Below are 72,089 nucleotides of genomic sequence, written 5' to 3'. Positions count from 1 at the left end.
AAATTGCATAATTATTTATTTATGTATGCATGAAACTCTGCTTCATATAAGAGTTTAATTTAGGGGGGCACCTGGGTGGCTCAATCAGTTAAGCATGAAATTCTTGATTTCAGCTCAGGTCATGATCTCACAGCTCATGAAATCGAGCCCTGTGTTGGCCTCAGTGCCAATAGTGTGGAGCCTGGTAGGGATTCTCTCTCTCCCTCTCTCTCTGCCCCTCCCTCGCTCATTCTCTCTCTCCCTCTCTCTCTAAATAAACATTTTAAAAAGCGTTTAATTTTTGAAATGAGTATATTTTGATTTAGTTAATATAAGTGACCATCAACAATCATTGCTTACTTATATTGCTTATATTGTATGTTTTAAAGGTTTTGCATATATTTATATATACTTATATATTTTAAAAACATATTTTAGTATATCTATATACTAAAGGATTTTCATGTGTGTATGTATTTAGTTGTTATAGATTACACAGTAACTGAAATTAATATCTACACTTTGATCAGTATTTGATCAGTGTTTTGATAATAGAAAATACTGATATGTTTTAATCATCACTTGTGTTTAGTATAAAACAGAACTAAGTCACTTAGTGCTTTTGGTGATGAGCAAAACTACTATTTGGTTATGAGATATTTTGCACACCTACAAAATAAATTAGAATTCTCCCATTCCATGCTTAGGGCCCTCCATATTTTCTGAATCCTCCCAAGATTATCAGCAATGAAAATGCATAATGTTTCATATTGTGGTCTGCCTCATTTGGTGTTAGTTACTACAGTTATTGCCTCTGTCTATATCTCACTGTGTGATTGACACCAAAAGCAATCTTGGGCTGGAGAAACAGATTCTTCTTATTTAGGTGCACCCTGGAAGGCGTTATAATTACATACTCAAGGGAACTTATGCTGAACACAATTTTACATTTACATTATGGACTCTGCCTGCAGGCAGTGACAGTAAAGAATAATGAGATGAAGCCAAAGATTTCTGCAAACTCTTCTCTCTGCAAAAAAATGGGGGGAGGGTAGACTCAAGGGAAAGAAATACTGTAAAATTTCCATGTCAGATAGAAGAAAACTAACATTTAACTTGAAAGGAATGTGAGAAAGAAGATTGTGTTAGGGAACAGGGTAAGCTGATGTAACAAAGAGACCAAGAATACATTAGCTCACAAAAACAAAACAAGAAAGATAATTTTAGCTTTCTCTCAAGTATTAGTCCAGAGGCAAGCAGGCGATGCAAGGCAAGCAGAGGACTCCCCTGGACCACCTATTCAAAACTGGCTCACCAGACTGAGTCTTCAGTCAAGACCAAGGGATAAAAGAGAGAGGAGCACACACCTAATTATGTCAAGAGCAAGACTGGGAAGTCACATGTATTTCTTCCCTTTGCATCCCATTGTCAAGAACCCAACCTTACTTATCTACAAAGGAGATTGGAAAAATACAGTCTCTGGCTGGGCAAATACTCATCAAAAACTCAAGGAGTTTTACTATTAAAAGGAAAAATGGAGAAAGAATATTGGAAAACAGAAGTCTTGCCTTTGGCCTCCAGTGCCCAAGTGTCCACATGCACCAATCTTCCCAAACAGAAAGCACAGGCCCTCCCCAGGGAATTCAGCTCAAAGTTCATCTAGTTATTGTTCCCATTTCAAAATCTCGGATCTCCTAGTGGTGTTCATTTCTGTCCATCTGATTTGGAGACGGACCTTCAAGGACTAACAATTTACTATCTTACAGACAAGTTACTCGCACTCCAATACATCTCAATACAAAATGATGAAGATGAAGAGCTGCAATAAAAATTACCATTCTAAAAGCAAAGAATGGCAACACTGCAATCACTATGATGTATTCTTTCTGGCAGGAATTGAAAAGATTTCCTTACTAGACAATAAAGTAAATTCCTTGGTTAGGCTCTGGTTCTGACTTCTGAAATGAACTCATTTGTCCAACTTGCTCCCCATGGTCCCTGGCCTCACCCCTGAAAGATTCATTCTTCTCATTATCTACTGTGGTGTCTGCTTATGTAAGCCTGGGTCCAATCAGGAGAGAGAAAACATGCAGTAATTTGAACAAGAAGTGTTTAATATCAAGAATCACTGAGGCTCCTGGCTGGCTCAATTGGTAGAACATTCAACACTTGATCTCAGGGGCCTGAGTTCGAGCCCCATGTTGGTGTAGAGTTTACTTGAAACATGAACAAATAAAATCTTTAAAAAATATATCAAGAATCACTAACTAAACAGGGGTTTGGAAGAATGAGGATTTGGCTAGTTAGGAACAAGAACTCCAGAGAATATAGGAATAGGCTTAGATAAGGGCCTCAAGGAAGAAGCCCCCCAAGGACTGAGATCCAGACCTTGTTAAAATTGTCAGCACGGCTCACTGAATGGTAGAGAAGTCACTGTGGGATTGACTCAGTGGAATTTGCCAGAAATCCACCCCCTGGTGTGCTAGGGATAGCTATTCATGGGGCTAGGTCTTGTCCTAGGTATTCCACTGTGAAATTGCTCAATGGAACTGTTGTTTCTGGGAGCTGCAGACAGTTATAAGTTGGAGGAGATGGGCAATGGAGAAGAGCCTGCCAAGTGAGCACCAGGATGAGAAAAGAACACCTCTTTCTCCTGCAGTCTGTCCTCAGCACCTTCTATCGACAAAGCTTAGTACTACACCAGTTATCAGGGAAAAATACTTAAAAAGGTGAGCTCCATTTTTGTAGAACAGTCAATGATGGGTAAATTTGGAGGTGAAGGACATTAAGTTGATCATTGGACATATCTGAAGTGAGTTGTTGGGGATATTCCCCTCTGGAATGTTACAAAAACTAGCCTTGGTAACTTTGGGCTTCTTAGTGCAGGTGACAAGTTTGCGAGGGGGGGAGGCAGATAAAGGAGTTACTGTAATGGTGAATGTAATTCATCCTGATCACCATGAGCTAGAGTTGCTAGTACAAAATGAGGTGAGTGAAGGGTATATATTGAGCCCAGGGAATTCACTAGGGTGTCTCTTTGTGCCTCTATGCCTGTTGATCATGATGAATGGTAATTACAGCAACTGCAACCCAAATATGATATGGCAAGTAAGGGGTCAAAGTCTTTAGGGGTGAAGGCCTGGATAATCACACCAAGCAAATGACCAACATCAGCTGAGATGCAAGCTGAGAGACAAGGAGATCAAGAAATCCAGAAAACGTGGTGGAAGAAGGAAATGATGAATATCAAAACAGAGGCAGGACTAGCTGCAGTAATAGGACCACACTTATTTCAGTAATGCTGTCATGTTAAGTGTGCTGAGATCATGACCAGGCATCATTTTACAGGAACTCTACAATGGATTGCAATTAATGCAGGACACCAGCAGATCTGAGTGGGGCAAAGGGTGTGTGTGCTATTGGACATCTCGTGTGCATCATTTTAATCTCCGTGAAGACACCTCATGCTCCAGCTTCCAGTATGAAGTTGCTACAGCACTGCCTGTGTTCTCCTCTAGGATTTTGATGGTTTCCTGTCTCACATTTGGGTCTTTCATCCATTTTGAATTTATTTTTATGTACGGTGTAAGAGAGTGGTCCAGTTTTCCCAACAGCATTTGTTGAAGAGCCGGTCTTTTTTCCATTGAACATTCTTCCCTGCTTTATCAAAAATTAGCTGACCATATAGTTGTGGATCCATGGCTGGGTTTTCTATTCTGTTCCATTGATCTTTGTGTCTGTTTTTGTACCCATATATATCTGCTACCCAGAAGAGTGGGGTGGTTAATAACACCCAGAAGCAATTTCAGCAGGAAATGAAAACCAATAAGAAAAACGAGTCCTCCTTTTCCCTCCCAAGGCAGACAGTTTTGGAATGCATTTTGTGAGGGTATTCTGAGGGTTTCATGGGATGGAACACCTGGCAATTTTAGTAGTGACCAACTTAACTCTTTTCCTGTTTTCACTCCCCTCTCCCTCATCCCCGCTCTGGGAGTCACTTCTAACATAAACTACTTGCCTGTCAGCCTTTGTTTCAGCGCAGCCCCATTTAATGTCGAAGGCTCCACTCCAAAAGGATGTCTAGAAATCCAAGCTCCTTCACTCTGTTGCTTTCAACCCTAGAGTTCCATTCTACTTCTCTGCATAGCCAAAGTTGACTCACCAGCACCAGGTCCGCATTTCCTCTCAAGGATGGGAAAAGAGATAGAGGAAGATAAGCACATTGCTTTAAAGGAAGTGACCTGGAAGCTGCACCTATCACCTGTGTTTACTTATCATTAGCAAGAACTTACTCACTTAGCCACTCCTACTGCAAAGGAGCCAATAGTCTCTAGCTGGGTCCATTGGTGGGCTTTCTATTCTGTTCCATTGATCTATGTGTCTGTTGTGTGCCAGTACCTGTATATATGCACTACCCAGAAGAGTGGGGTGGTTAACTCCTGGGAGCCACAGCCAGGTAAAACTTTGCTGATCCTGTTTCTAGATGTGGGGGGTGAGACAACAGATTTGGAGGTGGAATGAACAGTCTGCCACAAAAATAGAAAATGTAGTGATGTATGTTAAGAATCTTCTGAAAATATTCCCTTCACCACCAAGTAGAAATCTCTGGGATTATTGTGGCATAGAAATAAGCACAAATACTGCCCTTGCCTGGCACTAGTTCTGCCATTTCTCCCAACCAGCACACACTATATTTATTTGCCACTTGTTTTTCATTTTCCCTAAATTATCAACATCCACCTTTTTGCCTGTTCACTTCTTTGAGAACTTTGTGATGTCTTTTGTTATGACTTTTTTTTTTAATTAAAAAAAAATTCCTTTAATGTTTATTTTTGAAAGAGAGACAGAGCATGATTGGGGGAAGGGCAGAGAGCAAGGAAGACACAGAATCTGAAGCAGGCTCCGAGACTCTGAGCTGTCAGCACAGAGCCCACCACAGAGCTCGAACCCATGAACTGCAAGATCATGGAGCTGAAGTTGGACGCTCAACTGACTGAGCTACCCAGGCAACCCTATGATTGCTTTTTATATTAAGAACAGTACTTCTATTTCTCTTTTGTTATTATTTATTTCCTTTTTTTATTTCAGACATTTTCTTTAGTGTAGGTTTGTATTTTACCTATTTTTGAGTTCTTGTATATAATGGCTGCCGGAAGCCTATTTATTTTGCTCCACTGATTTGTCTTGATTATTGCCAGTGTGTCTCACTTTATTAGTCTAACTTCATAAAACATTCAGTGCCTCCTATGTTTCCCGTGTTGTTCACCTTTTTCCCATCTTCACACCTGTTTGTTCTTCCAGATGGATACTGGAATTATTTTTGCCAGATCCAAAAGTAAATTCCACTGAGTTTTTATTGGAGCAGTGTTAGCTCAATAATGCAGTATGGGAAGACTGATATATTGCTGTTTTTCTCATATAGAAACCTGGCTCGCATTGTTTATACAACTTTTCTTTTATGAATCTCAGTGAAATTTAAATTTTCTACCTTTCACTCTCCATATCTAAAGATTTTTTTCTAAATGTTTTCTACTGTTTGTACTGTTTTTTAGCCTTTAAAATTGCTTTGTAGCATAAATATGCTAGTATCTAGGAAAACCATTGGTTTTTATATCTTACTTTTGTGTTAAATAACTTCACTGAAATCTCTCATTAGTCCAATTTTTCTTTTTTTTTAGTTCTAGTAATTTTTCCACTGATTTTCTTTGGGTTTCCCAGGAAGACAATCATTTTGAAGGCTGATAATGATAATTTTGCCTCCACTTGTCCAATAGTTAGGCCAATTACTTCTGTGTTCTATTTTTTTCATTGAGTTCATTAAACACTACCAAAGCAGAGCTAAGTCACAGTGGTGACAGCAACCATTTTAATATACTATTACATTTGTTATGTTATTTGCATTATATTTATGTAGTTATCTTGCATCTGTCATAAGTGAGATTACCGTCAATTAGATTTAGTATTTTTCTCAGATGTTAGTGCTAACTTGAAGAAATGCATTAGGAAGACTTTTACCTTTCCTCTGTTGTTTCAGAGTTTATAATAGCATTGGAATTGGCTCAGCCTCAGAAATTTAAAATAACTCAATAACCCAAATTCTCTAGGCTCAAAGTCTTTGAGGGGTGTAGTTCAGTTACATTTTAAAATATTTCTTGGTTATTGATCCATTAACAATTTATGTGCTTTTGGTATCGTTTTTGGTAGTATTTTTTTTTTTTTTTTGGAAAATCATTGATTGTACCAGGGTTATCAATTTTTAGCATAAAATCCACATGTAATTTTTATTTTTTTCTCTTAAAACTAGGGGCTTAAAATCCAAACCAAAAAAATAAAAGTGCAGGAAAATAAAAAATCACTGAAAAAAATCTCACCACTTGGATAACATTGTGATGGACATTTTCCATGTATTTCTCAGTCTTTCCAGTGACAGTCCTTTATACTACTCTTTGCATAATTTTCATAGAAATTATACTTATCTTTTTTTGTGATTATAATAAAAATGTGGTCATTCTACAAAATTTGGGGAAGGTAAAAACTCAGATATTAAAATTGCCCTAGATTTGTCTGTTTGGCAGTAGGTAATGTTAATACTTTGCTGCTATTCCCTTACATCCTGTTAGCATAATTATCATAATGATACACTGGTCTGAAAGGCAGTGCAGCAGTTAAGGGAACTGGCTCTAGAACTAGACTGTTTCGATTAAAATTCTGGCTCCTCCATTTATCAGCTTTGTGAATGGGGTCAACTGCATAGCTTCCCTGCCTCAGTTCCTTCATCTATGAAATGGGAACAGTAATTACAGCAGTTATCTCATAGTGTTACTGTCAGGATTCAATAGATACCCAGTGCCTGACACTCGAGAATTGTTAGTTGCCACTATCTGTAACTAAACATAAAGACATTCACAAGTCCTCTATGAAAGATGAAGAACTGAATAAATTGTCTAAAGCAAAATTACTCAAGCCACTCAACATAAATCTTAAGGTTATTAAGAAATAATGTCTCAAGGTTCTGCACAAGGCAATGCAGCACATCATCCTGCCCTATGCAGTTCTGCAGCATAACAGCCTGGCTTGTTCGTTATTACATCGTTTCAGCAAAGAGACTAAATAAATGAGTAGGGATGGAGTGGCTATCACTCCCCTTCCTTGCTGTGGAGGTCAAAGTTCAGAGAATAAGGAGGCATAGCAGGTCCTTTTGCTTTTTTCAGCAGTGTCCACTTTATCCCACCAGTTCTGTACTGTGGGCTCACAGGTTAGTGTCTGTGGTGGTCGCAACTCCCACCTCACTTCCGTAACTACCACCTACTTTTTTCTAATCTACTTGCTCTCTTACACGATTCTAGACCAAACTTTTCCAATGCTTTCTTAATATCTTCGGCCTCTAATCCCATGGACACATGTAGCAAAAATGAATTTCAGCCACAAATTCCAGGATAGGGAGGGGCTTTTTCCACATTGAGTTTTGGATATTAGACCATATTTGCCACTGTTGGGCTGTCTCTTATTCATGACTGAAGGCCTTTTCAAGCACGACACTCTCAGGCAAGCAGGATCCTTCTGACACTTCCAGGCCTCCTTACATGCACAGGAATCATTCTGCTGCTCTCTCATGCCACAGTTAGTCGTGAGAAATCTGGTGAGAATTCTCAGGCCTGTCACCTGAGTGAGGTGGCAAACCTGGCTGTCACATTCCCAGTGTGTCTGGACTTTCTGTTTACCTCCTACCTCGGCCCCGCCCCCATGAAACCAGGGGTAAGCCACGGTGTTTCTGCACTCTCTGCTCCCTTCAACCCCAGCTATCCACATTCCAAGGAATCTTTCCTGGTCTTGAAATACAAGAAGCTTTTCTTTGACATCATTATGCAACATATTTTTTTAAATCATTATGCAATCTTTTAAACACAGTTACTTGGGGATGGGTTCATGAGATTAAAAAATACTTAAAAGGCCTTTATTTAATCTCAGATTAAGATGGCAGCAGGACATATTAGACACCATGTTAAGTCCAGGAACTTTGAAGCTGAAATGACTAGGAAATAGGAGATGGTTCAACAAATAGGCAGTTAATTCTGAAGTAAGTTAATGAATGTGATAGAAAATAATCTTGATCTTAGTCATCTGTTTCAAAATATACTATTTTTTAAAATAATACTTTTGCCTCTGAGTTTTCCATATGAATGACAAGCATCCAATTGAAACTAGAAATGTATTTTACGTTGATAGTTCCCCAAATACTTAAAATTTTGTAAGGATGGGTTAATGATTATCAGACAAAACCCTTAACCATGTGTGTATCATTGATGATGGAAAAATGATAGATGAAAAGGGAGGGAAAGAGGAAAAAAAAGGAAAAGAGGGAAAGAGAAAAAAGAAAGGGGAAGAGAGAAAGAGAAAGAAAGGGAGGTAGTAAGAGACAGGGGGAGGGAAGAAAGAGAGGGAGAAAAAAGTATGCAGGACTAGAGCTCCAACAATTCCTGGAACAAAAACTCCTACTAAAGATCTAGGAAGAGTAAAGGTCTGCTGTCATCAAGTATATTTTCTAAAATTCAGCTTTTTCATTTTATCCTGTATGGTCATCTCAGTGATAAAATTTGCCAGGCAATTGCTTAACTCCACTTCAGTTTACCTTTGCAAACAAAGTTACTGGGTCAACATAAAAAATTCAAACAGTTTCAAAAGTGGGACATTTTGAAAGCATTTTGTTTGCTAACACAAATATACCTTATGGTTAACTATTTAGTAGAAATTGATCACCTCGAATTTGGCCCAATTATTCAATGAGTTTAAGACAAAACTGTGTCAGGAGGACATAGATTATTAAATCATGGTTAAAGTGTAAAAATCAACCAGTGGTCTCAAGCTTTTCTTCAGAGTCTTAGTAGCACATACTGTCTTTAGCATTGTATTTTTAAAAAGTGGACAAAGGTTAAGACTAAGTTATTCTCAGTTACTTAAAATACAATAGTATTTATATAACATGCTTATTTAATTTCTGCAATGTAACCCCACTAAATTCACCATTTTAAGAGGGCAAAACACTTCTATAGTGGTGAGAAGTCTCAAATTCAAAATCAGAAACTTATTCTCTGCCAGTAGCATCAATCATGACCAAATGGTTTCACTGGGCACTAAACTGCACATTCCAGCTTTGGCTGGAGAAATCTGGAAAATACTAGATTCTTCATATTAAACCAAATCAGTGAAACACTTGATTACTGTATTTATGCATGCTAAACTAGACAGAGTTAATTACCTAAATGCTATAAATACCTATATGCCAAATGCACACACGGTATCAGTCACTGTCCCTGAGCTCAGGGAGCACTTACTTGCTCAGGGTTTTATTTAGTACCAGTTACTTCTTCATTTGACTAATTCTAATTTACACATGTTAAGTTTATCCCAGAATCACTGATGTCTTCTTGAAGACACACCAGTTATCAATATATACTTTCATAAACACTTGTCAGTTCATTGAGCAATTTACTACTGCCCAAGGACTCCAGTGATCTGGGAGAACAGTATTGAAAGTAAAAAAAAAAAAAAAGTGGTTCTGACGTCATGGACCCATTTCCTAAATTACAAAGCAGGAAAACTGTGAGTTAACTTCTGTCTGAAATCTCTTCTGAACCCTTTTTATCACATTATGACACATCAGTAAAGCCCTCAGAAGCCACCAGGTCACGACACATCACATATGAAGTCCTGGCCCTTAGCCCTGCCATTTACAGACTGTCTTTTTTCTATCCTCTACGTCAAAGCAAGCACAATCTTGACTCTGGACAAAATTGGGCATCAGATGAAGAACGTTAGGATAGTGTGGAAATCTACTGCCATAAATCAGAAAATACACTAATTGTAAAATTATATTTGGGAGTGATCTTTGATTCATTCAACAGATATTTACTGAATGTCTATTTTGCACTCATCTTGGGGAATACAAAATAAGATCTGCTTGTTGTTTTCAAGGAGCACACGTATACTAGCAGATGTTATTGCCAGGCCAGAGAGCAGTAAGGTAAGGGCCAGGACTTACCTCTGAGCATGACCAAACCATCACCTGCCTCATTTCCTATGGCTACAAATAACCAAAGCTTACAGGTTTATAAAACTTAACTGTTTGAGTTAAAACACAAACTACTTAAAAGTGTTTTCTGAGAATTTCTGTTAAAATCATCTTGCTTTTGTTTCCTTCTTTCATGTCTTTAGCTTTGTGGGTTGTTTTCTTAAGCACGTTTCCTAGTAATTTCAAAGTTTAGTGTTTTTATTCTGCTGGTTGATGCTTTGAAATAAAAGTAACAATCAAACATTTTCTGTACTCTAATTAAACCAAAGGATAAATTGTTTATTTACCTTCTACCTGTCTCCAGTGGCTGATTTCCTAGTTTTTGCCAATTTTGAGGTTTTACAGCCCAATGCGCTCTTCATATTCTGTCTCTTCACTTCTTACAGTAGTTCTTTAATGTGTACACGTTTTATTGGCTAATAAATATTTATTTCATGGTTTTATCATCCTGGAAGTCTTTCTTTAAATAATCGGTTAGTAGACTGATGCAGTCCTACAATTTTTTTCCAGAATGGGTTTGTGAGAAATATACTATGAACTCTTTTCATCTGATAAAATCTTTGTTTTACTCAGACAAGAGTGACAATGGGGTAGTTACTGTATTTCTGAATGATCATGTTCTCTTTGAACCTCTATAAACTGACATTTAAATACTGCAGAGGAAAATTCTTAAGATAGTCTGAGGTCTATTTTGTCTCACCAAAATTTTAAAAGTATTTTCCTTAATTCATTAACTTAAGCTCCGTCTGAATAAAATCCAAAGTAGTTACACAGGCCTGGGACTATTACAATGCCCAAAAGTGACATGGGCGATTCATGGTAGGCAGAGTGGTCCTCCTCAAATAACCCCACTCTAATTCCTGGAACCTACCAATAGTATACATGGTAAAGAATTAGGGCTGCTAATCAGTTGACCTTAGAATAAGATTACTTGGGAATATCTGGGTGGGCCCCATGTCCTTAAATCACAAGGGTCTTTAAAAGTGGAAGAGGGAGGCAGAAGGTCAGATGGAGACTTGATGACAGAGGTCAGTATAATGCAACGTGTGGACTTGGCCCACAACTGCTGGATCTGAGGTGCAAAAGGGTCTAAGAACCAAGGAGAGCTGAGCTCTAGAGGATGGAAAAGGCAATGGATCCTGTCCTACAGCCTCCAGAAACACAGTCCTGCTAACACCTTAATTTTAACTGAGACCCACTTTGAGACCCCTGACCTACATAACTATAATAAATCTGTGTTGTGCTTTAAATGAAACAAGTGGTAGAGATGGAGACCTGAGTAGGGTAATGACTAACATTTAAACTGAGACCTGAAGCAACTCAATCAGCCAAGCCACATGCAGGCGAAGGGCGTTGTAGGCCTGCTAAAGGTCTGCCTCTTGCACACGTGCTCAAGGGGTCATCTTACCTGATAATTCTCTGCCTTTCTTCTCCCACCCCTCCCCTTACTGAAATCCCACTGTTTGGAGGCAGCAAGGATGTACTCACAACTATTTTTCCCTTCTGCTAGGCATCCTGTGTGCTTCTGGGATGGAAAGCTGTCACTCCCATTCCCAATCGGGTGCAAAAGGATCAGGTCTGAACATGATTTTATCCCTCAGACGACCTAAAGTGGGTCTCACACCAAAATTTGTTCAAACTGAGCAAAGCTTAAAAAACAAAAAACCCATTTTGAGGGTGGGGCAGATTCGGATTTGTTCCAGGCTTCACGTGGGCTGGTACCATTAGAACAGGTATTTACCTTGCTGACCAAGGTGGGAAAATTAAAGACAATTTGCCTAAATTGCTAATGGGAGAAGCTAGTACTTGAACCGGGAAGTCTCCCTCTTAAATACTACCCTGGGGCTCCTTAAGTAGGTACTTAATTTCTCAACCAGTTAGCCAGTACCACCTGTGACTTTAGAAGTCTTCCAGAGTCTACAGCATATTTCTGGGGTGCACAAACTAAATGAATTTACAGACATGTGTGAGAAAATCGATTGCCATTACCAATTTCTGTGTTGTTTCCTAAAACTAACCCGAGAAGGTACTTGGTTTTCCTTCAGCAACTCTACCATGACCCTTCTTACACCACAAATATCCCTGAGATATTGGTTTTACTGATGCTATGTCCCAGGGTGTCAAAAAGACAACTCAGAATTTCATCAAAGCCCAGTAAACCAGCGTAAAGACTTCTTTGTATTCCTGACACCTTCTGCTGGTGGTGAAACTTAAGACTTAGAAAATTAGAACACCATATGGTATTTTGGTAAGCATGGTGACATTTTCTGAATGCTAAATTGTTTGATAAACAAAAGGGGGGGATTTAAAATTGGAGAACAGAGAACAGGGACTAAAAAACCATTACAAGACAGAGCCTTATTTCATTCAGGCAACAAAATCCTGCTGAGAACTAACCTGTCACTAAAAGCCTCTCATCAAGATTACCTTCCTCGGCACCACTTTGGCGAGCACTCCTTTAACCTGGTAGCCTGAACATCAGTTGCTCATTTTGTGAGATTGTGAAGTTCAACATTTACTTCCATCACCAAAACACTGCCACACAAAGGGAACACAGAAGGGAAGGTTTTTTATTTTCTTAAAGCTTCAGACACTTTAAGATATTCATTGTTCCTGGATGACTAGATACTGTAATCTTTTGCTTTCGTTTCCCACCTCATACTACTCTAATCCTTTCCAACAGACACTTGATAGATTATCATTAATGTAGTTTACAATGATTACCTTTAAGTCCATTATGGACTAACAGACAAATGTCTTGTTTTGCCTGTGAACTTCTACAGAGCCTCTCATTTAAGCAGTCATATTCACCTGTGGGCACTTCCACTCACTTATGCAAGACATATTAGGTGTTGTATGTGCTGAGTACTGTTCCAGGTGTTGACTGCATCAATACACTTACAAATCCCTGCCTTCACAGAGCATCCTAGAAGGGAGTGGGTGGGCAAATGATTTTCAAGAGAAGACACTAATTCAAGTTTGGGAAAGGGCCCCAGATCCTGCATTTCTAACAAAATCCCAAGTGAGGCCACTAGTCCCCTATCAGGGAAAATGACCCAGCGAGTGAAAATCAATGTAGTTACGAGGGGGCGCCTGGGTGGCTCAGTCAGTTTGAGCAGGACTTCAGCTCAGGTCATGATTCCATGGTTCACAAGCTCGAGCCCCACATCAGGCTGTGCAGACAGCTGAGAGCCTGCTTCACATTCTGCCTCCCTCTCTCTCCTCCCCTCCCCTCTCAAAAATAAACATAAAAAAATGTAGTTGAGAACTAGTTTCATCTACTATTTGTGCAGACTGGAAACAGTTATCATGTGGCCAGATGAAAGGGTTTTTCCAAGCTAAGGGAAGAGCAAGCGCAAAGTCCATGAAGAAAGTCAGCCATCAGGATGCTCAGAGAGTTGAGTAAGGATGAAGGGAGGCAGAGCACTTTAAGGTCTTTGCACAAAGATGATTAATGAGTGAGCTGGGGGCTTAAGTTCCACATTTTAAAAGTAGCCTCTACAATGTTATCATTAACAGTAAAGAATAGAATTCATTCAGAAATGTTCAGAAAATGAATGGCAGAAACTACATCTTTTCCATGTAAACCTAGAATTTTATAGATCAAAGAACATGAGATGGCACAAATTTGACAATTCTTTGGAGGGCTAGGAAATCATTTGTCAAGAATGATCTGTAGACCAGTGTGAATACAAACTTCAACCCCCAAGGAGATCCAAAAACAACTGCATAGTTGGCTTATCACTGGGGCAGAAAGGGGTTACTATTTACTACAGAGTTGGAAGGAAAATCCTATGGATTCAGAAGCAAATGTAAGATTGGCACCAGCTAAAAGGCTTATGCCAAGCAAAATAGCCATAAAACCTGTATGAAACACAAAATGTACATTCTCTATTCCTATTTAGTCTCACCTCCATACAAATTCCGAGGTACTGCTTTGATGTGCTGCATTCATATGGCTCATCATGTTTACTTTACATAGACCAAAACCAACCAGTTTCTCAAAATGCTGGTCTTCCTAGCATCCAGCCCTACTCGCTTTCTAGACTGTTATACACCTGAATTCATGTTTTTATTTTGAAAACCCACCTGTGGTTAAGAACCTGATCTCAACATGTAACCACTCTAGATTCCAGTAGTGTTCACTGAACATGGCCCTTGCATTGAATCTGTTGAGGAATGTAACTGGACTTTTAAGGTACCTAATAGTTCAAGAAGCATACATCCTCAACCTGAATATTAAGTAATTTTCATCCACTCTTGCCAATCCCAGCTTCCTGTATGTCTATATTCCCATACAAATAACACCTCAACCAAGTAAAGGAAAATGATTCCTTTAATCAGTGGAACTTAAGAACCTTTTAATGTCTTTAGGTCTTTTAGTCTAAGTTCAAGTGAACATTATAGTTTCTGTAACAATTTCATAGAATACATACATCTTATAAACAAGCATGTAAACAGGTATGTACTCATCTTCTTTTACTAAGCGTACATACTCTTAAGTTTAGGCATGCAGTTATTAATAATGGAAACATTGCACTGAATATATTTGGCACCACTTGCCATCAACCCCAGGATTTTTTGTTTTTACCTCTATGCCATAAATACTTGCCCCATTAATGACTAAACCTGTATTTACATTGCCAATTTAGTTACTTTTTCAAGTACTCAAAACTGCACAGGGATGGAATTTCTGCTTTTAGAATTGCTTTACTGGCCACAAGCAAAATATCTTAAAAATATTAAATTTCATCTTATTATAAAAACACTACAATTTGGACAAATTGCTGAAGATCTTAATTTGGTTTAAGTATAATACAAACCCATTAAAAAACATTCAACCCTGTCATCAAATATTTAGATATTTACTAAAAAGCAGTTTAAGACTACACACTTTGGCTTCCTCTCTTAAATTTCAATGTATCAATAGGTCAAAAACAAAAACAAAACTATTAACATGTGGACAAGATCCCAATAAGTACAAAATAAAGATGCTTCCTACTTAAATTAACAAGTTAACTAGCTGGATTTTAAGTGCCTATGATCTGTGATTGGAAAAAAAAAAATTGTACTTGGGAGCCCCGAGCAGAATTTAATATACTAGGAACCCAAATCTCCAAATCAAGCAAATTCAAATGTGATTTAAGCATTGTCAGATTCAAAATAGTAGAGGATAACCTTTTTTTTTTTTTAATCGACTAATTGACCTCGGTTTTAATCCAGACTCCACTGGTCTTAGATCTTTGCAAATAAATACTGTTGATCTCACTTCCTCATCTGTAAAACTAAGACACAAATGCTGCCATAGATACTACAAATGCTTTAGTAAACAAATAGAGGCAGTACATTCACCTCAGGACCCGTCTCCACTTCCCAACTATCTTAAATTGATAAGCAAAGATGTTTGGATCAATTTATAATAACAAACAACACCAGAGAAACTGCCACAACTAAGAATGACCTTAAAATTTTTATTTTAATATGCTCATTCTGGACAATTTCTTAACAAACAGTCTGAAAATATGGAACTTTATTTGTTTACATTAAACGCACCAAACAACTCAAACAGCATGACTAAATTGCAAATACAGAAGTCGGCCTCTGAATGCTATGCCTGCTCAAATTACTGGAATTAAGCCTTAACAATTTTCCTACTGTCTTAAAATTCATGGGATACATCCATCTGAGTTATCCTTTAAAACTCTTTAGGAATATTACATCTGGAACTGAACTTATAAAAACAGAAAACTATATTAATTCAGACTTTAAAAACAATGTAGGCTAAACAACCTCTAAGGCAAAGGATAATCTGCAAAGACTCAATTAGACATGATGATCTTATTTTTAGTTGGACACCAAATACTGGCCTTTGCATACTTGTGCTCTCCTTACCTTTACTACTCAGCCGAAAGGCTAGTTTTCTAATGCTAGACAACTACACCATAGTTGTCAACTTCTAACAGAACAATATTTCACTAAATACATAATAAACTTTAACATAATACTGAATTGTTCTCCAGGCAATTGCAGGTTGCATTTTGTCAGGAATCATTCTGTAGGGCTCTTCAAACTACAGGGAAAAACCCAACTCTGGCTTGTTCTGTTTAGACTGGTCTGCCTGTAAAATGAAGATCTCAAAGTTTTTAGTAAAATCACCACTACTTTGCAGTTTTGAAAATTCATAAAGCTGTAAGTGCTTTCCTTTTAAACACAGGCTAAGAATCATACATGTATAACATGCAAAAAAATAGAAAAACTTATTTTTCCTGAAAATAATCTTAAAGCTATCAAAACTCAAGCAATAGTACCCTAATACTCAATTCTTAACAAGGTTAAAATACAAAAAAGGTTAGAGCTTCCCCCCTCCCCGGTCAATTAGAGAGAAGGCAGGCAATTATGAGCTATAATCAAGGTGTTCAAATTATTTGTATCTCAAAATGGCTAATTATATTTAGATGGCTTTTTGTTAGTGCTACTTGAAAACTATGTTGTATTGTTTAAGAAAATCTTAACAGAATCCTGAACATAAACTTTGCCACGCATTTTAAAACCAGAAACAAATAAAATGCAATTCCTAGTGAACTCTAGACAACCTCAGCCCTACTGCCAACCTCACAAGAAAACAGCCACCAAACAAGTTAATAAATGTGTGTGTTAAGTCTAGTTACAGTCCAATTGAGTTCTGAACACAAATACTACAAAGGTTCAGCATCTAGGGAGAAAAGTTAACCATTTAAGATTTTATTTAAAATCTGACTTCCATTTTAGCATGTAAAGAAATCCTCTAAATGTCTTATCACTATTCTATGTTAAATAGTAATGCTAAAAGCTTTAAAATGAAATTATATGGTTTGGTGGAGTAAACATCACTTTTTTCACTAATCACCATGGCACATCTTTCTGGAGACTACTATAACCCATGCTAACCTTATGGGGCTTTAAAAACATTTAAAGCAGTATTTGTCATTAAATGATCAAAACAAAACCACTTTAAGGTTTTCAATTCAAAAGGTTTAAGAACTCAAAGGACAATTAGATCCTCATTTTATTAATCGTTGCACAATTCTTTGTATTTTCTCTCTGAAAAGTTACCTTTTAATAATCACTCCAGAACTATGAAACTCTTACCTTTCTATTCAGGGATCCATGATTAAACTCTAAGTTTCTTTAAAAAGGGATACATTAGCAGTTAAGCTTTCCATGTTCAGATTTTACATAATCTATTTTATAACACGGTATAATAAATAAGTTATGGCAAATTTACTCCATATTACAGCTTTCCTTCAAAATTTAGCTTGGATCCAATTTTAACAACGGATCCTTTAAAACCTGATTATTCTCAAGTTAACCCACATTCTTCTACAAGGTGAAAACACAGGCTAGACACAAACACATGAAAGAAAAGGCAGAAATGTTGAATAAAATACTGTTACTGCCACTTCTTAGGTTCCACTCCAGTGACTTGAAGTCACATATGCCTAGACCAACTATCAATGCTGCAAAAGTCCGGTTTATGAAGGGAGAAGTACTAATAGTATTACAGCATTAGAGCAAACCTAACTCCAGACTCCCAGCCTACACTCTTGGCATGAGACATGTCCACACACACATACTTGTCACTCTGCTTAGCATCAGTGTGTCTTCTTTTTAACTCCTGTTTTTTAAGTTCCAGAAAGTTAACAACAGTCTAAGGACCACTAACTGTTTATACAGCACAGATAATTACTAAGAAAACTAGTATGTAACCAGTTAACAGTTATACATTAAGAACACCAGTACTGGTAAAAGAGTATTTGATTACTAGAAACAAGACAACCTCCCCTCCCCAAATGTCAATTAACATGCTTAAAAAGCAACCAAACCCCACAACTTTCTTAATACATTGCTTTAAACAGAGTGTTTTCACCAAATTTAAATAAACAATGCACAAGCAATGCAATTATTAACTTTTGGATGAAGACAGTGCAAATACCAACTCTAAAAAAGCAAAAAGGCATCTCCCAACTTCACAAATTATCATACATTTATTAAAATAAATTTCCTTCACAGACACGATTAAAATCAAATACTTAATAAATCTATTCCAATATAGTAAAAACTTATAATCCTGACATGCAACCTCAGAATGTTTTAGCACAAAATTATGACAAAACTTCAGTTTAAGAAACAGAAAGTTGTATAGATGAATTTCAAAATTAAAATTACAAAGGTTTTAAAAACACTTTACATTTCTGGAACGTTTAAAGTGGAAGTCGCATCTTCAGTAATATTTAATTTTCAAAATCTTCTGGTCACAATCCCCACCAAACTCAACAGGCCGGGACAAGTGCAATACCATACAGAAACACAGCATTGCAACCGATCCCAACCTGTGTAGAAAGGGGTTTGATTTTCCCTTACTTTTCTACAGACTTTTCACTACCACAGTCAGTTTTGCATGGATTTGCACAGCAGAATATCACACAGCTGGATGCAAACCTGCAAAACTAACCATAGAAGAGTGTTCAGTAACTGGACAGTTTGACTGGGCGACAGGCCGAGGCTGGAGTTCTACAGCTAGCAGTACTTTAAGTGCTCATAATGCAGTAGATAACTAAACACTACCTGCACTATAAGCACTTTAGTGCTACAGAAGCTGTCACATCAGATACACCAGGCAGATTCTACATCGACACAATAAAAGTACACAAAATTAGTAAAAATCACTTGAAGGAAATAGCAGGCCACCATCAGTTTTGCATAGATTTGCACAACTACATTCTTCTTGTAGTGCAACTATGCAAAACTAACAGAGGACTGCAAACAAAAAGTATTAAAACACCTATATACTTGCTTGGCTTGGATTATTGGATGAAAACATAACTTCTTATGCCAGAAGGAGCACTTAGGGCAGTAGATGCTAATCTACTTCACTATCTGCACTAGATGCACCTTAGAACAAAAAGCACTCAACACCAGCAGGCCCTGCACTTTAAAGCCCACCTTGGCTTCCCGAGGCAGCTGTCACCATAATGCTACAAGTGCCTTCACTGCAGTAGATGCACATATCACTACCTGCACTGTAAGCACTTTGACATTATTCTGACTGGTCACAATCTTCAGTCTCACAAGGTGATGTTCTCTTTATTCCTGCTAAATTTGAAATAAATAATTAGAAGAACACCTCAAACTTTTAAGGGCTAGAAAACATACAAAATTCAGCACAATTCCTAATGGGGAAGAGAAAATGAGTTTATCTCAAACCTGCGAATTTCATTCACAAGCACATTTACACCTTAAAAGTAGAAAAAAAATCTTTTTCACAAGACAATCTTAACCATCTAATACTGTCAAAGAAATTGGTGGCTCTTCCTTTACCTGGAGGTTCCCAAAGACATACTCAAAAAAAAAAAAAAAAAAAAAAATCAAGATTAGACTGCATATGAATGAGAATTAACAGGTCAATTTGATTCATACATGTACCTTTTTAGAGGAAATCTTCATATCCATGTGGCAAAACATTTTTTTCTTCTGGCTTCCAATTAGCAAATACTTGGCAAATCAATTAACAAAATTACCTTTCAGACTACATTTCAAGTGTTATTAGCTTGTTATAGAACTTAAATATCCTGTTTAAATTGTTTTGAACCTTGAAAACTTACTCCAAATTAGATCTACTTTATCACCCAACTTAAAGCAGTTCTAAAATTACATTTTATAAACTGCATACCAGTTTCCAAAGATTTTTATGGTATTTGCATTGTACTTTAACTTAAAAATTAGCTGGCCACAGAGTTAATTTTTTGGAAAAGGTAAGTGAACAAAATACAAGATACCTATTTCACTATTTGAAAACCCAATCCCATTTTACTCAAATGATTAAAATAAAAAAATTGTTTTAAAGAAAAAGTTAACCAAAAAGAATTAGAATACACTTACCCACTAGGGAAAACTTTCTTCTTGCAAGTATCCTTAGAAAAGCTTTTGGTGCAGTTAGGTCCACGTGTATGACTGGGTTGGGGGGTGGGGAGACAGGGATAAAAGACAAACATATTTGCTGAAAATTATTATCACCCTCCAAACCCATACTTAAATTTAAATTTGCTTATTTCTAACGCTCTTGTATCAATTAGTTACATTCATTTGCCAAAACGAGGATAACATAGCCAAGCAACACTGGCAATGTTTAAAAGACCAACAATGTATAGAAGTGTAAACGTGTAAGAAAATAAAGTTGAAAAACCCACAGGTATTAAATTCATGTCTTATTTAAAAAGATCCTGAAATACTCCAGTATGATCCACAGCAATCCTTTACTGTACAGTTCTAATGAGAGGGAAAAGCAGCAGCAGCAAAGGGACTATTCTTTACCACCCCTCCCCCATCCAAGACCTCGTGGCTGCAAGCCGGGATAAAGAGTTGTTTCCTCAAGTGATGTGGTCGGATGGCATGTTGGTAATTTTTTCTTTTGGCGATACTGCAGGAAAGAGTCTGCCTTCTCCAGTTCCCGTCCCCTTTGCTCCGGCTAAGGAGTAGAAAAGGGAGCAAGAATGCTCGAGACTGCAAAGTGCCCGCCTCGCTCATGGAGCCCGGGCCGGCAGCACATGTCGCACAAGGGGGTGCATGGCCCTGCGGTTTCGCGAGCGGCCGCCAGGGGGCGGTGGGTCAGAGTCGGGCCCTGCCGGACGCGGCAACCCCCCCCACCCCGTTTCCCGGCGGCAGCCGCGCGGCGACCGGCGGCGCCGAGGCCCGAGCGCGGCGGGGACGCGGGCGCGCCGCCCCTCCTTTGTGTCCCCCGCCCCCCCCCCAGCCCGGCCCAGAGGGGCGGGGGCTCCGCGACTGCGGTGCCCGTCGCACGCGGCCCGAGGCCTAAGCCGGGAACAATCGGCGGCGGCGCGCAGTCGCCGCCATGTCCCCCGCCCTCACCCCCGCGCAGCCCGCCCCGCAGGAATATGGCGGCGCGGCCGCCGCTCCCGCCGAGCCGGGCCGGCCCTCCCGCGCCGCGCTCCCCGCCAGCGGGCGGGCAAAGGCGGCTCCACGCCGTCACCGAGGCCGGCCAGGGCCTGCTCCGCGGGCCACGGCCCGGGAAGTTGCGAGCCCCACCCGGGACTGCCCACGCGGGTTAACAAAGCCCACGCGGAGTGGGGGTGGCGTCCAGGCCGCGCCGCCCCGAGCTCCCGCGCCCTCCGCCCACCCTCGCGCGTACAAAGTTTGGGGGCCCGCGGGCTCCCGCCCACGCCACGCCGCCCGCCAGCGCGCAGGTACCTCGTGGGCGCGCCCCCTCCCGGCCCGCGGCCTGCCCCATGTGCCGCTGCCGCCGCCGCTTTGTTCTGGAGGCGCTTTAACTCTCGCCCCCAGGAGAAACTTTCCCTTCCCGGGGACCCCGCGCCCCGCGTGCACCCCGAGCCCTGGAAGGGGCGCGGGCCTCGCGCGTACCCTCCCTGAGGGGCCATTGTGTGCGCCGCGCGCCCACCCGCCCGCCGGGGCCGGCCCAGGCAGGGTCCGCGCGGGTCCCGGGCGCGGCCGCCTCGCGCACGCCGCCCCCTCCCACCCTCCCTTCCCCGGCCCTGCCCTGCCCCTCCGCCAGCCCGCAAGCAAGCGAGGGGGCAGCGAGTCGCCGCTGCCACACGCAGGGGCGGCCAACGGCCCGAGACCCGCCCCGGCCCCCGGCCACGCCGCCGCCGCCACGCTGCCCCGGGCCATTCCGCCCCACCCGCCCGCCCGCCCTCCCTCCGGACTGGGGCCGCACACAACAGGTTTCACTCACTCGGCGGAGGGGCGGGCAGACTCACCAGGAGGAGTAGCCGCCACCATCTTCGCCTCGCCCGCCGCGGGCTCTCGCTCCCGCCTCCCCACCCGCCTCCGCTTTACTACGACCGGAGGCCCCAGGCCGGGGGTGCGGCCGGCCGACCGGCCGGCCCCGCCAAGGAGCTTCGCGAGGGGCGCGAGCCGCGACTACGCGGCGGGGGTCGTCCCCACCCCCTCGGCCTCGCCCGAGGGCGCGAAGTGGCGCGAAGGCGCAGGTCGGGCGGCGACGGCAGCACCTCGAAGGGCCATGTGGGTGAATGAAGGGCGGCGGCTCCCGCCTCAACGTAAATACGGACAAGCCCCACTCCCTCATTAGCATAAAAAACAAAGTACTTCCGACCTCCCCGCCCGCCCGCCAATCACCGCAGGCCCCGCCCACGGCGGCTCGGCTCGGCGGCCGGGAGAGCGGGAGCTGGGAGCAGCTCGCGGCGCAGCGCTGCCTTTCCCCGGCCGCGCTTCCCCGCAGCCCGCCCACCGCCGTCCGCCTCGCGGAGCGCCTCGCCCGGACACCTCGCGCCACGCCTCCGGCACGCCCTCCGTTAACAAGCTCTGCGCGCGTGCAGACCCCCGCGAGCCGCACACCCTCCTGGAAGCGCACGCTTCCTGCGGCTTCCTGAGAGCTGTGCTCTCCCTGGGACTCGACGTGTACGCGATGTGATTACTGTTTATTACTTTCCTTGCCCACGATGGGTCTCGGTGGTAATTAGGGGCCTGCTTCATGCCAACATGAACCAAAGATAAATAAAACCCAGTGACTTACTCTCACATTGAAACCGGATTACTGCGTGCACAGATCGTTTTAGAACAGAGATAAATGCATTACACCCGGGACTCATGAATGCACACATCGTTGAAGTGTTCCCTTAACCCGGCCGTGTGTAAACCAAAACGCATGCCCGAGCAGAGGTTTCGCAGCTGCAGTACCTGATCCTCCTCTCATACCCCGCTGCACTTAGTAAGAACACTTGGCTCCCCTGTGCAAATAGTAGAGCTCGGAAAGAACCTCATCAACAACCATAAAGCTGAGAAAAGGAGCCCACTCAGGAGCACGTCCTTCTACACATTGTGGTTTAGGAAATTCCAGAATTCTCGGAAACAATTGTCAAAAGAAGTGAGGTTTCATAACATTTACTACAAATACAGTAATTTTAAATTGGTTTTAAATAATCCAGTAAGTATTTGGTGGAAAGCACATAACCACTATTTCGTGATTTTACAAGCCAACTGGAAACACCATATTACCAGAAGATGTCTATAATGTCCAAATGTTAAAATATTCGACATTCAAATTTGATGATATTGCTAATATTTACTATCTTTATGACTCATTTTGTCATGCTTTGCTTAAATTGTCAGACTAGAGATGATATAAAAAGTAAAGGATTAACTCTTCTTTTTGCTAGTCTTTTATACGAAGGACATTTTTTTCTATATATTTTTGCTTTACAAATCCAAATAAATGGCCAAATCTGAAATTTTACAATATTTAGTCTTTCTATAATGGTCATTTATGAGACTTTCAAAGGGGGAAAACTTATTGCTAATTTTATTTAAAGTCTGTATTTACATTACTTTTGGCCAGGATTGACAGACATATCAATTTCTTTTTCTTTAAAACTTCTTCTTCTGCTTTAAGTTAGAATGGCTGGGAGGAGGAGTGCTGTGAGTGTTCATAACACTCTCTGAATCATGGGAAATCCCACCTGTACACAGGTTTCTTAGCAGGAGAGAGTTATTTATCTCAATTTTTTTTCCAATTAAAGTCAACACTGCAATACTCCTGTGTTTAAAAAGCTCTTTTTTAGACATCTAACAATATTTCTGTGGAAATCTAACATACAAGTAAGTATTTTCTGTGATTACAGTTTGCGAGATTTAATTCTTGATGTATATACATTTTTACGATAATCAGAATTTTGGAAGATGTAAATTCATTTAAACCAACTTACTTGGAAATCCCAGAAAGTTTCACAATTAGTAGATTGCATTTTATTTTTAAGGGGTTCACTTACACTTCCTTTCAAAATTAAGAAACAAATTATGAGTATAATTAGAATAATTGAAAACTTTTCAATCCCAATGAATTTAAAGATTACCAACTTTGTATTGTTTTAAGTCATTACTAACTAAAAACTCATCCTTCTCAATTTTAGGGGCCACACCTAGGGCCACAGCTAGGTATACTTATCACTAAAGTAAAGATTTTGTGGTTATGATTTTGAAGATCAGAAAAAATTTCTGAACTGCTAACAAATGCCTTCTGCAACCAAGAAATGTAAAAACAAAGCTATCTGAAATGCCAAAGTAGACACACAGTCTTCTCAAGTTAACTAAAACAGACGGTACTGTTTTACACAATCCAGAACTTTTTAGATGATTTGAAAAGCTCAATTCAACATGAGAACATTTGCATTAACTTTGTACATTATATATAACAAGTAGTAGAGAAATATTTGTATTTTTTACTTTTCATCCAGATGTTTCAGTCTTATAGGTGTTATGAGTTGAAAACATGTGAAAAGTTCTGATCTTGTAACATTCAGAATTTTATTCCCTATTTTTTGCTATTTGGCTACATCAGCCAGACTTAATTGTATTGAATTTTTGAAAGAGAAATTCAGTTTAAATATTGTTTTGTAGCATGATTACAGGATTTTAAGAAACTAATGAAGCAATAATCCCATTCACATTAGAGATGTGAAAACTCAAGAATGGTGCAGGAATGCAAGACAAATACAATTATCTGTTATTTTAAACCTGTATCTCTGTATAATTTGAATAGTAATTTGGAGATTGCCTGTAACTTGGCTCTTGCAATTAAGTATATTTCATATTTTGGCAATTTGGCATTTTTAATATAGATTCCTACAGTAATTTATATTTTCTTATAGTATTCGAATTTTAAGGGAAAAGGAGATATATTTAAACATCACTTTGACTTTGGAAAATTAACAGGTTTTATAAATCAAGAACATTTTGAACTCTTTTATAAGGTAGCAAAAAGGGATCAGTGATACAAATTTATTGATGACGTTTTGGATTTTTACAATATGTATTTGTAAATGTTTGAAAATGCATAGTCTAGTCTTAACCACATTAATCATGTTTTATATTTAGGATTTTAAAGATATTCAATCCAAGTTAACAATCATCTATTAAGTATCTGCTATTCTCTGGGTACTGGTCAACATTTTAATAAGGACTAAGACAGAGCCTATGCTTATGAAAAGTTTAAGAATTATAGTATATTACAGATTATCATTAATATTTCACAAATAAACCAAAAGATTTAGGTCTTCAGGCTTTTATTTGTTCCTTCCAATGTCTAATAAAGTAATCCCACTGATGTCAGGTTATCTTATTTCCTTAGTTGAGAATTTAGAATATCTGTACTCCATATATGTTATTTGATAATCACACATAACATGAATATATGGATTATTTGCTACAAATGGCATTCCAAGGTGCTGTTGATGACAATAGATTTATAGTGAACACAAAGATCATGATCATTTAACCTGATAGTTCCATTTATGGTTTTGAAATTAAGAAAATACAAATTATAGAGGGAAAAATCAATGTGTGTGGTTTTGAATAAAGAAGCAATTTGAAGAAAGTCCTTTTTTTTTTTTTTTTTTTTTTGGTATCCTTGAAAGTGTCACAGTGGTACTCTGTAGAATCAGATGGGAGTAACTGATTATTATTTAATTAAGAAAACTAGGGGCGTCTTCGTGGCTCAGTCGGTTAAGCATCTGACTTTGGCTCAGGTCATGATCTTACGGTTTGTGAGTTCGAGCCCTGCATCAGGCTCTGTGCTGACAGCTCAGAGCCTGGAGACTGCTTCGGATTCTGTGTCTTGCTCTCTCTCTGCCCCTCCCCTGCTCGTGCTCTGTCTCTCTCTGTCTCAAAAAGTAAATAAAATATTACAAAAATTAAAAAAAAAGAAAACTAGATATACTAGGTACTATTTGTCACAATAAAGAGACAGTCTCTACTCTTAAAGAGATTTGGTGTGCACTTATGGTTATCAATATATGTAAACTGTATGGCTTTCAGAAACAGATAATATATATCTAAAAATTTTTTTTAAACATTTATTCATTTATGAGAGACAGAGAGCACAAGCAGGGTGGGGGCAGAGAGAGAGGGAGACACAGAATTGAAGCAGGCTCCAGGCTCCGATCTGTCAGCACAGAGCCCGACGCAGGGCTCCAACTCACAAGCTGTGAGATCGTGACCTGAGCCGAAGTCGGACGCTTAACCGAATGAGCCACCCAGGCACCTCTACAGATAATATATTTTTAATTAAACAGTTAAAGGTGATGTATCATAATTACAGTAAAGTATTTTACTCATTTTTCACTTAATTTATGCAACATCAAAATTAGAAATACCTTATGTTTAATTTCTTGTTTTTAACTTAATTCAGTAGTTCTTTACCTGGCTGTACTTTACAATTACCCATAGAGTCTTTAAAACATGCAAATGCCTGGCCCTTACTTGAAAATATTCTAACTTAATTGGTCAGAAGTGGGACTGGAACATCATTTTTTAATAAATTTCCAGGTCATGCCTACGCTAAGTCAGAACTGACAAGCTCTGGTACTTAGTGTTTGCATTAGATAAAAGTGTTTGATTAATCAGTACCTTTAGCTGGTTAATCTTGATAGGTGCTTGTGCAGGTATCCATCCATATTACATATTTGCATTATTAATACACACAGAGAAACCATGCAAAACTGACCCAGGGTATTTTAAATCCTTCACCCAAGAGTCATGGTCATAAAAGTTAAAAAAACAATAATAAGCAAAAACTTCAGAAATAATGTTGAAAAACCTATGAACTTTAACTGTAGCAACCTTGGTTTATAAGGCACATTGGAAGCTAGCATCCTGTTATATTTTTGCTATTTGGGGTTGCAATATAATTTAAGAAATCTATTTAACAATGGAAAATCATTCCAAATATGGATTGTGTTTGAAAAATTGTCTGTAGTGGACACATTCAGATGTAAGTTGAATTTTTTTCTCAATCATTTAGCAGTGAGAAAAGGATATATACAAAGATCATCTGGGTCATCTATAAGATCTTTTTTAAAAATTTAATTTATTTTTTTAATTTACATCCACGTTAGTTAGCATATAGTGCAACAATGATTTCAGGAGTAGATTCCTTATTGCCCCTTACCCATTTAGCCCATCCTCCCTCCCACAACCCCTCAGTCATCTATAATATCTTAAAAATAATAAAAGACAGACAACAAACAGATCTCTGGTAGGAGTAATTACTGAATGCTAATGCTTTCAATGAATTTTTATTTAATTTCCTAAAAGCTTCTTAGGTTTTCTTTATATTTCTTGCTTTCAAACATAGGCTTTAACTTCAATTTATATCAGAGGAAACAAGTTGATTCAGCCAATCATCTAAGTCTGTTCGGGTAGCTCATAGTTCCATAATCAACTTAAGATATTGATTATACAATTACCTCTTTAAGATTGGTTAAAATAACACAGATTTCACAATTGTCATGTTATTTTACATAACTACACTTGAGTACTTAACATTCAGGCCTAATACCTTCTATGTATATAAAGGTTACGAAGAATTATTTTAATGTTATGGAAACTGTAATTGGTTATGTGAATTATAATCATATATACATAATTTGCCTTTCTGAAGTTACTTTAATGTGAATAGATGAGAATCTGTTTAGAGTGAAGGTTTGTATTTCTGTATTGCTGTATTTCTGTAAGTGTCTAACAAATAGAGAAATTGATACCGTTACAAAAACACAGAAGTATTATTTAAGTGAGACTTCCACTAACGGGGATACATTTTTGGAAAATCTTGCAAACCAATGCACTTTTGTTCTCCTAAATGACAGTTAATTAAGCTATTTCAATATGCACTCCATAAATTTCAATGTGTTAGTTTATTTTTCATATAACAATGTTCAAAACAAGGGGGTATATTACAAAGTTTGACCACGTAAAACCAAAACTGAATTGGAACAAAAGATGACATTTCTGTCTGAAATGATAAAAGTGTAAGGGCTGATTAAAAACATTACAGAGACTGAGTATAGGCTGTAAATTACAATCGTCCAAAGAGAAATCAGTACCCACCCGAGGCTCAGAAATCCTCCTTGAGAATGTGAATGATTTTCTTTGTTTTCTGAGAATATGTGCATGATGGCATTGTTGGTGGTAGGAAGACCAGCTATGACTGACACATTTGTTTATAAAAATTTCCCCAAATTATGTAGGTATAAACTTAAAAGCAAATGATATTAGATTAGCTATACATACTTAGATGTTCCCAGTGCTGAAATTTGCTTGCAAAATACTTAGAGCAAATTGTTCCTGGCTGGGAGGTAGCTGTTATGGGGAGCTGCAAGTTAAATTAATCCAAGAGAGAATTTAAAGCAAGTCAAGATAGGATGGGATGATGGAAGCTGAAGTTTACGAGCCATAAAAGTCCATGCAGGATATCAAAATAAGGAGGAAGACAGCTCAAAGGATAAGAATGGGGGATGGAAAATAACCTAGAAATGTTGACGCTAAAAATATTCTATTTTTTCATCTAAGAGGTGTTGGTTATTTGGGTGTAAAAAAAGTCATTGTTGCACACTTAGATTAGTGAATTTTATGCTCTTCATTCTATGTAGATTTTCTCTCAATATCAAAAAACAATACAGACAGCAATGACAACAAGGAGGAAGGAATCAGTGTTAAGAACCCAGGGCAAACAGAAGAGCAGGGATTAACGAGACCCATAGAAAGATGGTGTGGTTAAATACCTGCGTATTGTCTGTTGCTGGCTTTTGTGTGTTGTCTAAATGATTACACATGGATGTGCCAGTTGCAATTAAAGAGTAATGGACAGAATGGATAAATCACTCATAGGTTATATTTAAAAAACTATTAATGCTTAACATTAGCCAGAGGAGTTGGCTTTTATAATATCAAATATTCAAGAAAATACTAACCTCTAGCATTAGCTAAGAGAATTCCCTTTTTCAATATTAAATGTTTAAGAGATGACTAATGTCTTACATTATCTGGGCGAGCTGACTATTTTAATGGGCATTGTTTAGACCCACATCTAATATTAGCTGTAGCAGCTGGTTATTCCAATACCCAGTGTTCAAGAAAGATTAATGCCTAATATTGGCAAAAAGAATGAGATATTTTGAAGTCTAATGTATGTTCATCTAAAATAATTGCCATAGAGTATGTGCTCAAAAATTGTTTGTTGAATTAATCAATGAATGTGAAAGTCCTTTCTGCAGAATCATGAATGCAGTTTCCCTTTTATGAATGTATCCTTAGAGACATACTTAATAAATAAGTCTTGTAATTCTATCTGAAAAGGGAGACAGACTTATTTTGGTTTTATTTACACTTACATAGTATTATAAACAGGGACTTAGTTGAAGCCTTAGTAGGAACCAGTGAGATGCTAGAGATGGGAAGGGACTGGCATTAAGAAACGATGGAGACATTGATACTAGATACTAGAGTCTGTCAAGATTATCAGGGTTTTAAGTTATGAAATCAGATGCGAGTTGGGACTGGGGGATTAAACATTGATAATGGGGGGTGTGAAGGGACTGTAGTCGAAATGGCGGGCAGGCAGCAAGTTATAAACAGGAGAGGCTGATCAGGATTAACCAGCTAACTCAGGATCAGAGAAACAAAGGTGAAGTGCTGAATCAGCCACTGATATCATGAATGGATTTTGGGAAGACACATTTTATCTGGGATGGTCCAGTGATTCCCACAGAACCTGTGGCCCCCAGGTGAAAGTTCTCTGTCTTAAAGAGCATTAGAGCATTAGATATTGCTTTCTTCTGCCATCAAGGAATCCTTAGATATTATTTGATGTCATTCTCTGATAACAGAATTAACTCTCTACAAGTGGGCAAGTAAGGGAATTCAGCAGTGGGCTAGATAGGTTGATCCAATTTCCTGGGAACTCCATGCTGTATCACATACCCTGGACATAAAACCAAAGTAGAGGTGGAATAGATATAAGTTTCTAGCAGACCAAGTTTTGACTGGAATTCTGAAAGAGCTTCAACAGGTTATAGCATCTGGTATTTGACTATTAACCAGCTGAAGAGACCATTAATATAATGATTCATTCACATGGATTGGCCAGTGAGGGTTTATGATCCCTTTCTATAACCTAGAAGCTGATGCAATTGGTGGTGGTGAATCACATTTGGATTTGTCTGCTTAAGAACATTCAAGTGACCACCAATCATTATCTGTGAATATGCTCTCTAGCTCATCAAACTGGGGTCATGGCATATGCAAATAAGATACTAGGATTAGAAGAGGTCCCCATTCCCCTCAAAAGGCTGTGGTTCCCTGTGGAACTTTGGAAAGCAAATGAGGACTACAGCTAGAAAAAAATCAGTGCAAAGCACCAGTAATCACCACACTGCCTGGTAAAACTCATACAGGCACAGAATTCTGTCCCAAATGAGAGTTTCTTCAATATTTCCTTCTCAGGGAGTATACTAATCTGGCAGTGCTGAATCAACAGGAGACAGCTGGTAGATAAAGGTTAGACTGACAGTGCCCCAAGAAACAGAAGGTGGGTAGATTCTAAGACAAACCCCCCTGAGGGCCAGCTTTTACGGAGTTCCCCTGGGTGGGCACTGCAGCTCTGATCCTGGAGGCAGAAACCCTCTCCAGTGTCTTTTAATCTTCTTGAGTAAGATGAACTATTGCATTTCAGCAGAACTTCATGGGTGTACTATCATATTTGATGTATTTTAGGGCACAAACAGTATCAGCTAAACTAGATTCAGAGATTTAGCATTTTAAAACACTTCATATACTTTTCATTTTCATTTTGACTTGTTAGGAATATCCTGTGTCTTTATCACCTAAAAACTGCCAAGCTAGGTTGAACAGTATTGCTGATTTTATAAGGGATTACTAGTCATTTGGAATTAGTCAACATGAATGTATTAAAGAAAATTAAATAATTTAAATCCGAACATTTCCAAGGCACCAAATCCTCCTTTGGAAAACCTTTAAAAGAAATAATAATAAATTAATAAGTAAAAATTAATAAAATAATAAATAAAAGGTACTTTAAAGATTTTATTTTTTTAAGTAATCTCTACACCCAACATGGGACTAGAACTCACAACCCCAAGATCAAGAGTTGCATACTCTACTGACAGAGCCAGCCAGGCACCCCATAAATTATAAAAATGTACGTAAAAAAAATCTTACTCTCTTCGGTTGCATCAGGTTCAATGAATGCAAAGTTGCTATCGTTCTGATTGCTAGGAGAAGAAACAAGAGACAAGAATTATTCTCATATTGCCAGTTCGAGACAATAGAAAATTGAGAGTAAATATAGATTAAGTAATCCCTTTAGAGTTCTCCTGAAGTCTCAAAGGCATATCACGACTTTCTCAGCTGCTCTATAAAATAGCTTGCATTTGCATAGCTATTTATTAAAGTACAAACAACATATACTGATGTTTAAAGAATGGAATTTACAGGGTCACCTGAGTGGCTCAGTCAGTTGAGCATCTGACTCTTGATTTCAGCTCAGGTCATGATCTCACTGTTTGTGGGATTGAGCCCCATGTTGGGCACAGCGCAGAGCCTGATTGGGGTTCTCACTCTCTTTCTCTCTCTGCTCCTCCCCTGCTCATGTGTACACACACACTCTCTCTCTCTCTCTCTCCTCCTCTAAATAAATAAATTAATTAATTAAAAAAAAGAAGAATGGAATTTAGAGCAATAAAAATCCATCTCAGGGGTCCCAACTGTCCTGTATACTAGCCTGAAACCATGGACACCCTTCTACCTACCAATTTCTTCATCTTTAAAAGAAAAATATTAATAATATCTATTTTACCAGGTTGTTTTTAAGAATTTTTTAAATATATATATTTTTTATTTCAGAGAGAGAAAAGAGAGAGCATGAGTTGAGGAGAGGGGAGACAGAGAGACAGAATCCCAAGCAAGCTCCATGCTCAGCACAAAGCCCACATTGGGGCTTGATCCCACGACTCTAGGATCATGACCTGAGCTCAATCAACTGAACCACTCAGGTGACCTTACCAGGTTGTTTTTAAGAATTAAATGAGATAATATATGTAAATGGTTGAAGGTCATAAATGACATACAAGGACTCAATAAATACTAGTTATTGTTATTATTAACAATATAATAACGTTGAAATATATTTATGATAAGATTATTTGCCAACATCTAAGTTCTTATTGTCACAAAGATACTAAATTATATTATTATATCTATTGATCCAGCTTCTCAACATGTTCTATTATAAGAGTAAATTATAATTGAAGAAACTGTGATAATTTTTGAACCATAAAAGTGGCCATTTTACTATCAAAGTATCTGAAATTCTCTCTGCATAGAATCTTCTACATACCACACACATCCTTATATGTGCAGGATATATATATAAAACCAGGTAGGTTGTGTGTTCATAAAGCAAGATCAAGAATACATATGATCCTTGCTTGCCATGCAAAGAGAGTGCAAAGGAGAGGAGAAACTTACTTTCTTCCGAAGTCTTTTCTCCTTGGTTTAAGATTCATGGGAATGGAAAATAACTGCCAGTTGCCTCTAAATTGTTACATTTGCTCTGAATTGAACTTGATGTTGTCTCCTTTGGAGCATGATAGAAAAAAAATTTTTATTTGATGGGCCAAATCCAATGTTCAAGAATGAATGAATGAATGAATGAGTTCATTTATTCAGTCAACAAATAATTCTTGAGTAAGATACAGAAATGTATAACACAGAGAGCTTGTTTTCAAGAACTACCCTTAGAGTGGACATGTGTACAAGTATTGTGTGGGAAAATAGCCAGCACAATGCCTTGCAGTGAGAAGATCCTGGATACAGGGTTTCTTTGTATGTGTCTATACGTTTTCAAAATAAATATACAAAAAGTGAATCTTCACTGATATGCCTGTACCATTTCAGTATTGTTTGTACAGAGGACTGAGGTTAAGAGAGTTGCCAGTATTTGCTGAATGGGTAAAGGGAAAGCAAGAGGAGGGCATGACTGGTTATTTCTCTCCTTATTTAGTTAAGAGCAAGGGCTTACCCAAAATTCTCTTAAGGCTCTTTTGCCAGGACCTCTGAACCCTTCTATCTCCACCCCAAGAATTAAAGTTAAGTATTGTTTTTCCTTGTTCTTTGCAGAATGCATTTAAAGCTGCAAATTCCCCTAATCTTTTCCTGGCTCTACTTTTTTTTAAGCACTCATCATCTTACAACACCCAATTTAATTTATTTTCTTATTATGTCCATTGTTTATTTCTGGGTCTCCCTACTTGAATATAAGATCTCTAAGGGGAGCCATATTTTCTTAGTTTCTTCATAACCCAAAGATTATGGTTCTTTGATCTTTTTATTAATTCCAATTTTGTTTTACTCAAAGTCATTTTCACTCTAGTCTCCCCAACACCTTTTGCACCCATTGCTCTGCCAAACTGGAAACATAGAGGCACACTGGAGAAAAACAACAACAGAAAACAAAAATTCCAAATGTTATTTACAGTTAAATCTTCTTAAATCCAATTCACTTTAACAGTGTAGGTGTGTGCATGAAAGAAAAAGACTACTATTTCTAAGATTCTAGCCTCATCTTGGGAGACATGAATGTATTGTTATTCATGGTAGGTGCAAAAAAAAATGGCAACACCTTAGTTAATTGGCGTAATTATACGTAATTGTCCCTTTAGCTGTCATTCTCTGATTTTCCAAGGATTAATTTATTTACGCAATGAAACAATCAGAGAAAGGCTGACCCTGATTGAATGCAGAAATCTGGATCAATGAACTCTTTAACTTGCCTCTTTGTATTGGAAGAGCCTCTAATTAAATATTTTTAGAAATCTACCTCTTTTACCATTCAAAAACCTTTAAATAGTCTTCTAAAATGAACTGTGTATATAATCGGTGATCTTTGTAAATCTTGCTTACAAACCATTGGTAACACAGGCCATCAACCACAGTGTCAATACATTTTGAAAGAGGCTTTAGAAAATGTCAACTCTACAATTCTCTTTAGTAGCTTACACTGACAGAAACATATAATCTTTCTTTAAGAGTCCAAAACTGTAGAAACTAAGTTCAGAAGCATACTTTGGAAGGCACCCAATCATTAGGGCTGACTCCTAATTCCTAGCATAGAAGGTATACCACAAAACCATCTCACTAAAGAACCAGGGAAAATTCAGGAATTACATTTAAAGCTAGGAAAAAACACTTTTATTTTATTTTGATTTAGAAAGCCCATATAAATAGGCATGTGCATATTTTTGGTATGTTAGTTAAATTAGAACTTTCTGACAGAAAAGGTTAAATGACAAATATTTTAAAAACAAAATTGATGGTATAAAAATCTGTAATAAATGTTATTAAAAATAATTGAATGATTGAAAAGAACTTTAAAAAATAATTCTACTTTAAGGAGGTAATGATAAACCTGTAAAAGTGACATTGCCTCAGTCAAAATTTGTGGAATTATTTTTTTCTTAGATTAAAAATGCAGTTAGTGTAACTTAAAAGCAAAAGGAAGAAAATAGGAAGCTTGAGAAATGCTTAAGAATTATTGAATAAATGGGATGATGAACATTTAACTGTACTTGCCATGAACTGGCATGGCCTGAGGCTGAAGTCTTCCTACCCCTGATTTATGGGGAAGAGTTTCAGTCAAACTATATAGGAGTAGAGAGCTTTACATTTTTGTTTTTAATTTAAATCCAAGTTGGTTAACATATAGTATAATAATGATTTCAGGAATAGGAGAGCTTTTCATTTTGGGGGGTTTGTTTGCTTCAATATTTGCTTCTAATTTTGGGGGGAAACATGGTGTCAGTGGCTTGTGGGTTATAGTTGACTAGGTGCCTGTTCATAAGGGTGTGTCTCCAACTATTCTATTAAGAATAACCTCTTTGGCTGGACCTAAAATGAGATCAGTACTCCTCTAGAAGTTATATATAGCATGCTCCTTTTCCATTGAAAACTTATACTTTAACAAGTATGCCAAAAATACACACACCTACACACACATACATACACACATACACAGACTGACTTTCTAGATCAAAATAAAATAAAGGTGCTTTTGAGTTTTAGATACAGCTTGTGAAGTCACCCTGCTTCTTTGGTAGGGATAATTTTACATATATCTTGGGTACAAGGAACTAAGCTCTAAAGATAAGAGATCCCTACCATTAATCACACCTTTTTGGGTGAGAGATTATCTCCATAATATTTCTATTAAAATCCATATGCTATCATCATAGGGTAGTACACTAACTCACAAGCACATGCTACATCTTCATGTTATTGACATTAATGTATTCATGCTGATATACTTTGTTAACCTTTAACCTATTCACCTGGCAAAGACAGAATCTGAGGAGCTAAAACGGAATAGCTAAGCTTTGATGTGGGAGAACTTTGAGGAGGAAAATTTTGGATGTAAAAGTTAAGGGCATTTGACCATCCAGGAAGCATATTAAAATATTGATCAGGGGATTGAAAGAAGTAATAAATGATAAGGGTGATAAAAATAATGGTTTTTGAAAGAGAAGAGATGGAGGGCAAAACAGATGAAACAAAATTTGTCTGTATCATGGTTTGCCTATGGTCAGCTTGCAAATTTGAGTTGGGGACAGGATAGATCTAATATTGCTGCCCCAGACCTAGAACCTCTTTGTTTTTGTTTGTTTGTTTGTTATTTTGATGGTTATTTACTTTTGAAGGAGAGAGAGACAGAGCGTGAGTGGGGGAGGTGCAGAGAGAGAGGGAGACACAGAATCAGGCTCCAGGCTCTGGGCTGTCAGCACAGAGCCCGATGCTGGGCTCCAACCCATGCACCGTGAGATCATGACCTGAGCTGAAGCTGGACACAACTGATGGAGCCATCTAGGCGTCCCATTGAACCTCTTTGTTTTAAGCCAAGAGATTCTAATACAATTTTGTTTTAAAAATTATGTTTGTAAAGAATACCATTATTACAACTTTCTCTGTGTCACTTAATAAGGTAACAATGCTAAAATGTTAATATTCTATTTGAGATGAACTTTTCTAGTAGTTAATGAGGTTAAGTGACAGAACAGTTAACTTGAACATATGTTTTCTCATTTCAGTGCATTAACCCAAACTCTCTCTTCCCTCTGTAAAACACACTGACCCAAAGCCACAGAGTATTCACTAGAGCTAACAGGCTTCCTTCCAGTTTAAGTTCTACATATCTGCTCCCACCAGTCAGTGTTGGGGGCTTGCCAAAAATCAGTTGTGTTTGTTTCCAAACCAATTTATGCTAGTTGTTATTGTAATTATGTAATGGCATTAAATGTTACATAAACTAATGAAATAAGAATTGGAAGGGAAAATGGTTGTTTCTAGGAAAACTAAGTTGAATGCTTTAGAAAGACTCCCTGCAGACAATATGATTTTTTTTTTAAAACGCTGCTAACTTAGATGTGGGTGAAAAACTATAAAAGATTATGAAGAAAATAACCCAAAAATCTAATAAAGATTCTCATGTTATTTTGCTAATGTTTTATGATTTTTCCCCTTTTCTACAGAAACCAATATTAGAAATCTCAGAAGATGCATTGGGATATGGTTCATATGGGAAGAACATGATCTAATCAATAAAATTGTGATCAGTGAAACTGTATTTGAAGAAAATGCCTTAACAACACTGCCTGGAGATTTCAAAGTAAAATACACTCTTAGGTATTCTGTGCTAAAGTGTTCTAAGTATGTAATGTTAAAACAGTTAGAATGCAAGTTAACCATTTTGCATTTGCTTTTCTATTAATGCACACTATTGGTATCAAGTTGCTAATTGACATGCCACAATTTTTGTGAAGCCTAATTCCAAGGGTGCACTGTAAAACACTGATTACTGTAGCAGTTAGCAAGTTTGTTTGTAATATGCGATGTTTCAAAGGGAGTTAGATTGAATTAGGCTTATAACACAGTGACCAATTCTTTACAGTATTTCCTAAAATTGAGGTCAGTTTATGAGACCTGGTGCATGTCAGGTTGAAGGGATGAAATGGAGTGCTCAGGTGGTAAGGGGCCTGTGCTTAAATGGTTGTTATGGACTAAATGTGTCTCCCCAAATTCATATCTTAAAATTCTAACCCCCAGTGAGAGTGAGATGGTATTAGGAGGCAGGGCCTTTGGGAGGTGATTGGGTCATGAGGGGGCCCTCATGAATGGGATTGGAATTATATATGACCTATTTTACCTATCTTATTTATACTGGCTTCTATTAAAAATATGGATATGGGCTCATGGGAGTGATTCAAGCAGGTGGACTTTTTCATGTTTATCTTGATAAAGTTTGATTAGCCATTGTTCTACAGTCTACAAAAATAGAAACACGAAGGGGAATTTGAATAGCTTTGGATGCTCCTGGAGGAAGGGAAATGATCAGGCTTGTTTTAAGAAAAGGCTGAGTATAGTTACCATCAATAGATGTATGTTTTCAATTCATCCCAAGCTCTGTTGGCCTACTTACAGTAAGGAGGAGGGAGAGAATCAAACTGTGATTACATGTTCGGTATGTGCATCAGTCACCTTTGGGGGTGAGGAGATTTTCTCTGGAACCACACACAGTTGGTTGTGGGCACTACTGATAAAGAGTATGTGCACCATTCACATGTAAAATAACTATACTCCATCATAACACTTACCAGTGATTTCCATTCTGAGATAAGGATCTTGTTAGAAATCAGTGGAAAAATCAGACTGAATAAGGCTAGATTAATAATTGAGGCTTTCTCCCGGTTCAATCAGTATTTAAGATTGTTTATAGTTCTCCTGGGAATAAAAAAAAAAAAAAAAAAAAAAGAACTAACCCTAATGCTAATACCAAAACAAGAGAAAACAAAACAGGAACAACCTTGGCAATTAGGTGAAGGATGCTTAAACATTTTGTTCACTATCATTACACAGCCTTTCGTGAAGTATAACTTTTTAAGAATTACTATCAAATATTCACATACCACTTACGTTTCTATAGGTGCTCCACAAATATCAAGTCATTTAATCCTCATTAAAATTCTCTGAGGTAGTTTCTAGTATTGTTATGGTTTCCATTTTACAGATGAGGAAACTGAGGCACAGGGAGGTTAACTATCTTTTCTGAAGTCACACAGTAAGCTGTGGAGCCAGGACTCACATTCGAGCAGTGTGGCTATGGAGTCGGTGCTCCAAGCCTCTATGTGGTGCTGTCTCTCTAGTAAAGGATATGATTGTCATAGCTGCTGTTGAGACCCACACTTTCTTGCTGCCATCTTGGCTCCATTTAGATGATAGATAGGTCCGGGGAAGCCAGAGGAATCAGAAGAGGAATGTAATATTTCGTGGATGTATGCATTTGGCCACACCCTTGAAATGATTATTCTGGCTAAAAGGGACAACTAGGAGCCTTTCTTCCTTATTTTTCCTCCTAAAACATAATGAGAAACCAGGAACTACTGTAGTTTAACTCAGCTCACTTTTAAAATCTGTGGACCCACACATTTGCCTGTATACCCAATAGTGCCTCTTTCTCTGGCCTGTAACTATCCATGATCTCATGTCAGAGAAGGATGTGGAACCCAATTCCTGCAATATGGCTGGGATAAGAGAGCCTGTTTCCTAAGGCTCGTGTGTACTTCCAATCCAGATACATGATCATATCACATGTAGGTAATGAGTGTATTGCTGCATCCTTCCTATTGTTTATAATTGATAGCTCATTCTTATCCCTACTTCATTATGTAAATACTCAAAGGACTAGACTGTATAGCAAAAGATTTGTGGGTGTCCATGTGGGTGTCTAAACCTTAAATATTTTAATTTAAAACAAACAAATGTGTTTTTCCATTAACAGACCAAACAGTGGTGTTAATCCTATCAGATACATGGCTTCTGCTTTATTTAGATGCTTTTGAATTTTGGTTTTCTGTTTGTTTTGTTCACGGCTTTATTTGGAAAGTTGGTGCCTGGCACACTGTAGGTGCTTAGTAAATAACTGCTCAAGGTGTGAATAAATGTGATGATGGGCTCTTCAATTTGAAAGAAAAAATGTTCACGTGTACATATTAACGCCGTTATAGAGGGTGCAGTGGGAGATTGGTGGGGATGAAGGAAAGGAGCACGAAGAGAATGTTATTCTTTTAAGTAGATGACATAATTGGGGGAATGACTTTTTTATATTCTCCCTGCCCCAACCATTCAGACACTTATCCTCAGGGAGTATCATCGCTCTCAGCTTCTTCTGTCCTTTTCTTGGCTGAGATCCCTTGTAATTTTGTTGAGAATGACTGCCCTAAACTCTCATCTGTATTGTAATTTCGTCCTGACAAATTCAGATATAATTCCTTGTCCATTAAGATTAATACTTGTCTTGGTTCACTCTGCACCCTAACATACACACTTTTTTGCATGTTTGCTTGTTTATTGGTTTGGGGAAGACAAAAAGTTAGTTAAAAAGCTCTTTGAAATCAATCAGAAAGTCAGTAGCAATTTGCCAACCAGTTATGTGACTAAATTTAATTTCTTTTCCCCTTCTTTTCCTTGTTTCATTGTGAAATACGTGACATATGTAAATCTCAAAAACCGAGTGAGGTTGTGAAAACCCAAACCAAAAACCAAAAACCAAAACCAAAGTGAAACAAAAAAAACCCCAAAACAAAAAACAAAACAAACAAACAAAATACATAAAGACAAAAAACTGAGCACTTGTGTATCCACCACCCACAATGAAAAACAAAACATGGTAGGCATCTTAGAAATCACCTGAATGCAAATGATCTTAACCTTGCATCCCTTTCCCTCATTCCTAGAGGTGGTGCTAATCACCTGAATTTGGTGCTAATCATTGCCTTGCTTTTCTTTGTAATTTTACCACATTTGAATGTGTTCCCAAACAATGTGTATGTGGTTTGCCTGTTTTTGAAATTAAAGTCAATGGAATCATATTGTATTCTTCCATTACTTAAATTTTCATTTAATATTTGTTTTTTTAAAATAATTTTTCTGGTTGATGCCCATTACTGTAGTTCATTGATTTTCCACTCCATAAAATGTTCCAGTGTCTAAGTATGCCACAATTTATTTATTTTATCCATTGTCATTGGAGTTTTCGAATTATTTACAGTTTTGTTTGTTTGTTTTTTGCTACTGTGGACAATATAGCTATGAACTTGGGCATGCATCCCAGTGCACAGGAGGAGGAATTTTGCCAGACTAGAGTATTTTATACACAGGAATGGCCATACGGTATGCATATATTCAACTTTACCAAGTAAAGTAAAATTACTTTTCTCCATTGGATTTAGCAGTTTACACTCCTGCCAGCTGTGTGTGGATGTTTAAATTCAGCTTTTCAAAACAAGACAGGCATGTATAGATTTATCTGTATCTTGAATTGCTGTGGAATCGCTGCAATTGGAAGAAAAAAGCAGCTTGATCTTCTTTTTCTTTAAATCTTATATTCTCCATAGGAAGGGGAGAGCCAGAGAATACATAAAATTGTGTTTATGCTAATCTAACATGGTGATTAAATAAAAAGAAATTAAAGTAGTAGAAAAAGAGAAAAAGGAAAAGAATACATTTTTCGATCTTCTTAATTACATCTTTGAACTTAATGGTTGAGTGTTGAATTGCTGAATTGTTGAATATATGGTATACCATATGTATGATAACGTACCTCAAGGTTACTTTGTCCCTATTTTATAAGAACTGTACGAGCTTAAAAGTGATATTTGACTACAGAGTTTTGGAGAAAATATTACTATTTTTCTTTGCTGTCAGAAGACTGCCAAACATTTTCTAATTTAAAAGTTTCTTGAAGGGGCGCCTGGGTGGCTCAGTTGGTTGAGCGGCTGACTTCGGCTCAGGTCATGATCTCGCGGTCCGTGAGTTCGAGCCCCGCGTCGGGCTCTGTGCTGACAGCTCAGAGCCTGGAGCCTGTTTCAGATTCTGTGTCTCCCTCTCTCTGACCCTCCCCCGTTCCTGCTCTGCCTCTCTCTGTCTCAAAAATAAATAAATGTTAAAAAATAAATAAAAAAAATAAAAGTTTCTTGAAATAACGTTCCTTCGATTCTGTGAATTACTTTTGATATTTTGTGCTTTGAAAAATGAAACTATATGCAAGTTCTACATTTTTAAGGCACAAACAAGTTTTATTTCTTCATTATTCCAAACTGTGTTAATTCAATGTTTTTTAAAGTTTTTGGGGCAAAGTTACTTATTTGCCAAATGTGAAAAAGACACTTCATTCGGAAGAGTCTAGATTTAATTGCCCTATCAAATGCTTCTAATTTCAAATTTCTGCTACATTTTAGGTTTATAACTTTTTGATCCAAATTTCCCAACTAGCAAAAATGAATGATTCCAAGAAATACAGAACCTATGAGAAAATGACAAAGAAAATATTTTATATGACCAAGTCGAAATCAACAAAATGTATTCTGTTGTAAACATATCGCAATTGTTCATTTTTACCACATATTATTAAATGATGCTGTTTCTACAATAAAAATACTGCAAAAAGTTACGATTAAAATATTAAGCAAATATTTCATTAGTTATTAGTTATGAAGAGAGTACTTAACCAATTCAACCACTTCACCCAAATATTTCATGTATATATAAATCTGAAATTCAGCATGAATTTATGTTTTTGCTGCAGAATTTTGTAAAGAATGCAGAATATTTTTCCTGGGGAACATTGCTAACAATGAAAGGGAAATTGTTACCGTACTTAATATTTAAAATTTATATATAATCAGCCAATAAATGTTATTTTAGTAATTCAGTTTTGTTCTTTACTAATATATGTAATGGTATAAAGAAAATATGTTTGGTTTGACAAATACTTGTGAAATGACAGTTTCTTAGTGGAATCCAGGCTCACATTGTGACAATGAATCAAGACATAAGATCCTATTTAACACTTGTACTTCCAAGGGAAATAACGGATTTACTATGAGTTTTCTTTTACTTGTGCATTCTGTCCTTAGCTACAGCATGAACAACTTGACTATTTTAAGTAATCGAACAGCTGCTAATTAGTGGTTTTAATAGTCAAGGAAAGGGTGAAGCACGTTGTGCATATAAACCGAACCCAAGTGTTTTTTTCTGAATAGATTTGCACAAGAAAAAGCCTTTAAAAATTGCATTTGTCTTCATGATCTGTAGTAACATAACTATTCATATCTTAATTGCCATGTGCTTCCTAATTCATATCTTTCACAATGACCCCTATATATACTTTGAATAATTATTTAAAATTTTCTGACTTTAAAATAATTAGTAGTAGGCACATACAAAAGAAGGTGAGAATTAGATTATCCACCAGGAAAGCAAGCTAATTTTTTTTTAATCATTACATACCTATGTATGGGAATTAAATCCTAATGATTTCTCATTAAAAATTCTGCCAAAATTCCTCAAGTAATATTAAGAAAAACAGATGATAGTTGCAAAGTTTGTTTGCCCAGAACGATCAGAACTGACCTATTCAGAATTAATAATAATTCTGAAGTCTAGATAGCTTAAAAGACTGAAAAAATGTTTGTTTCAAGATGTGGTTTTCATCAGACATAGGTTCTGACACTAAATACATTAGCTTTAAAATTCTAAATGCCTTAAAAAATTGTATATAATATAAATAGCTGAGGGACTATACTGAGTATTTGTTGTCATTTTTTGTCAATTGCAAATATTGGTATTTACCTACAAACAGAAAACACGTTAAGTAACATCCTACATATCTATTTATTTAAGATTTGAAAATATTTTCTTAACTGTTTAAACAAAATCAAAATTTGCCATGGTGAAAATCTGCAACCTTTAAAAATGGTAAAAGAAAAAAAGGCGGTATCATCCAACATGAACAAACGCATTAACATTTTCTTTACCTGTCAATCTATAGGTAGGAGCGGGACACAGTCCCCCATTTGTCAGACTCGGATGAGAAGCGTCTGTAGAACATGGACCAGAGGATGGTTGAACAGCTAGCTCTCTTTACCAAATCCACCTGCATCCTCAGATTACTCTTGCTAAGTTTTTATTTTCAAATGTCTAAATGTCTTTGTTTTTAGCATGAACACGTGGAGTTATTTTCTTCCACTCAGTAGTAATAACCTTTGTTCTAAAAAATATTTACTATTCTCTGGCAGAGGACTTCAGTTCCCATCGTTTATACCACGTACCTCTCACTCCACGTCACACAGTCTGGGGCTCCCTGTTGTTTCTGACATGGCATTTGCAGCTTTACAGAGACACCACAGGAAATTGTCCTTCAAGGTTAAAACAGCATGATTAAAAAAAAAAAAAAAGGAACAAAACGTTATTTAGAAAAATTCCTGTCAAGAAATCTCGTATTAGATGCTTCACACATTTAGAGTCCCAGAATTTTTTAAGATATTTTATTTCAAATAATTTAGAAAACTCAAGTCTTACATCAAATGTTGCCATAATTGTAAATTGCTGCAAATAGAAGATTTATCCAGATGTGAAGGAAGTTATACTGAAGGAAAGAAAGGGGACCGACAGAAAATATGCTCTTCTTTCCTCTTCCTTATATAATTACATTTGTTCATACAAAGGAAGAGTCTGAAGACTACACATTTTACAATTATTTCTGATGTTGTTTACTAGACAAAGGATAATTATAAATTATTCAGTGGTATCAGCTTCTTTCTAAAATTTTTGTCACAGCCTCTCCAGTGGCGATTTTTAGTTTTATTGACACACACTTACCGTGACGCTCTCTGGTAGTGGTCGTTAGTGATCATGAGATGCTTATGTAGGGAGCCGAAGAGAGGGAAGGCACAGGATGCACATAACCCCCAAACTGGACAGTGAGTGCCATAACAATGGAAATTTAATTTTACCACTAATACCCAAAGAAGGATATAAAAAAAAATCCCACAGTTGATATTTATTGTTTAGAAAATACTTAAAATGACTTGGAAAATAGAGGAGGTTATCCATTATTCAAACGAAAGAGTATTCCTTTTTACTACCTGGATATTTTAGGCTGGAATAAATTTTGTGTTTTTTTGGCCTCGGGCACAATTTAAATACTTAGAACGGAGAGGGTGTACTCAGCAGACCTAAAGATTTAGGTAAGTTTGAAAGGCTATACGCATTGAGTCTGGATTTAAGGACATGACGTTAAAAATTATTTAAACAAGGAAAAAACCCAATGAGTCAGGGAATATAGCAGGTGTGTTAATACCTAGCAAATCTAATTAGCGTTTGTGAGTTGTCATATTTTACTTTTGTGTGCTTCATTAATTCTTCCTATGATAGATGCACATTAGGCATTAAAGAAAAAAACAGCCAGGGATCATTTTTATAAAGTTTAAATATATTCACAGCTAGACTTTTGAAAGTTTCCATGATAGGCACCACCTTTGTGCCCAGGCAGTTCGTGGTGTGTATGTTTGTGTGTGTATTGTGAATTCTGGAAGAAAATGGGGATTATCCAGAACTGCAGAAGAGAGAAAAGTAGCAGCTGTCCCAGCCGATTACAGATATGGCTAGATTTGTAGAGCACACTTTTAAATGTTTGCTGATAGACTCTTTTGTAATATGCAACATGTTTCTGGGTAATGGGACCCTAAGACAACTCTAGTCTAATTTCATTGTCAAAGCCACAGTAAGTTCCACAGTCCTAAACATGCATTTCTAAAATTTGAACATCAAATCCTCTGATATTCACTAGCTTTGAGACTCTGGTTAAGTGCATTAATGTCTCTGGGCCACCGTTTCCTCATTTATAAATTCGCAGTGATAGTAATGACTCAACTAATTTCACAGGATACTTGTGAACATCAAAAATGAGATGATATGTAGCATTCCTAAAATTCTAAAATACTATCGAATGAAAGGTGTTTTCCCTAACTACCTGGGACTCTGGGTTTCTAGGCATATTCTTCATAAGCATAATTTCTGTCCATCCGTTCCTCTCCTTCTCATTCCACTCCTGCTACGCCACACAGCTTCCTAGTGATGGTGTTCTTCCTAGTATCTCACTCAGGGCTTACACTTACAGCAGACACTTCAAAGATGTCTTTAATCGCTTGCAGTGCCAGTTATCAATTTATCGCCTCTCAACTCCAAATTCACCCTTTACTTCTGAGTGCCCATACTGAACAATACGTTTTTTCTTTCTAAGGAGCATGATGTAAATTTAGCCAGCAGAGTGGGAGAAACATTGCAGCAGGGAGTAGCTTTTCATGGCTCCTGTGTGTGTGGCTTTTCTTTCTCTTGCTTCTGCTGCAGGGTTAGTCAGTGGTTGTATGTGTGAAGACACGCGGTGGCACTTGGCCAGAGCCTGGACCCAGCGGGCATAGTTCCTTGGGAATCTTGCATCGCTGGCCATGGTGACCATCTTTCTGCAGCCCGCCAAGTGTGGGCACTGCATGCTCCATGCTTCTCTCCTACAGCCTCGTTCTTACCCCCTTTGCACAATCTCTGATAGCTGTGGCTCTCCTCACCCAGAAGGGTAATTTCTTATTTTCCTAGCAATGTGGACCTCTTCTGGCCCAGCAGTGCAGCAAACGTCCCTGCCAACCAGTGGGCTACAATCATGCCTTTTCCCGTTAGGTCTGAACCTCAGCCTTGGAAGGGAGAACTTCTTCCAAGTTTGCCTTTCCTTTTTTTTTTTTTTTTTTAAGTTTATTTAATTATTTTCAGAGAGACAGAGACTGCATTGGTGGGGGAGGGGCTGAAGAGGGAGATGGAGAATCACAAGCAGTCTCCATGCTGCCAGTTGTGGAGCCCATCACAGGGTTTGAACCTGAACGGTGAGATCATGACCTGAGCTGAAACCAAGAGTTGGATGCTTAACTCACACACCCAGGTGCCCCCCAAATTTGTCTTTCCTTAAGGACTTCCTCAACCTTAGAGTATCCTTTAGTATTCTCTTTACATCCTTTTCATAACTACTCTCCTACTATAACTTAATAATTCTTTATATTAAACATCCCGTTTAAATTACTGTGTGATTTTTGTCTCTTGATTGGACCCAGACTAACCCATTAGCTGCTAACATATCAAATAATCATGTCAAAAATCTATGATAGTCACAACAGTAACCTAGGTTATAATTACTATTTATACTATTAAAGTTTTTTAAAAAAACATTTATTTTTGAGAGACAGAGAGAGACAGAGCATGAGAGACAGAGTGCGAGTGGGGGAGAGGGGCAGAGAGAGAGGGAGACACAGAATCCGAAGCAGGCCCCAGGCTCCAAGTTGTCAGTCAGCACAGAGCCCGATGCGGGGCTCAAGCTCACAGACCTGAGCTGAAGTTGGAAGCTTAACTGACTGAGTCACTCAGGCGCCCTTATACTATTTTTAACATATTAATTAACTTAAGTCATTATGTTTTCTTCTGTTTACTAGCATCAGAGAAATAATTCATATAATGGCAATGGGCACTTGTGATGTACATAGCTGTAGTACTGTGGATATTGCTTTCAATTTTATCCAGATTTCTACTCTGCCTATAACTTCCATAAGACCAACATTATAAAACAACCAATAAATCATAATTATAAATGTTACTGTCTCAGCTAGTGAACTTTTAAAATTAGGAAACATGAAAAAGTACAATTCAATTTTCCTGTATAACGTTACATAACTAGGAAGTAGTTTTTCTTGATCTCCAATAGTAATTGCTTATCATTTTTACCATCTCTGTATTGAGGTAGCATTGAGTTCTGTTGTGCCAAACTTCTTGACTTTGACCAGAAAATAATGGCCCTACATGGGTAAAGCCTATGATGGGCCATTGCGCAGATAATAGGAAAATACTGTATGTCTTCATATCTAAGGTGCCATCAATTGTATGAAAAATAATTTATTTACTTAATGTATTATGATCTGAGGAAAAGTGCTAAAATTCTAAGACACTGTCAAATGTAAGGACCACGATGATTGAGAGATGTTAAAATGTGAAAAAAAAATGCCTCTAGAATCAATGAAGTACAGTACAACTCTAGGTAATTCTCAGGGCTGACTAGCCTTGATATTGCTGCCCTGCCATAATTAGCAATATTTCAGTTAAAAGAAAAGCAATTTTCTTTGTATGATTATAATATATATTGTACTTCTAAAATTAGAAGATTGTTTTGTACGACAGTTTAATAGTGTATACAGTTCAGGCATCATCAGACCATATCACATTTGAATACCCTGACTTTATCCATGATTGCAGAAACCCTGCATGGTTTTGGCTTCCATTGTCACATTGACCTGCCACAATTTCCAGTGAGTACCCTATGGCGATCGGCTGTTTACTAGTTGTAGGGCCATCAAGCCTATTCCCTTTCCTCCACTTGCTGCCAATCAGATGCTGATTCCATCGGGGTATTGTAGATCTTTGTGATTGTAGGTTCTCTGTGTGCTCACATTGTGAGATTCATGAAGTTTTGTTGTAGATGCTGTCAGCAGTTTTGGTTTTGCTATTCTTGTTTGCCTGTCTGGTCTGTTTTTATGGACAAATGAAGGAAGATTCCAAAACTACATCACTACTGTGAGAAACTTACCTGAATCCTTCAGGTTTTTTTTTAAACTGCCATTTCCAGCCCAAGAAATTAATCCATGGACAGCTAATGGGTACAGATCTACAATTTGAAAAGCAAGAGTCTAAGAAGTCCATGTTGTGTATCATGGAATTTGTTAAAATGCTGTATCTATATGCAAAAGATTGTGCTTGTGAGAATTTCTCTTTGGAGATGTTCTATTCAAGCGCCCCTCCCCAATTCTCATCCATATCTGATTTCCAAAAAAAAAAAAAAAAATTTGGAAAAGTGCTCCAAATGTAGATTATATCTAGATTAAACTGGACCAACAGAAATGTATACCTGCACTACATTGTTTTACAAATCCATCTATCTCCATAGAGCCTCTTTCATGGAGCATTTTTTGGTTTTTATGGTATAACTATTGCTTTACATTGAGGGATGTTAAAAGAAATAGCTGTATGTATGCTAAGGATATTCTTAAGGGATGCTTGCTATAATATTGTGTCCTCTTCACAAGTATCCATAGGAAAAATGTCTCTCATGTCTCATTATTAGGAATTGTCAAATGTCTTCATTATTATTTAAACAATACTGAAACAAATAGAATTTTCCGGGTGTAAATAATTACATAAAATACATGGCTGGTACTCAACTCTTAAAGGTCAATTAAAGTCAGAATTATTTTAATATTATGGCATGAAATAATACTTCTGTAAATTTGCCTGCTTACATATTACCACTCATCAATATTCTTTCTTCATTTATTCTTTTCCTTGTCTACTTGTGAGACTCTTCTGCTTGATGTTGATAATATAAACCTTGCAATGAAATACTAGAACATGAAGGGATAAGGTACTAGTTCCTTGCCATGGTGAAATATCTTTATGTTTTCCATTACATAAAATCTTGGCTATCCATCATGTCAAATGAGAGGACATACTTTCACTTCTATGTAGTACATTATTTCCCAGAAATAGGAATATTTCTTAAAGATATCTGAATGTTTCTTAACATCCTTTATTAGGCAATGTTTCTATTTTACTGTTTTTCAGATGCTTACATTTCAAAATATTTGGTTTCGAACACTTTTGCATTGAGCTAGTGAAAGCATTATCTGAATAAATATAAACAAAGTTGAAAGTTTGCATTTATTTTTCAGACTATCATTACAATTTTCCCTTCCGATTATGTTCTTTAAAGAACAAACACTTTGGTATTAATGAAACAAATGTCATTAGGAATTTGATGATGAAAGTAAAAAATTTATGAGATGTTTTGATTTTATAATGTACTATTGTAAGTCAAATAATGCAAGATTTCTAGAAGGCAAACATTGGTAATGAAGCTAATTTTAGAAGTATAATGTTATAATCATACAATTTTCTAGACTTTTCTGAGCCCTCTGAATGCCCACCTTAATGTATTACTATTCTACTCTGTAAGCAGCAATGATGTGGACACTGGTAAAAAATTTAGGAAAGAGTTCCAGACACTGGGATAGGAATTAGTAAGAGCTTGGAAAGGCTTCGGTTCTAGAGTGGACTGAATATTAGGCTGAACAAGAACTCAGAAACAGAGGCAAAGGCGGGTCCTACTCTATCAGACCTAAGGCACTGTTTAGCACTGGACTAGTGCCTATAATGATGAGTTTCAGAAAGTGTGGCTGGGGCCAAATAAATATCCACTGTCACAGATGCCTACAGATCCTCAGAATCTTGGGCTGGGGTATAACCTAGAGGTAGACATAAAATGAATTCAATTATGGGACAAAAGGTGTATAAGTTGGGAAATGTGTGAATTGGATAAATAGTACATTTGAAGTAGTGTGCCATTACCACATTTCCACAAAATGAATTATTAAAGGAGAAAAAATGAAATTATTATAGAAAACACAGGTAGCATTAAAGTGAGCATGATCCAAGAGTATAGGTAAGAGGGACAGGTTGTTTTTCTTTTAAAATTTTCTTCCCTTTAAAAACCTGCCTATTTCTCAGTTAAATGGCCTCTGCTTGACTCTGTAACTTTGGCTCCGGGAGTTGGCCTAGCGACTCGTTTTGTTTAGTTCCTGGGAGGAGAACAAAAGGTCCTTCTTCATGAAAATTCAGACCATCCAACTTTAGTACTGTCCTTAGTATTCTCCTTGTGTGAGCGCCTAGGCTGAGGAGTTTGGCTGATTTTCAGGGCACTGGAACTATAATAAATCTCAAATCTGGGATTAAGTATAGTTTAAGATTATTTACAAGAGTCAAGTGAATGTAAAGTCAAATAGACTAATTGTGAGAGCAAATCTAAAATACTTTGGTGAAGTCTCATAGAAGAAAAAACGGAGGGCAGCTCTTCAATGAACAAAACCTCTGTTGATAAAACCCCAAAGGGGCAGCACAAGCCTTATCTGATGGCAGCATTTTTGCCTCTCTGAAGATAATACTCTTTGACAGTGAAAACATACTTGCTACTGACTTAAAAGAAAAGATATGTACCTGTATTCATGGAAATACAGGTAAGTTCTCCTGGCAAGCTGTCTCTGAGTATGAAGGGAGAGTCCTTGGAAGCCAGGAATTTATAGGAAATAACAGGCTGAATAGGTTAATCTTCCACTTTACAAAAGATTTTGATCAATAAGAATTTTCTCAAAAATGATATTGCAGGTCTCCTGAAATTCAAATGAAACCCTAAAACATTAAAAGCATTTCCTTTCTCTCAGCAAATGATAGAGTTACACTGCAGAGAAGTCCCCAGAAATTCATATTCATATACCACCTTTACTTTGCAGGTAGAATAATGGCATAGCTTTCCTGTTGTCTTTCCTGTTACAATTATGCTTTACATTAGAATTATGAGGAAAATGATTATACTGCTTTATTTTTTTAATTAATGCACTTTTTAAAGATGTGGCATTAAATTCCATATTTTTATGGGTGCACTGTCTTTACAACTACAACAGAATGCTAAGTTTTATGAGGGCAGGGACTTTGTCTCTTTTGCTTGTAAATGCATTCCTTCTTTCTGAAATAGCACATGGCACATAGTAGGTACCAAATAAAGGAATGTATGGATGAGTGAATGAATGAATGTTCTAAGGAGCTTACTGGATGCTTGTTCTACAATCCTAAGAAGGAAAAATATATGATGCAGCACTGTGATGATAAGAAATAAATACTAAAAGAAACTGGTGGTCTTTCCTTTCCCTAGCAAGTTTATATACTATAAAACAAGAAATAGAATCCCAACTTTCTCCCATTTTTGGCTAATAATCAGCTAATATTTTAATGCGGAATGTATGTTAGGGCATGATATTAGAAGGGTAATGCTTTTCAATAGAGAGGGTATTAGTATAAAGAGTTCTAAACAGAAATACTCATTCAGTAGTTTGCAAACAGGACATTTCCCCAATACTTACAAAATCACAACAGAAAATCCACTTAATTTCTCTATGGAAAATTATTATAAGCAGGGAATAGTGAATCATATAGGACTCTAAGAAATTTGTTTATGTCATTTCTTATTTTTAGCTTAGGTTATTTAATTAATGAAATGGAGTTAATGACATAAAAACATTTCTGAATCTATACTGATACCTGATATTTGTACATATATTTTTAATATTGAAATCTATATTTATTATGGATAATGGTGAAATTTGGCTAAGGGCACATATTAGAGCAGTGCTTGATACATTGTAAACACCATTTAAATCTTCACCATTATTACTACTATTATTATTATTATTATTATTATTATTATTATTTTGAACATATCACTCACTTGCTTGAGTAAATGTTCAATAAAGAATTGATTTGAAAAGAATACCCAGCATTTGATGCAGAGCATAACCTGGGAGGAAATCTTGATTTTATAAATATAAGTTGTAAATTTCTTATGTATTTAGAATCTACATTATTGATTGAGAAGTTTCATTGCTTTTGGAGTAACAAGTTTAAATTTGATTCCTTCGCATACTGCCTTTCATAATTTTACTTCGCCTTAGTACCTTCCTACATAACTTGGGAACAGTTATATCTACTTTTGTAGATCATTATGAAAATATATTTTGAAAGTTTTATTTAAATAAGACTGTGTGGATGTATATATACCATTGTGCATGTGACATGTGCTAAGATATTATAGCTAGTTTTATATAGTCATTAAAACATTTTTAAATGTTTATTTAATTTTTAAGGGGAGAGAAAGACAGAGAGTGGGGGGGGGGAGGGACAGAGAGAGAGGGAGACAGAATCTCTGGTAGGCTCCAGGCTCTGAGCTGTCAGCACAGAGCTGACGCAGGGCTCGAACTCACAAACTGTGAGATCATGACCTGAGCTGAAGTCCAATGTTTAACCAACTGAGCCACCCAGGCACCCCTATATAGTCATTTTTAACATTGATATCCAACTACACCATGCATCATGGATTCTCTACACCCGTTCTTTCTGGTCAACTGGCCTTTTATATATATCATATACCATATCTATATCTATATCTATATCTATATCTATATCTATATATCTATATCTATATCATCTATATCTATGTATATATATAATTTCATATTCTTGGTTTCTATCTTACCTAGTTTCTGAAAAGAAAGGAAAAGATAAGTCCTCATTATTTTCTTAAAGCAATAATGTTGATCATCAGAAAGTTTTTCTTTACAATATTCTATTGTTGATTTTTCTTTAACTTCTATTCATTAGTCCTAATTCTCCACCTTGGCTCCTGGTTCAATCCTCCTTTTAAACAATAATTAGAAAATATAACATGCTGCTTAAAACCAAAAATTCAGAATCAGTCTATACAGTGTCTCCTAAAATCTGTGAAAGAGCTATTTGTGATCTGAATTTGACATTGCATTTCTAGCAGGGCCATACTAATTCCACCAAGGAGGGCAAAACATCTTGACATCTAGACAATATGTCATTGTCTAATAATTTTTATTTTTTATTTTTTTTTAATTTTTTTTTTTAACGTTTATTTATGAGACAGGGAGAGACAGCATGAACGGGGGAGGGTCAGAGAGAGAGAGGGAGACACAGAATCTGAAACAGGCTCCAGGCTCTGAGCTGTCAGCACAGAGCCCGACGCGGGGCTCGAACTCAGGAACCGCGAGATCATGACCTGAGCCGAAGTCGGACGCTTAACCGACTGAGCCACCCAGGTGCCCCTAATAATTTTTAAAAATGCACTATTAGTTTAGATTTCAAAAAACTTAAATCTATTTTTGATCTACCCTCATCTCCAGTTATTACATTCATTCCGTAAGTGTTTGTGGGTTTGATGAGGCCTGTGCTTCATGTGGATTAGTCATTGTCTATTAATTGTGAGCAGAAAGGACTCTGGGACAAGGATGAATATTTGAGTAAACCAAAAGCTTTACCAGCCAAAATGGTGGAAATCCATGAAGTTATAAAGGATTAAACTGAAGTAACTTCTCATTTACCTCTCAAAATTTTCTTTAGTTTCCCCCTAAGTCCTCCAATAAAATAGCAGCGCTGGGTGGCTCAGTAGGTTGAGCATCCCACTTCGGCTCAGGTCATGACCTAGCGATTCTTGAGTTTGAGCCCCATGTTGGACTCTGTGCTGACATGCTGACAGCTCAGAGCCTGGAGCCTGTTTCAGATTCTGTGTCTCCCTCTGTCTCTTCCCCTCTCCTGCTCTCTCTCTCTCTCTCTCTCTCTCTCAAAAATGAATATTAAAAAAATTAAGAAATAGCAGTGTGCTCTTCATTTTGTAGTTGAGATATACACCTCAGAAGATTCGTAACAATGCTGTTTACATGTTTTGTGCTGGATCATGGTTCTTTTGACCACTTAACAAATCTTTCCTTGACTTCTTTCATTGAGTACGGCTGTGTAATAAGCCCTGGGGACATGGTGACCTCTGCACTCAGGAGCTTCCATTCTAACAGGAATGATAGTCATCATTCAAGAAATTACAAATACAGTGAGTATCATAAAGCAGAACTTGAGCACAAAAATAAGTAGCTCCAGTAATGATAAAGCAATGAAAGAACGATAGAAGTCATGAGCGCATCCTGATAATCAGCGACAGACAGATGAATGGGTGAATAAATGCTGGAGAAGGGAGGCTCTTACTCATGGTAGAATGCTAAGGATTGACTTGTAAATGTGGAGGGAATGCTGACATTGGAAAATCAGCCTTTGCAACCATCACAGGAGAGATCTGATGAAGAAAGAATCATCAGTAGATACTGAATCTAAAAGATCAGGATATTTGTATGGTCCTAAAGTCTCTTCACAAACTCTTCATTAGTTACCTGGAAAAAAAAAAGGAATTACACAGTGGAGAAATCAGAAGACACGTTGATTAGTGACCAAAAAAGTATCACTGATGAGAGGAAGATGGCCATTGTATGCCACTCTGAGAGGACACAGCAAAACCAATGCGGTATTCTTACTGAGCCTAATCATGAGGAAACATCAGACAAACCTAAAATGAAAAATGGTCTATTGAAAAAAAAAGGAGGGTTCTGGTCTTCAAAGTGCCATAGTCACGAGAGACAAAGAAAATCTAAGGAAATGCTCCATTTCTAGTCTTCTTAAAGGAAGTCTAATGAGGCTTAACTAAACATAGCCAAACAAGAGTCAGATATGCCACTTAGTTGTTAAACCTCAACTGACAAAATTGGAAGAATGATGGTGGGCTGAATAAAAGTAAATTAGCTATTTTAATAATTGAAGTTAATAACTGCACTGTACTTGTAAGACAATTCCCTATTCAATATAGAAAATAAATACTGAGATATTTAGGGGAAAGTGTCATCAAGTATATTACTTACCCTCAAATGTTCCAGAACACACACACACACACACACACACACACACACACACACACAGATCTATTATGAAGTAAATGGGATAAAATTTTAACAATATGTGAAAGGGTGAATTGTTTTTACTGTTACATATTATAATTTTGCAACTTTTTTCTAAGTTTGAAGTTATTTCCAAATAAAAAATTTAAAAAATATAAAAATGTGTATCTTAAAACTATTTAAAAAATGTAGCTATGCTAAAATTATTTTAATGAAATAAAAGTTGAGACAAAATGAAGCAAGGGTGAAACAGGTGATGGGTATTAAGAAGGGCACTTGTGATGAGCACTAGGTATTGTATGTAAGCGTTGAATCCCTAAATTGTACAACGGAAAATAATATTACACTGTATACTAACTAAGTAGAACTTAAATAAAAACTTTAAAAAAAGAAGCTTACTATGAACCTAATATAATACTGTATGTTAATAATACTTCAATAAAAAAATGCCAAAAAAAATGAAGCTTATAATTCAAAATTGAAAAAAAAATCAGCATGGAACATTCTACTTATGAAACATTACATTCTATTTCTCTTAAAATGTTATTTTTAGGGGTGCCTCGGTAGCTCAGTTGGTCGAGTGTCTGACTTTGGCTAGGGTCATGATCTCATGGTTCTTGAGTTCCAGCCCAAGTTGGGCTCAGAGCCTGGAGCCTGCTTGAGATTCTGTGTCTCCCTCTCTCTCTCTGCCCCTCGCCTACTCATGCTGGGTCTCTCTCTCTCTCTCTCTCTCTCAAAAATAAATAAACATTAAAAAATGTTATTTTTAGAGGATTATGTGTTGTTAATGTTTTTATGTATTGTCTGAAATACAGTGGTTTAAGGATAAATAGATTAATTGTAATTTAAAACTTTCAGGAAATTCATAGAAAGATTTTTATTTAATTATAATTTCCTTTGGAGGACTAGTAATGAGATGATTTTTTTAACGACAATTTCTTAACATCAATAAAAACTTAAGTTTTTTTTTACCTCACTTGTATTTATTTACCTCACTTGTATTTCAGTTTTTCACTATTTATTTCACTTTTTTCAAATTATTTACTATTGCCTCTGATGAATGTAGTTAATCTAACAGCTCTTATTTTAGCCAAACACAGGGCTGATGTTTGCAAAGATACTGAAACACCATCTTTTTCTCCCATAGACACAAGATTCTCTTATCAGTTGCAATAAATACCTCTTCTGTTCATTGATATTCAGTTAATAAGTAAATGTTTCTGTTCCATAATTTACATAAAAAAATTTCAGTTGCCTTAGCTAAATGACACATTGTGCTGACCCAAAGATGAAAGCCTTGATGTTATTCTTCCTTGGAGAATATAAAAAATGATGTGCATTTCTGAAATATTCCCATTTAATTTTCAACAAGACAGCTGAAGTATTGTCGGTGGTGAAAATTTTAAAACCTATATCAATAGTGGATAAGTTCTTTAAATTTGAAGTTAGCCCACCTCCCTAACATTAACGTTTGAAGGGGCAGCCAGCAGCCAGCATTATTGGTGGGCAAAATAATGGATTCATAAGGCTGTATTATTTATGTACAGTTGTCATCACTATCAAGCCTGTTAATAAAACCAAAACCATTTTTAATTTATAAAATTATTTTATGAAAAGTCTCTAACACTATGCACACACATAATAAAACTTTGTAGAAAAGTGCTAACTGATTGAATTTAGTTAGGTTATACAAAAATTAGTAATGGTTGAAGTTGTTTAATAACCAGTTCCTTGAATATATCTTGAAACCAAATCTCCCTTGTATAGCTACAATTTAAGGCTATTTTTATGCAATCCAGATTTTTAAAAAACCTTCAAGTATATAAATTATCATCTGCTTGGTTCTAAACAACCAGATTCTGTATTTATAAATATCCAGATAACCATTAAAATTACCATTTTTAATTTCATTCTGTACATTAGTTTTCCAGAACTTCTACATCTTATAACTGAAAGTTTGCACCCTTTGACCAACAACTACCCATTTTCCTTTCCCTCCAGCCCCAGGGAACCACCATGCTACTCTCTGTTTCCAGGAGTTCGGCTTTTTTTTCCTTTAAGATTCCATGTATAAGTGACACTATTTGTCTTTTTCTGCCTGGATTTTTTCACTTAACCTAATGCCTTTTAGTTTTATCTATGTCATCACAAATGGCAGGATTTCTTACTTTTTTATGGCTGAATAGTATTCCATTAACTATCTATCTATCTCAAATCTTCTTTATCCATTCATCTGTCAACAGACTTAGGTTGTTTCCTTATCATTGCTCTTGTGGATAACTCTGCAATGACCATGGCAGTGCATCTATCTTGAGATACTAATTTCGTTTCCTTCAGGGGTATATCCAGAAGTGGGATTGCTAGAGCATATGGAAGTTCTATTTTTAATTTTTGAGGCATCTCCATACTGTTTTCCATAGTGGCTGTACCAAGTTTGGGTTTCCTTTTCTTCACCTCTTCATTATTTGTTCTGTTGACACTTCAGTAACAGTCATCCTAATAGATGAGGTGATATCTCATTGCGATTTTGATTCACAGCTCCCTGATGATTAGTAACCTTGAGCATCTTTTCATGCACCTCTTGGCCATTTGTATACCTTCTTTGGAAAAATGTCTGTTCAGGTCCTCTGTTCATTTTTTAATCAGTTTGGGTTTTTTTTGATACTGAATTGTATGAATTCCTTATAAATTTTAGATAAAGACCCCTAATGTTTTGCAAATACATTTTTTTCTATTCTGTGGGTTGTCTTTTCATTTCGTTTATTGTTTCTTTTGCTCCCCAACAGCTTTCTAGTTGATGTAGTCCCAGTTGCTGATTTTTTAATTTGTTGCTTGTGCGTTTGGTGTCCTATCTAAAAAAATCGTTGCAAGAATAACGTCAATGAGCTTTTCCCCTACATTTCCTTCTAGGAGTTTCATGGTTTCCAGTCTTAAATGTAGTCTTTAGCTTACTTTAAGTTAATTTTTGTGAATGGTGTAAGATAGGGGTCCAATTTCATTCTTTGCATGTGCATATCCAGTTTTCCCAGCACCATTTATTGAAGAGACTATCCTTTCCCCATTGTGTGTTCTCACATCCTTCTTAATATTAGTTGACTATGTATGTGTGGGTTTATTTTTGGGCTTTTTATTCTGTCCCTTTGAGCTATGTGTCTGTTTTGTTTTTTGTTTTTTGTTTTTTTTACAGTACCATACTGTTTTGATTACTATAACTTTGTAGTATAGTTTGAAATCAGGAAGTGTGATGCCCACAGTTGTGTTCTTTCTCAGAATTGCTTTGGCTATTTGGATTGATCTTCCCAGTGATCCTTTCTGTACAGTTATTCTCCAATTTTTTTGGCTCCTTTGTGTTGCAGTAGGTCCTTCATTAGACTTTTGAGCTCTCTCAGGACTATTTTTGTTCATGGATAGCTGTCTAATTTTTGTTTTTAGGTAGGAGGATGAAGGCTAGTATATACCACTATATCATCTTATTAATGTCACTCTTGGTAATGCTATAATGACTGGATACATGCTAAAAGTTTCAAAGATAGATAGATAAATATTTTTATTACAGTGTCTAGTTTATTATAATTATTGTGTATATGAAAACACTGATACACACTATGCATACCTATATCTATAGCTATGTAGTGGCTTTACACATTCATTTAGTGAATATTGATTAAACAAACACCTACTATGTGACATTACAGTGTTAAAAACTAATATCTCAACTGTGAGGAAAATAGGAGGGAAAGCCAACAGGTAAATTCTGGAACGCTGAAAGGAGCTTCTCTATGGCGGATTTTTAGAGACCATGATTTTTGGAAACATACTGCAATTGACATCTGCCAGATTGAGACTGGCCCCAAATAAGCTAAAAAATGCCCTCTACTGGAGGATGTTGGTTTATCACGTCTGGATCAAGTCCAGCCTGTTTCCATGGGACATGTGTAAAGGTCTAGATTAGGTTTAGGAAGAACACAGTTTAGGGGTGGGAAGTGAGGGTGGATATGAAGAAAGCAACAGCTTTTTTGAGGAACCATTCACTCTTTCCCCTAGTAACTTTATCCCAGAACTGCACTTACATTTTGGAAATCTTTCTTACTTCGGAGTACTTTGTTTTCACATTTTAGAATCAGGAGAGATTCCAAACTGGAAGGAAGAATGTGAACTCTTGACTTATTCTATAAGCTTCTTTCGGTGCTACAGTTATGCATATCCTATTTTTGTCACTTATAAATTATTTAGGCATGGAAATATTATTTTAAGGTTCACAAAAAATTAGATTGTTTTCCCTACTCCCTGTTTAAGTCACTCATTTATTTATTTATTCATTCAATATTTAGAAAGCAAAAGAACTCCAATAAGCATGGTTAATTAGTTTCCTTGTCAGTCTATACTTCTGAAGCAAATAAGTAGCTACATTATTTTTCATCTGTTCTTATTTTTGGTTTTGTTTCTTTCACAAGTTTTTCTTGAGCACCTACTATGTGCTGCTTACAGTAGAAGCAAGAAAGAAGAGTAAGTTAAAGTCTGTGTATGTAAGAGCTCATTATATCTGAATACTGCAGCCTGACTTAATTTGTACAATCACACTATAAAACTCTATATGGTTCTTACAAAATGGAAAATCATCACTGCCTTATTAGTTTACAATCAAGGGGCGCCTGCGTGGCTCAGTAAGTTAAGTGTCTGACTTCCGCTCAGGTCATGATCTCGCAGTTTGTGAGTTCGAGCCCCGCGTCGGAATCTGTGCTGCCAGCTCAGTGCCTGGAACCTGCTTTAGATTCTGTGTCTCCCTCTCCCTCTGCCCCTCCCCTGCTCATGCTCTGTCTCTCTCTGTCTGTCAATAATAAATAAACGTTAAAAAATTAAAAAAAAAGTTTACAATCAATATTATATAAGCAAAGCTGTCACCGGTTAATGAAAATCTACATTAACATACATTATGAATAGCTTAACTCACCATTGCTCAAACTTCAGAATTACATGGCGGACTTATTACAACACATATTTCGACCTCACCCCCAGAGTTTCTGAGTCAGTGAATCTGAGTGGGATCTAAGAATTTGTGATTCTAACAAGTTCCCAGAAGATAATGATGATGCTGGTACCAGAAACACGGGCTTAAATCAGGGCTCCACAAACTAAAGCCATGGGCTAGATCCAGCCAGCACCTGGATTTATTTTTGTAAATGAAGCTTTACTGGAACACAGCCACACCCACTACTATTGTCCATGGCTGCTTTTGTGCTACTGTGACAAAATTACATAGTTGTGACACAAGAGGTTTTATGACCCACAAAGACTAAAATATTTACTATCTGACCTTTCTCTCTGTCTTACACACACACACACACACACACACACACACACACACACAATCCCTGACATTTGTTTTAAATGGTCACTGTGTTCCTATCTGAAATTCTCATTTGAAACTATTTTTGTGATTTTTAATTCAACATAATCTTGATACAAAATCAGAATTACTTACTTAAAGCGCTGGGGTTACTAAATATGCAGCTTTCAAAGATTTAACAAACTGGTTCCTGAAAGTGTTACTGGAAAGTAAATAGAAATTCTTTTTCGCACCTCCAGAGTGTGACTATGCCAGTAAAAAAAAAGAATAAATAATGCAGTTTAAAGGGTGAATGAGTTTGATGACCAGACCTAACTGTGTTATTAGACACATGAACTTAAGAAATCTAGATGTTTAATATTAGCTGGTATCAACTGGCAAGAACATAGAGAGAATGGAGATTTTCACAGCATTTTCTTTCTGAAATAAAATGGTTAAGTTTCACTTCTCTCAAAATAGGGTTTTTAGCGACTATTGAGATAGTATAAAGGCTGAAATTTGTTCATTTTAGTTAATCAAAGACTTCAGAAGTAACGTAATTCAACATGCAGTTTACAAATAACTTACAGAAAATGTGCGTTAATATTTTTAATCCTTTTGACGTCCCTCTAATAAACATCTGTGCCAGATAGTTTGGTTTAGTTTGCTCATTGTCGTTTCCAACCCTCCTCAAGCATACAGAGAACAAAAAATTAACACTACCTTCACCAGTCTATCCTCCAGTTAGGATGCTTGATGTGATTTAGGTTGCACTAACCGGATGTTCTCTGTGAGACTTCGATTTAGAACTGCATCATTTGGGCAGAGAGGCCGGGAGGGAGCTCCAGGTAGGGTTGGTGCAGATCCTGGAAGAGATGGTGATGTTTCTGATTCTGCAACTGACTGGTCTTCCCAACTGGAACAGGGGTAGAGTAGGGACTAAAAGTTAGGTCTGGAAACTTAATCTAGAGCAGAGTTTTCTCAACCTCAACTCTACTGACCTTTTAAATTGGGGCGCAGGGAGGGGAGTGGATTATCCTTTAAAATAGAAACGACAGTTCAATTTTGTGATTTTCTAAAGATCATGGGTTTTTTTTGCTTATTTTTCGAAATAAAGGGATTTTTCAATATATTTTCTACTGGAATATGAATTAAATATAAATGTGAACGTAATAAAATTACGTTATAAAAGATAATAAAAAACACCCAGTTTTTAAATCACTGAGGATTGAAAGAGGCATAACACTGCCTCTGCAGGTCTCCCGAGTGAACTTGATAGTGAGGAGCAACCAAGGTATCCATAGCAAACACTATCAGAGCAATAAGTGAGCACAACATACACGTCTATTTTGGCATGTTTTATTATCTGAGATGCAAATAAGGTTAGACCTTATTGTTTTGTTATAGACTGAATTGTGTCCCTTCAAAATTCATATACTGAAGCCTGAACTACAAATGTGACTACAGTTGGCGATAGGGCCTTTAAAGAGATAATTAAGGTTAAAAGAGATCATAAGGATGGGGCCCTAATCTGATAGAACTAATGTTCTTCTAAGTAGAGGAAGGGACCCCAATGATCTCTCTCTGCTTCTGTGCCATGTGAGGCACAGAAAAGGACATTAAGGACACAGCAAGAAGGTGGCCGTCTGAAAGCCAGGAAGAGAGGTCTCACTGCAAACCAACTGCACTGTGATCTTGGACTTGTAGTCTTCAGAACTGTAAGAAAACAAGCATCTGTTGCTTAAACCACCCAGTCTCTGGCATTTTGTTATGGCAGACTGAGCAGACTAATACTGTGTCTTCTGCAAAAAGACTTTAGCAATAATCAAATACCCTTGTTCCTACAAATGTATTTGAACGATTGTTCTTGCAAATGTTTTTGAAAACAGATTGTGAATATTTTAAAGGAAAGGCACTAGAATGTCTGTATTAAAATAGAAAAAAAAAGTATTGACAAGAAGGTTTAGTTAGGAGGAGTAAAGAAATAAAGAAAATAATAGCATGACAAAGACATTGTCCTTGCCCTCATGACAGCGATTCAGTAGAGGAGACAGAGATATAGAGAAATAATTTCAATACAAGAAGATACTGAATTTGCATTCTGTTGTTGCTGTAACAAGTTACCACCAACTTAGCTTAAGACAAAATGTATCATTTCACAATAGATAGGTCAGAAGCCTAATGTGTAACTCACTGGGCTAACACCAAGGTGTTGGGAAACTGCTTTTCTTCCTGAAGGCTCTGGGGAAGAATTTGTTTCCATGTTGATTCAGTTTTTTGGGAATATTCAGTTCAAGGTGGTGAGAGGGCTATGATTCTTTTTCCCTGCTGGCTGGCAGTGCAGGTGATTCTTAGCTTCTAGAGACCATCTACATTCCCTTTATTAATCATTAAAGTCAGCAAAGACAGACCAGGTCCTTCTCACACCTTAAATCTTTCAGATTTCTCTTTGTTTCATTTCTCCTGGTCTACTTTTCTACCATTCTCTTTGGCTTTTAAGATTTTATGTTGAGGGGCACCTGGGTGGCTCAGTTGGTTAAGCATCTCACTCTTGATTTTGGCTCAGGTCATAATATCACCGTTTGGGAGTTTGAGCCCGATGTCGGGCTCTGCAATGACATTGTGGAGCCTGGTTGGGATTCTCTCTCTCTCTGCCCCTCCCCCACTCACATGCCTCTCTCTATCCCCTCTCCCTCTCTCTCTCTCTCCCTCAAAATAAATACATAAACTTTAAAAGATTTCATGTTGGGCCCACCCTATCTTTAAATCATCTGATTAATAATCTTAATTCCGCCTGCAGAATCTCTGTACAACAGAAACTAGGTTAGTGTTTGAATAATCTGGTGATATGTATCTTGAGGGGCAGACACCTTTAGAATTCTGCTCACTGCAGATACTGTCTGTCCTAGTGTTATGTGTATGGTACATTCAAATGTACCAGGATGTCTAATGGCTGCACGTGAGAGCAATGCCTGTCCCTTACACCAATATTTTCGCCACCACTGCAGTGATTATCTTCAGTACCATTATGCCTGTCACAGGAGGGTATTTGAAGAGAGCTCATTTTAGCTTTACTCTTTCCTTTTGCAGCCTCCTTGTCCTAGGACTCAGGCAGAAGTCCTTGGGCATTTGGCCAGAGAGCAATCTAATATAAAAATACTGCGCATAATGTTTTCCCTGTGATGACAATCCTTTATCCTTGAAACAATCTCCTACATGTCTATGTTTTCTCCCCTAAGAATGAGTTCTTATCCAGAAGTTTCCTTGGACTCCCATGTAAATAGACTCCTGCTATTCCTACCTACTAAGACCTATAGATTTGCCCAGATATGCCAACTCTTAGGATAGATATATATCCAGTTTAAACTGAAATCCTTGCTATGCCATGCTGCAAAGATGTACACTGGATCCTCCATTTTCTTCACATTTGGGGTATAATTTGTTTGGACTCCCCAGTTCATGGTCTGTGGGATTCAAAGCCCTCCCAATGATTTCCACAAATTCCCTTTCCACTTCTTCATCATCCTGTGTCTCCCTCTCCCACATTTGTGTATGTATTCATTGCACCTACTTTTAGCATTGTGTAGCAGAAATGAAATAGCAATGGCTCAAATAGAAGATTATTTTCAGTCTAAGTCTATGATACCATTATTGCTTTGGCCCTTTTCTTCTTTCTGCTCCTGTACCTCCAGGGCATGGCTTTTACCCTCTTGGTTGCAAGATGTCTGCTTCACCTTCAGTCTCCTGATGACACTTCCAGTAGGAAAAAGAAGGGATTGTGGAAGAATCACCTATATGAAGAAACCCATATCCCAAGCAGTCCTCCAGTTACATTTCAGCAATATGAATTGTGTACTTGGACACATTTCACCCTAAAAAAAAAAAAAAAGAAAGAAAGAAATTCTGTTAATCAAGAAGGAGAGGATTAAGAGGACACTTATCATGATGAGCACTGAGTAATGTATAGAATTGTTGACTCAGGATATTGTACACCCGAAACTAATATAACACTATGTTAATTATACTAGAATTAAAATAAATAAAGAATAGAGACAAAAAGAAGGGGGTATGGTTATCGAACAGTTATTAGCAATGGCTGCCACGGTGAGTGCCTTCCCACTTCTAATTTAAAACAATTTGAACACACGGCTTTGTCACTCATCAGTTTCCACCAAAGATCACTCCACACCAAACATTTCAAACGTTTAATAATTTTACTGAAGAGCTGAGATTTCTTCGGGTATAGCTCCCTCCACTTGCCACTCTGTTACTCCTCGTTTCTCATGAGCTGGGCCAGCCTATTTAATGCAGCATTCCTAACATGAAGGCCGATACCAGCCATTAATATAGTAACTTCCCACTCTGCCACATACATGATCTTCGATATAAAAATAATATTTCCCACAGTCACATCATTGCAATCTCCAGGAAGCCAATATCATAGTCCATATTGAGAAATACTATTGTCCTGCTCTGAGGAACCAGTGCTTTAAAACTATTCTCCTGGGTTTTCACAGATTTTTTTAAAATTCAGTAGGGTTGTATCAGTTTCATAGTACAGATTCTGAAAGCTATTACATTAAAAGTTGGGAGACTCAATTCTTTTTGTTGTTGTTGTTGTTGTTGTTGTTGTTGTAACACTGAGACTGACTGCTCTAAGAAGTTGGAAAGTTGTATCTGTTTCGATCCCCATGTTTCTCTGATGTAAAATGGAGCTGGGCAGGGTGATCTTTAAAGTCCCCAAATGTTTTTACCTGTGAGGCAAAAAATGGTTGTATTTGGCCATTGTTTTAATAGAAAGGAGGAATATAAGAAAAGGAAGAGGAGGAGGAGGGGCAGGCAAAGAGAACCAGGGAGGGAGGGAAAGAGATGAGGGGGAGGGGGAGGGGCAGAACATCTGGCTGAGTCAGACAGTTATAACCTCATAGTAGGTAGGACTAAAGGGAAAATGTGACTACCTGATGCTCCACTTTTGGCTGTGGGTGGGCCTTTAGTTCTTTCTCATTTGTAAAGCAGCAGCAAAGGTCAAATCCCCCAGGAGACTTGGATATACTCATGTCCACTTCTGTGCCATGTTACACGATGTTACTTCTCCACAAGAAGACACTAGTCATGTCAAAGCTCTCCTCCCTCCTCACCATGCCTGCCTTATACCTTCCAAGCTTGGCACAGGGAATACCACCTCTCTGGGGCCAACGGGGAGGGGGCTCAACCCTTTGCCCACCTCCCAAATTGATGCATGTTTTGAGTTATGTGCTTTTCCTCTGTGCTCTTATGCTTTCTATGTTTCCTTCTATTAGATGTATCTTTTTTTTTTAAATTTTTTAATGTTTATTTATTTTTGACAGAGAGAGAGAGAGAGAGACAGACAGGGCATGAGTGGGGGAGGGGCAGAGAGAGCGGAAGACACAGAATCTGAAACAGGCTCCAGGTTCTGAGCTGTCAGCACAGAGCCCCAGGCGGGGCTCAAACTCACAGACTGCGAGATCATGACCTGAGCCGAAGTTGGATGCTCAACCGACTGAGCCACCCAGGTGCCCCAGATGTATCTTTATATACAGGTATAGTTATGTATTTACTTTGCAAAGCATTAAGTCAGCAAAATGTATTGAGTAGGTACTATGAAAGAATGCACTGTGATAGTTAACAAGGTCAAAGATGAATAAGATAGTGTTGCTTTCTTTTATTTTCAATATATTTTTAAAGTTTATTTTGAGAGAGAGAGGGAGAGAGGGCAAGCAAGCAGGAGAAGGGCAGAGAGAGACAGAAAGAGAGAGAGAGAGAGAGAGAGAGAGAGAGAGAGAGAGAGAGAGAGAATCCAAGCAGGCTCTGAGCCAACAGCAGAGAGCCCAATGCAGGGCTCGAACTCATGAACCATGAGATCATGACCTGAGCTGAAAGCAAGAGTTGGACACTTAACTGACTGAGTTACCCAGGTACCCCAACAATGCTGCCTTCAAAGACTGAATAGTCCACCAGGGGAAATAAAGGGAAATAAAAATGCTATAAGATAGGCATAGAAATCCATGGGAGCAAAGAGGAGAGGTATCTAACTAAAACTGAAGGAGTCAGAGATGGCTTTCTAAGGAGATTCCTAAGTTGAGAACTGAAGAATAAGAATTATCTAGACAAAGAGGAACTACAGTCAGGCACACCAAGCAGAGGGCACAGCACAGGCCCCAGAAGAGAGAGCCAGATGGTATAGCTGGAGCTGTGAGAAATCAGTGTGGCTGCATGCAGGAAAGGGCTGGGCTGGCAGTGCTGAGCAAAGGGTGCTCATGATGGTCCTGCGTACCAAGTTTAAGTTTATTTCAAACCCACAGAAGCCATGGAGAGGTTTTAAGTACAGGTGTGGCATGAGCATTTACACATGGATGCCACAAAAATGCATTTTTCTTCTGAACTCTTGATTTAAAAAAAATTCTAAATTCTAATCATATTTCTTTCTCTGTCTTACCTACTAGATTATGAATTTCTTTGAAGGCAGGGAAGATGTTTTGTCTTAGCAAAACTTCTGCACATGTAGGTAGGCATTTAATAAATGTCTGTTGAGTGAAAGAATAAATGAATGAGAAGACAAATAGGGAAAGTATTATGGGAGGGAAAGTAAGCTTGTTAAATGTATTCAGAGATGTTGTGAAAGTGTAAGCGGAATGGAAAAGACCATGATACCTCAATGTCTTTAAAAGCTAAACTGACACCTCCCAATCCTGAAGCTGCTGTGACTTCAGGCATGGGGTGATTTTTCAGCGTCTTATGTCTTGAAAGTAAAAATACCTTTACAATATGCTGAATGGAATCACAGCAAACTTAGGGAAGAGGCAGAAGTGAATTGTTAAGAGCTATTTTCTTCCTCACGCTAATATAATATGCAAATGTTAATGTTAACCAGTATTTAATTGGTGAACTGTAATGTTAATAACATGATTTTTAGTTAAGAAAAAAAGCATCCTTGGCTAGGTGAGAACCATTTTTTGAGGTAAATATTTATGCCTACCTTTCATGTAACATTCAGATTTCTATATTTTAAACCACCTATACTACCCAACCTACTTCTAGGATGGTGTCTAGGAGTGAGTAGTAACTGGCTTCCATGTTTATAATTTCATTCATATTTCAGGAAGGATAAATGCATGCACAAATGGTAAGTGGAAAATTGCTATCATCTCTCTTAATTAACCGTGTCAATGGGAAGCCTACTTATTCAGGACCATGAATCTCTAACTAAGATTGAACCACACATTTGGTGTCATAGAATCTTAAACTACAGGCCTAATTCTTATGGAATAAACAGTTTCAAGGTAACTGGTCTTGCAAACTCACACCTATAAAATACAACAAATTTTATATATGGTTTTAATCTTTATTGCAAGGACCTTCAAATGCTTTATGGACAGATTAATCCTCATAACCTCTACTTGGGAGATGGCAAGTATTGTCTTCATCTTATAGAGTGAAAAATTGAGTCATCTAAAGGTCTTGGCTTGTATCCAGTTAGCAAACTGGAACGTGAAGGGGAAGAAAAAAAGCACCTTAAATCTGCTGCTTCTTGGTGTAGAGCCTCCGTCACTAAAGTTTGGCAGCAGTCTAGATGGTAAATTATGAAATTTATTCCCTCCTGAAATTCATTCTTGGCAGATGTTTTTCTATTGGTAGATTTCAAAATGTATGCTGCCTAATTTTAAATTAAATGAACGTATCATTTAACAAAGCTTGTATTTAAAAAAAAACCCATTCTTCATGCTTCAAGCCAATATTTTTGTTTTCAAAAATTGGCTACTTTTATTAAAATGTCTAAAAAATATATCACACATTTATATAAAATTATAAATGTGATACATGTATGATGTAAAGATATATGTCTGATATAAAAAAGTAGTAAAACCAATGCCAATGTACCCACAACCCAACTTATGAAATGCATTTCCAATAACTTTGAAGCCTTTTTCATCCCCAGGGTGGTTACCACTGAATGCTGTGTTTATCATTTCTTTGATTTTCTTTATAGTCTTACCACATGTGAACATATCCCCTAAACAAAAATAACACATTACTGTTTTGTCTGTTTTTGAACTCTCTATGAATAGAATTATACTGTATATCTTTTGTAACTTACTTCTTATGTCATTTTAACTCCAGGATTAATTCCGTTATGTATATACCACAATTTATTTTTCCATTCTTGTGTCAATTTACATTTCTGTTACTTGTATTTTTTTTTTCCATAGTGAACAATGTTGCTATGGAAATTCCTGGAAGCAATGCCTATCTTAGCTTGGGTTCCCCTAAGAGCAGAACTTGATATACTTGTATACAGATAGTTTATTTGGGAAGCAATCTTAGGACAAGCAAGAGTAAGGAACGAGGCATGTGAAACAGAAAGAGAGGAATCCAATAGAGGATGTTGCCTAATGGAAAAATGTTTGTGTCACTCCCGGATCCATGTGTTGAAGCCTAATCTCCAGAGTGGCTGTATTTGGAGATGGGGCCTGTAAGGAAGGAATGAAGGTTAAATAAGCTCAAAAGAGTGGATCCTGATCCAGTAGAGTTAGTGTCCTTATTAAGAAGAGACACCACAGCATAAGGAATATAGTCAGTGATATTGTAATAGTGCTGTATGGTGACACATGGTAGCAGCTACACTGGTGGTGGGCATAGCACAAAGTATAAACTTGTCTAATTACTAATGAACTAATGTAACACTGTGTGTCAAGTATACTCAAAAACAAAACAAAACAGAACAAAAAACCAAACAAACACAAAAGGGAGACACCAGACAGCTTGCGTTTCCTTTCTTTCCCTGCCATTGTTTGAAGACTCAGCAAGAAGACAGCCGTCTATACACCAGGAAAAGAGCTCTCACCAGGAACTGTATCTGCTGGCACATTGGTCTCAGACTTATAGCCTTTCTCATAGCCTCTAGAATTATTAGAAAATAAATTTCTATTTTTTAAGCCACCCTGGCTATGGTATTTTGTTGTGGCAGTTCAAGAAGACTAAGACATTGTCCGCTGCAGTTGGCAAAGTGTGGTTTTTGTCATCGATTTTTATACTTTTAGCTCTACATTTAGATCTTCAATCCATTTTGAGTTAATGTTTGTACACGTTGTGAGGTAGGGGTCCAACTTCATTCTTTGGATGTGTATATCCAGCACCATTCGTTGAAAACACTATTCTTTCCCTATTGAATTATTTTGCCACCCTAGCTGGCAATCAATTGACCATAAGTGTGAGGACTTATTTATAGGACTCTCAATTCCATTAAAATTGATATATGTCTATCATTTTGTCAGTACCATATTGTCTTGATTACTGCATCTTTCGAGTAAGTTTTGAAATTGGTTATTCTGCGCCCTTTAACTTTGTCCTTCCTTTTCAAGACTGTTTTGGCTATTCTGGGTCCTTTGCACTTCCATGAATTTTAGAATCCGCTTCTTAATTTCTGCAAAAAAGCTAGTTGGGATTTTGATAAGGATTGCATTGAATTTTTAGAGCAATTTGGGGGAGTATTGCAATGCTAATAATACTAAGTTTTCCAATCCATGAATATGGTATATTCATCCATTTACTCAGGTCTTCTTTTCTTTTTTCTCATGATGTCAGTTGTTTTCACTGCATAAGTTTCACATTTATTTTCTTAAATTTATTTCTAAGTATTTAATTCTTTTCATTATACTGTAAATGGATTTTTTTTCTTATTTTCATTTTAGGATTGTTCATTGCTAGTTTATAGAAACAAAATTGATATTTGTATATTGATCCTGTACATAACCCTTCCTGAACTTGCTTATTATTACTAATAACTTATAGTGGATTTCTTCGAGTTTTCCATATACATGATCATATCACTGTGAATGGATGGTTTTATTTTTTCCTTTCCTATCTGGATTCCTCTTTTTATTGTCTAATTGTCCTGACTAGGAACTTATTCTGTATAACACTGAATAGAAGTGGTAAATGCAGACATGCTTGTCCTGATTTTAGTGATAAAGCTTTCAGTCTTTCACCATAAAGTATGATGTTAACTGTGGGTTTCTTGTAGATACCATATGCCAGATTAAGGACATTCTCTTCCCCTTCAACTTTGTTAGTGTTTTTACCATGCAATGTTGTTAAATGTTGTCAAATGTTTTTGCTGTGTTTATTCAGATAATTATATGACATTTGCCCTTAATCCTATAAATATGATGATTTATTTTCATATGCTGAAAACTTCACATTCCTGTGTTATATCCCACCTGGTAATGGTGTAAAATCCTTTTAAGATATTGCTGGATTAGGTTTGCTTGTATTTTGTGGAGGATTTTTGTGTGTCCATTCATAAGGGATATCAATCTATAAATTTTTTATGATGTCTTCATCTGGTTTTGGTATCGGGGTTTTTGAGTTTATCCTACTTTGAGTTTGTTGAGATTCTTGTATTTGTAAATTAATATTTTTCAAATTTTGGATGTTTCAACCATTCTTTCATCAAATATTCATCTGGTTTTGGCCTCACAGAATGAGTTGTGAAATGTTTCCTTCTATTCTTTTGCATGAGTTTGTAATGGATTGTCATTAATTATTATTTAAACGGTTGGTAAAGTGAATTGTGAATAACTCTTGTCTCTACGTGTTCCATCTGTTATGGAAAGTGGGGCATTGAAGTCTGCATATATTATAGTTGAATTGTGTATTTATCTCTTCAATTCTATATATCGTAAGTCCTTTTTTATTTCTTGCTTCTACCATTACTGCCTTCTTTTGTGTTAAATAGATATTTTCTAACATACCATTTTGATTCCTGTTATTTCTTTCATACATATGAAGCCCTGCAGATTGTAATTATCATTTTAATTTACAATTTAGTTCATATTAATACTAATTTAATTTCAATGTTATGTAAAATCTTTCCTCTAGTATAGCTCCATTTCACTCTCCCTCCTTTGTGTTATTATTGCCATGACAATTACATCTATATACATTATAAATCCATCAACACAGTTTCATCATTGTTACTTTATGTAGTTATTTTCCAACAGGGTAAGAGAAAAAAACCCAAATGAATTTATACTGTCTTTTATATTAGCCTATGTAATTAGTTTTATCAGTGCTCTTTCTTTTTTCATGTGGATCAGAGTTAGCCTAATGTCTTTTTTTTTTTCTTTTTTTTTTGCCTAAAGGGCTCTAATTTTTCTTGCAGGGATAGTCTGCTAGCAACAAATTACTTTAGGTTTTGCTTATGTGGACAAGCCTTAATTTCTCTCTTGCTTTTTGAAGGTTTGTTTTTCTAGATATAAAATCCTCATTTGATAGTCTTTTCATTCAACACATTGAATAAATCATCTCATTACCTTGTGGCTTCATGATCTCTGAGGAGAAATCAGCTGTTAATCTTGATAAATCATTCTTGTACAAGATGAGTCGCTTCTCTGTTGCTGCTTTTAAGATCCCCTCTTTGCCTTTTGACAGTTTGATTATGGTGTGTCTAAGTGTGGATCTCTGAGTTTATCCTATTTTGAGTTTGTTGAGGTTCTTGTATTTATAAGTTAGTGTTTTTCAAATTTGGAATATTTTCAGCCACATTTCTTCAAATATTCTTTCTGCCCATTTATTTCTCTCTCCTTCTGGGGCTTCCACTATGTATATGCTGATATGCTCGATGGTGTCCATCAGTTATCTCAGGCTGTGTTCATTTTTAACATTCTTTTTACTTTCTGTTTCTCAGACTGGATAATCTCAATGGGCCTCTATTTAAGTTTGCTGATTCTCTTTTCTGCCTGTTTGGCTGTTGAGCCCCTCTAGTACATTTTTCATTCCAGGTATTTTAATATACTTGTTTACCATCTTATTTTCCCATCAGAATGTGAGCTGTAAAGAAGGAATGTGGTCATATCATTTCTTTAGCTCTGGCATTTGATTTCTAGAATATAACAGGTACTCTGTAGATACATTTGAATTAATTAATGTGAAGAAAGTTCATAGCCAAATATTGTGTACCATGCGAACACAGCTAGACACAGTGGGTTCTCCAGGGGATTTCTGTACCATTTAAAGAAACTGATACTTTTCATTATATGGCTTTAGTTCTAGAATAAATAGAAATATCATAAAATTCTTCACTTATTCTATAATAAATCTTACTATATAAGACAGCATAACACAGTGATGAGAGTTCCAGCTTCTAAATGAGCCAGACTGAGTTCAAATTCTTGCTCTCCCACTTACGACTTATGTAGCTTTGGGCAAAAGTAGTCACCTACAGGCTTAAACGTCATCTTCTGTAAAATAAAAAGGGGTTACTATATGCATGGAATGACATACAGATGGATGGAAAACAATTGACATAGTTCTGTACATGTAAGAATCACTCAAGAAATTATATAATTAGTAAAATGATTAGGACTTCACTATCAAGCAAACCTTACATCAACCTAATCTGTGTATAGAGACATAAAATTCTTACAAAAAATGCTAATTTAATATAATTGAATAAGTGAAAAATATTTCCTCATGACCAAATAGATTTTTCTCAGAA

At 37.2% G+C, this 72,089-nt stretch overlaps 1 protein-coding gene and 1 long non-coding RNA gene across 2 annotated transcripts; both read right to left on the bottom strand.

The window, feature by feature from the left end:
* Positions 1 to 15,505: 15,505 nt before the first annotated feature.
* Positions 15,506 to 22,729, bottom strand: LOC113600833 (uncharacterized). Its single transcript, XM_053216260.1, has 4 exons — positions 22,661 to 22,729; positions 21,820 to 22,466; positions 19,967 to 20,038; positions 15,506 to 19,180 (listed from the first exon to the last, which is right to left on the bottom strand). The coding sequence occupies exons 1-4, from the start codon at positions 22,727 to 22,729 to the stop codon at positions 19,153 to 19,155; spliced, it is 816 nt and encodes a 271-aa protein (XP_053072235.1). The 3' UTR covers positions 15,506 to 19,152.
* Positions 22,730 to 27,060: 4,331 nt separating this feature from the next.
* On the bottom strand, positions 27,061 to 50,329 carry LOC128314501 (uncharacterized). The gene is made up of 3 exons (XR_008296225.1): positions 43,087 to 50,329; positions 37,573 to 37,699; positions 27,061 to 32,507 (listed from the first exon to the last, which is right to left on the bottom strand). It is a non-coding gene; the product is annotated as an uncharacterized LOC128314501 (long non-coding RNA).
* Between the last annotated feature and the right edge of the window lie 21,760 nt (positions 50,330 to 72,089).

The sequence above is a fragment of the Acinonyx jubatus genome, chromosome A1 (assembly GCF_027475565.1).
Source record: "Acinonyx jubatus isolate Ajub_Pintada_27869175 chromosome A1, VMU_Ajub_asm_v1.0, whole genome shotgun sequence".
Classification (NCBI taxonomy): domain Eukaryota; kingdom Metazoa; phylum Chordata; class Mammalia; order Carnivora; family Felidae; genus Acinonyx; species Acinonyx jubatus.
The sequence above is the reverse complement of the archived record's forward strand: the minus strand, read 5'-3'. Positions and strand labels throughout refer to the sequence as shown.

Bases quoted from the DNA above. Each gene is read 5' to 3' on its own strand.
- LOC113600833 (XM_053216260.1), bottom strand. From the start codon at position 22,729: ATGCGTTTTGGTTTACACACGGCCGGGTTAAGGGAACACTTCAACGAT. The intron at 20,039-21,819 runs GTGAGTCTGCCC...CCCCCAACCCAG, and splicing joins GGTGGCGGCTACTCCTCCTG to TCATACACGTGGACCTAACT. The intron at 19,181-19,966 runs GTAAGTGTATTC...TTTCAAATTTAG, and splicing joins AAGAAAGTTTTCCCTAGTGG to CAGGAATAAAGAGAACATCA.